This window comes from Strix aluco, chromosome 34, assembly GCF_031877795.1.
Source record: "Strix aluco isolate bStrAlu1 chromosome 34, bStrAlu1.hap1, whole genome shotgun sequence".
In the NCBI taxonomy this organism is placed as follows: Eukaryota; Metazoa; Chordata; class Aves; order Strigiformes; family Strigidae; genus Strix; species Strix aluco.
The window spans coordinates 2,884,517-2,954,121 of NC_133964.1; positions in this window are offsets into that span (position 1 = coordinate 2,884,517).

Here is a 69,605-nt window from a genome sequence, read left to right on the forward strand (position 1 = left end):
AGGTGCTAGCAGGGAATTCTCTGCCTGCCTTTCCCCAGTGCTCTGCAAGCTCTCCAGGACAACATGAAATCTGGGGCTCTGTGCTTTCTTTCGTTCTGAACAAGTGTTACTGTTTTCTGCACAAAAGCGATTCTGCGAAGCAATGTGAACACTTCTGCTTCCCAGGCACAGAGAAGGTGCTAGCAGGGAATTCTCTGCCTGCCTTTCCCCAGTGCTCTGCAAACTCTCCAGGACAACAGCAAATCTGGGGCTCTGTGCTTTCTTTCATTCTGAACAAGTGTTTCTGTTTTCTGCACAAAAGCGATTCTGCGAAGCAATGTGAACACTTCTGCTTCCCAGGCACAGAGAAGGTGCTAGCAGGGAATTCTCTGCCTGCCTTTCCCCAGTGCTCTGCAAGCTCTCCAGGACAACACAGAATCTGGGGCTGTGTGCTTTCTTTCGTTCTGAACAAGTTTTAATGTTTTCTGCACAAAAGCGATTCTGCGAAGCAATGTGAACACTTCTGCTTCCCAGGCACAGAGAAGGTGCTAGCAGGGAATTCTCTGCCTGCCTTTCCCCAGTGCTCTGCAAGCTCTCCAGGACAACATAGAATCTGGGGCTCTGTGCTTTCTTTCATTCTGAACAAGTGTTAGTGTTTTCTGCACAAAAGCGATTCTGCGAAGCAATGTGAACACTTCTGCTTCCCAGGCACAGAGAAGGTGCTAGCAGGGAATTCTCTGCCTGCCTTTCCCCAGTGCTCTGCAAGCTCTCCAGGACAACATAGAATCTGGGGCTCTGTGCTTTCTTTCGTTCTGAACAAGTGTTAGTGTTTTCTGCACAAAAGCGATTCTGAGAAGCAATATGAACACTTCTGCTTCCCAGGCACAGAGAAGGTGCTATCAGGGAATTCTCTGCCTGCCTTTCCCCAGTGCTCTGCAAGCTCTCCAGGACAACATAGAATCTGGGGCTCTGTGCTTTCTTTCGTTCTGAACAAGTGTTAGTGTTTTCTGCACAAAAGCGATTCTGCGAAGCAATGTGAACACTTCTGCTTCCCAGGCACAGAGAAGGTGCTAGCAGGGAATTCTCTGCCTGCCTTTCCCCAGTGCTCTGCAAGCTCTCCAGGACAACATCAAATTTGGGGCTCTGTGCTTTCTTTCGTTCTGAACAAGTGTTAGTGTTTTCTGCACAAAAGCGATTCTGCGAAGCAATGTGAACACTTCTGCTTCCCAGGCACAGAGAAGGTGCTAGCAGGGTATTCTCTGCCTGCCTTTCCCCAGTGCTCTGCAAGCTCTCCAGGACAACATAGAATCTGGGGCTCTGTGCTTTCTTTCGTTCTGAACAAGTGTTAGTGTTTTCTGCACAAAAGCGATTCTTGCGAAGCAATGTGAACACTTCTGCTTCCCAGGCACAGAGAAGGTGCTAGCAGGGAATTCTCTGCCTGCCTTTCCCCAGTGCTCTGCAAGCTCTCCAGGGCAACATCAAATCTGGGGCTCTGTGCTTCTTTCGTTCTGAACAAGTGTTACTGCTTTCTGCACAAAAGCGATTCTGCGAAGCAATGTGAACACTTCTGCTTCCCAGGCACAGAGAAGGTGCTTGCAGGGAATTCTCTGCCTGCCTTTCCCCAGTGCTCTGCAAACTCTCCAGGACAACAGCAAATCTGGGGCTCTGTGCTTTCTTTCATTCTGAACAAGTGTTTCTGTTTTCTGCACAAAAGCGATTCTGCGAAGCAATGTGAACACTTCTGCTTCCCAGGCACAGAGAAGGTGCTAGCAGGGAATTCTCTGCCTGCCTTTCCCCAGTGCTCTGCAAGCTCTCCAGGACAACATAGAATCTGGGGCTCTGTGCTTTCTTTCGTTCTGAACAAGTGTTAGTGTTTTCTGCACAAAAGCGATTCTGCGAAGCAATGTGAACACTTCTGCTTCCCAGGCACAGAGAAGGTGCTAGCAGGGAATTCTCTGCCTGCCTTTCCCCAGTGCTCTGCAAGCTCTCCAGGACAACATAGAATCTGGGGCTCTGTGCTTTCTTTCGTTCTGAACAAGTGTTACTGTTTTCTGCACAAAAGCGATTCTGCGAAGCAATGTGAACACTTCTGCTTCCCAGGCACAGAGAAGGTGCTAGCAGGGAATTCTCTGCCTGCCTTTCCCCAGTGCTCTGCAAGCTCTCCAGGAAAACAGCAAATCTGGGGCTGTGTGCTTTCTTTCGTTCTGAACAAGTGTTAGTGTTTTCTGCACAAAAGCGATTCTGAGAAGCAATGTGAACACTTCTGCTTCCCAGGCACAGAGAAGGTGCTAGCAGGGAATTCTCTCCCTGCCTTTCCCCAGTGCTCTGCAAGCTCTCCAGGACAACAGCAAACCTGGGGCTCTGTGCTTTCTTTCATTCTGAACAAGTGTTACTGTTTTCTGCACAAAAACGATTCTGCGAAGCAATGTGAACACTTCTGCTTCCCAGGCACAGAGAAGGTGCTAGCAGGGAATTCTCTGCCTGCCTTTCCCCAGTGCTCTGCAAGCTCTCCAGGACAACATAGAATCTGGGGCTCTGTGCTTTCTTTCGTTCTGAACAAGTGTTACTGTTTTCTGCACAAAAGCGATTCTGCGAAGCAATGTGAACACTTCTGCTTCCCAGGCACAGAGAAGGTGCTAGCAGGGAATTCTCTGCCTGCCTTTCCCCAGTGCTCTGCAAGCTCTCCAGGACAACATAGAATCTGGGGCTCTGTGCTTTCTTTCGTTCTGAACAAGTGTTACTGTTTTCTGCACAAAAGCGATTCTGCGAAGCAATGTGAACACTTCTGCTTCCCAGGCACAGAGAAGGTGCTAGCAGGGAATTCTCTGCCTGCCTTTCCCCAGTGCTCTGCAAGCTCTCCAGGACAACATAGAATCTGGGGCTCTGTGCTTTCTTTCGTTCTGAACAAGTGTTACTGTTTTCTGCACAAAAGCGATTCTGCGAAGCAATGTGAACACTTCTGCTTCCCAGGCACAGAGAAGGTGCTAGCAGGGAATTCTCTGCCTGCCTTTCCCCAGTGCTCTGCAAGCTCTCCAGGACAACATAGAATCTGGGGCTCTGTGCTTTCTTTCATTCTGAACAAGTGTTACTGTTTTCTGCACAAAAGCGATTCTGCGAAGCAATGTGAACACTTCTGCTTCCCAGGCACAGAGAAGGTGCTAGCAGGGAATTCTCTGCCTGCCTTTCCCCAGTGCTCTGCAAGCTCTCCAGGACAACAGCAAATCTGGGGCTGTGTGCTTTCTTTCGTTCTGAACAAGTGTTAGTGTTTTCTGCACAAAAGCGATTCTGCGAAGCAATGTGAACACTTCTGCTTCCCAGGCACAGAGAAGGTGCTAGCAGGGAATTCTCTCCCTGCCTTTCCCCAGTGCTCTGCAAGCTCTCCAGGACAACATAGAATCTGGGGCTCTGTGCTTTCTTTCGTTCTGAACAAGTGTTACTGTTTTCTGCACAAAAGCGATTCTGCGAAGCAATGTGAACACTTCTGCTTCCCAGGCACAGAGAAGGTGCTAGCAGGGAATTCTCTGCCTGCCTTTCCCCAGTGCTCTGCAAGCTCTCCAGGACAACAGCAAACCCGGGGCTCTGTGTTTTCTTTCCTTCTGAACAAGTGTTACTGTTTTCTGCACAAAAACGATTCTGCGAAGCAATGTGAACACTTCTGCTTCCCAGGCACAGAGAAGGTGCTAGCAGGGAATTCTCTGCCTGCCTTTCCCCAGTGCTCTGCAAGCTCTCCAGGACAACATAGAATCTGGGGCTCTGTGCTTTCTTTCGTTCTGAACAAGTGTTAGTGTTTTCTGCACAAAAGCGATTCTGAGAAGCAATATGAACACTTCTGCTTCCCAGGCACAGAGAAGGTGCTAGCAGGGAATTCTCTGCCTGCCTTTCTCCAGTGCTCTGCAAGCTCTCCAGGACAACATAGAATCTGGGGCTCTGTGCTTTCTTTCGTTCTGAACAAGTGTTACTGTTTTCTGCACAAAAGCGATTCTGCGAAGCAATGTGAACACTTCTGCTTCCCAGGCACAGAGAAGGTGCTAGCAGGGAATTCTCTGCCTGCCTTTCCCCAGTGCTCTGCAAGCTCTCCAGGACAACACAGAATCTGGGGCTCTGTGCTTTCTTTCGTTCTGAACAAGTGTTAGTGTTTTCTGCACAAAAGCGATTCTGCGAAGCAATGTGAACACTTCTGCTTCCCAGGCACAGATAAGGTGCTAGCAGGGAATTCTCTGCCTGCCTTTCCCCAGTGCTCTGCAAGCTCTCCAGGACAACATAGAATCTGGGGCTCTGTGCTTTCTTTCCTTCTGAACAAGTGTTAGTGTTTTCTGCACAAAAGCGATTCTGTGAGGCAATGTGAACACTTCTGCTTCCCAGGCACAGAGAAGGTGCTAGCAGGGAATTCTCTGCCTGCCTTTCCCCAGTGCTCTGCAAGCTCTCCAGGACAACATAGAATCTGGGGCTCTGTGCTTTCTTTCGTTCTGAACAAGTGTTAGTGTTTTCTGCACAAAAGCGATTCTGAGAAGCAATATGAACACTTCTGCTTCCCAGGCACAGAGAAGGTGCTAGCAGGGAATTCTCTCCCTGCCTTTCCCCAGTGCTCTGCAAGCTCTCCAGGACAACATCAAATTTGGGGCTCTGTGCTTTCTTTCGTTCTGAACAAGTGTTACTGTTTTCTGCACAAAAGCGATTCTGCGAAGCAATGTGAACACTTCTGCTTCCCAGGCACAGAGAAGGTGCTAGCAGGGAATTCTCTGCCTGCCTTTCCCCAGTGCTCTGCAAACTCTCCAGGACAACAGCAAATCTGGGGCTCTGTGCTTTCTTTCATTCTGAACAAGTGTTTCTGTTTTCTGCACAAAAGCGATTCTGCGAAGCAATGTGAACACTTCTGCTTCCCAGGCACAGAGAAGGTGCTAGCAGGGAATTCTCTGCCTGCCTTTCCCCAGTGCTCTGCAAGCTCTCCAGGACAACACAGAATCTGGGGCTGTGTGCTTTCTTTCGTTCTGAACAAGTTTTACTGTTTTCTGCACAAAAGCGATTCTGCGAAGCAATGTGAACACTTCTGCTTCCCAGGCACAGAGAAGGTGCTAGCAGGGAATTCTCTCCCTGCCTTTCCCCAGTGCTCTGCAAGCTCTCCAGGACAACATAGAATCTGGGGCTCTGTGCTTTCTTTCGTTCTGAACAAGTGTTACTGTTTTCTGCACAAAAGCGATTCTGAGAAGCAATATGAACACTTCTGCTTCCCAGGCACAGAGAAGGTGCTAGCAGGGAATTCTCTGCCTGCCTTTCCCCAGTGCTCTGCAAGCTCTCCAGGACAACACAGAATCTGGGGCTCTGTGCTTTCTTTCGTTCTGAACAAGTGTTACTGTTTTCTGCACAAAAGCGATTCTGCGAAGCAATGTGAACACCTCTGCTTCCCAGGCACAGAGAAGGTGCTAGCAGGGAATTCTCTGCCTGCCTTTCCCCAGTGCTCTGCAAGCTCTCCAGGACAACATAGAATCTGGGGCTCTGTGCTTTCTTTCGTTCTGAACAAGTGTTACTGTTTTCTGCACAAAAGCGATTCTGAGAAGCAATATGAACACTTCTGCTTCCCAGGCACAGAGAAGGTGCTAGCAGGGAATTCTCTGCCTGCCTTTCCCCAGTGCTCTGCAAGCTCTCCAGGACAACATAGAATCTGGGGCTCTGTGCTTTCTTTCGTTCTGAACAAGTGTTAGTGTTTTCTGCACAAAAGCGATTCTGCGAAGCAATGTGAACACTTCTGCTTCCCAGGCACAGAGAAGGTGCTAGCAGGGAATTCTCTGCCTGCCTTTCCCCAGTGCTCTGCAAGCTCTCCAGGACAACATGAAATCTGGGGCTCTGTGCTTTCTTTCGTTCTGAACAAGTGTTACTGTTTTCTGCACAAAAGCGATTCTGCGAAGCAATGTGAACACTTCTGCTTCCCAGGCACAGAGAAGGTGCTAGCAGGGAATTCTCTGCCTGCCTTTCCCCAGTGCTCTGCAAACTCTCCAGGACAACAGCAAATCTGGGGCTCTGTGCTTTCTTTCATTCTGAACAAGTGTTTCTGTTTTCTGCACAAAAGCGATTCTGCGAAGCAATGTGAACACTTCTGCTTCCCAGGCACAGAGAAGGTGCTAGCAGGGAATTCTCTGCCTGCCTTTCCCCAGTGCTCTGCAAGCTCTCCAGGACAACACAGAATCTGGGGCTGTGTGCTTTCTTTCGTTCTGAACAAGTTTTAATGTTTTCTGCACAAAAGCGATTCTGCGAAGCAATGTGAACACTTCTGCTTCCCAGGCACAGAGAAGGTGCTAGCAGGGAATTCTCTGCCTGCCTTTCCCCAGTGCTCTGCAAGCTCTCCAGGACAACATAGAATCTGGGGCTCTGTGCTTTCTTTCATTCTGAACAAGTGTTACTGTTTTCTGCACAAAAACGATTCTGCGAAGCAATGTGAACACTTCTGCTTCCCAGGCACAGAGAAGGTGCTAGCAGGGAATTCTCTGCCTGCCTTTCCCCAGTGCTCTGCAAGCTCTCCAGGACAACATAGAATCTGGGGCTCTGTGCTTTCTTTCGTTCTGAACAAGTGTTAGTGTTTTCTGCACAAAAGCGATTCTGAGAAGCAATATGAACACTTCTGCTTCCCAGGCACAGAGAAGGTGCTAGCAGGGAATTCTCTGCCTGCCTTTCCCCAGTGCTCTGCAAGCTCTCCAGGACAACATAGAATCTGGGGCTCTGTGCTTTCTTTCGTTCTGAACAAGTGTTAGTGTTTTCTGCACAAAAGCGATTCTGCGAAGCAATGTGAACACTTCTGCTTCCCAGGCACAGAGAAGGTGCTAGCAGGGAATTCTCTGCCTGCCTTTCCCCAGTGCTCTGCAAGCTCTCCAGGACAACATCAAATTTGGGGCTCTGTGCTTTCTTTCGTTCTGAACAAGTGTTACTGTTTTCTGCACAAAAGCGATTCTGCGAAGCAATGTGAACACTTCTGCTTCCCAGGCACAGAGAAGGTGCTAGCAGGGAATTCTCTGCCTGCCTTTCCCCAGTGCTCTGCAAACTCTCCAGGACAACAGCAAATCTGGGGCTCTGTGCTTTCTTTCATTCTGAACAAGTGTTTCTGTTTTCTGCACAAAAGCGATTCTGCGAAGCAATGTGAACACTTCTGCTTCCCAGGCACAGAGAAGGTGCTAGCAGGGAATTCTCTGCCTGCCTTTCCCCAGTGCTCTGCAAGCTCTCCAGGACAACACAGAATCTGGGGCTGTGTGCTTTCTTTCGTTCTGAACAAGTTTTACTGTTTTCTGCACAAAAGCGATTCTGCGAAGCAATGTGAACACTTCTGCTTCCCAGGCACAGAGAAGGTGCTAGCAGGGAATTCTCTGCCTGCCTTTCCCCAGTGCTCTGCAAGCTCTCCAGGACAACATAGAATCTGGGGCTCTGTGCTTTCTTTCATTCTGAACAAGTGTTACTGTTTTCTGCACAAAAGCGATTCTGCGAAGCAATGTGAACACTTCTGCTTCCCAGGCACAGAGAAGGTGCTAGCAGGGAATTCTCTGCCTGCCTTTCCCCAGTGCTCTGCAAGCTCTCCAGGACAACATAAAATCTGGGGCTGTGTGCTTTCTTTCGTTCTGAACAAGTCTTAGTGTTTTCTGCACAAAAGCGATTCTGCGAAGCAATGTGAACACTTCTGCTTCCCAGGCACAGAGAAGGTGCTATCAGGGAATTCTCTGCCTGCCTTTCCCCAGTGCTCTGCAAGCTCTCCAGGACAACATCAAATTTGGGGCTCTGTGCTTTCTTTCGTTCTGAACAAGTGTTAGTGTTTTCTGCACAAAAGCGATTCTGCGAAGCAATGTGAACACTTCTGCTTCCCAGGCACAGAGAAGGTGCTAGCAGGGAATTCTCTGCCTGCCTTTCCCCAGTGCTCTGCAAGCTCTCCAGGACAACAGCAAACCTGGGGCTCTGTGCTTTCTTTCATTCTGAACAAGTGTTACTGTTTTCTGCACAAAAACGATTCTGCGAAGCAATGTGAACACTTCTGCTTCCCAGGCACAGAGAAGGTGCTAGCAGGGAATTCTCTGCCTGCCTTTCCCCAGTGCTCTGCAAGCTCTCCAGGACAACATAGAATCTGGGGCTCTGTGCTTTCTTTCGTTCTGAACAAGTGTTACTGTTTTCTGCACAAAAGCGATTCTGAGAAGCAATATGAACACTTCTGCTTCCCAGGCACAGAGAAGGTGCTAGCAGGGAATTCTCTGCCTGCCTTTCCCCAGTGCTCTGCAAGCTCTCCAGGACAACACAGAATCTGGGGCTCTGTGCTTTCTTTCGTTCTGAACAAGTGTTACTGTTTTCTGCACAAAAGCGATTCTGCGAAGCAATGTGAACACTTCTGCTTCCCAGGCACAGAGAAGGTGCTAGCAGGGAATTCTCTGCCTGCCTTTCCCCAGTGCTCTTCAAGCTCTCCAGGACAACATAGAATCTGGGGCTCTGTGCTTTCTTTCATTCTGAACAAGTGTTACTGTTTTCTGCACAAAAGCGATTCTGCGAAGCAATGTGAACACTTCTGCTTCCCAGGCACAGAGAAGGTGCTAGCAGGGAATTCTCTGCCTGCCTTTCCCCAGTGCTCTGCAAGCTCTCCAGGACAACATAAAATCTGGGGCTCTGTGCTTTCTTTCGTTCTGAACAAGTGTTAGTGTTTTCTGCACAAAAGCGATTCTGCGAAGCAATGTGAACACTTCTGCTTCCCAGGCACAGAGAAGGTGCTAGCAGGGAATTCTCTGCCTGCCTTTCCCCAGTGCTCTGCAAGCTCTCCAGGACAACATAGAATCTGGGGCTCTGTGCTTTCTTTCGTTCTGAACAAGTGTTACTGTTTTCTGCACAAAAGCGATTCTGAGAAGCAATGTGAACACTTCTGCTTCCCAGGCACAGAGAAGGTGCTAGCAGGGAATTCTCTGCCTGCCTTTCCCCAGTGCTCTGCAAGCTCTCCAGGACAACAGCAAACCTGGGGCTCTGTGCTTTCTTTCATTCTGAACAAGTGTTACTGTTTTCTGCACAAAAACGATTCTGCGAAGCAATGTGAACACTTCTGCTTCCCAGGCACAGAGAAGGTGCTAGCAGGGAATTCTCTGCCTGCCTTTCCCCAGTGCTCTGCAAGCTCTCCAGGACAACATAGAATCTGGGGCTCTGTGCTTTCTTTCGTTCTGAACAAGTGTTACTGTTTTCTGCACAAAAGCGATTCTGCGAAGCAATGTGAACACTTCTGCTTCCCAGGCACAGAGAAGGTGCTAGCAGGGAATTCTCTGCCTGCCTTTCCCCAGTGCTCTGCAAGCTCTCCAGGACAACATAAAATCTGGGGCTGTGTGCTTTCTTTCGTTCTGAACAAGTCTTAGTGTTTTCTGCACAAAAGCGATTCTGCGAAGCAATGTGAACACTTCTGCTTCCCAGGCACATAGAAGGTGCTAGCAGGGAATTCTCTGCCTGCCTTTCCCCAGTGCTCTGCAAGCTCTCCAGGACAACATAGAATCTGGGGCTCTCTGCTTTCTTTCGTTCTGAACAAGTGTTACTGTTTTCTGCACAAAAGCGATTCTGCGAAGCAATATGAACACTTCTGCTTCCCAGGCACAGAGAAGGTGCTAGCAGGGAATTCTCTGCCTGCCTTTCTCCAGTGCTCTGCAAGCTCTCCAGGACAACATAGAATCTGGGGCTCTGTGCTTTCTTTCCTTCTGAACAAGTCTTAGTGTTTTCTGCACAAAAGCGATTCTGCGAAGCAATGTGAACACTTCTGCTTCCCAGGCACAGAGAAGGTGCTAGCAGGGAATTCTCTGCCTGCCTTTCCCCAGTGCTCTGCAAGCTCTCCAGGACAACATAGAATCTGGGGCTCTGTGCTTCTTTCGTTCTGAACAAGTATTACTGTTTTCTGCACAAAAGCGATTCTTGCGAAGCAATGTGAACACTTCTGCTTCCCAGGCACAGAGAAGGTGCTAGCAGGGAATTCTCTGCCTGCCTTTCCCCAGTGCTCTGCAAGCTCTCCAGGACAACATGAAATCTGGGGCTCTGTGCTTTCTTTCGTTCTGAACAAGTGTTAGTGTTTTCTGCACAAAAGCGATTCTGCGAAGCAATGTGAACACTTCTGCTTCCCAGGCACAGAGAAGGTGCTAGCAGGGAATTCTCTGCCTGCCTTTCCCCAGTGCTCTGCAAGCTCTCCAGGACAACAGCAAATCTGGGGCTCTGTGCTTTCTTTCGTTCTGAACAAGTGTTACTTTTTTCTGCACAAAAGCGATTCTGCGAAGCAATGTGAACACTTCTGCTTCCCAGGCACAGAGAAGGTGCTAGCAGGGAATTCTCTGCCTGCCTTTCCCCAGTGCTCTGCAAGCTCTCCAGGACAACATAGAATCTGGGGCTCTGTGCTTTCTTTCGTTCTGAACAAGTGTTAGTGTTTTCTGCACAAAAGCGATTCTGCGAAGCAATGTGAACACTTCTGCTTCCCAGGCACAGAGAAGGTGCTAGCAGGGAATTCTCTGCCTGCCTTTCCCCAGTGCTCTGCAAGCTCTCCAGGACAACACAGAATCTGGGGCTGTGTGCTTTCTTTCGTTCTGAACAAGTCTTAGTGTTTTCTGCACAAAAGCGATTCTGCGAAGCAATGTGAACACTTCTGCTTCCCAGGCACAGAGAAGGTGCTAGCAGGGAATTCTCTGCCTGCCTTTCCCCAGTGCTCTGCAAGCTCTCCAGGACAACATAGAATCTGGGGCTCTGTGCTTTCTTTCGTTCTGAACAAGTGTTACTGTTTTCTGCACAAAAGCGATTCTGAGAAGCAATATGAACACTTCTGCTTCCCAGGCACAGAGAAGGTGCTAGCAGGGAATTCTCTGCCTGCCTTTCTCCAGTGCTCTGCAAGCTCTCCAGGACAACATAGAATCTGGGGCTCTGTGCTTTCTTTCGTTCTGAACAAGTGTTACTGTTTTCTGCACAAAAGCGATTCTGCGAAGCAATGTGAACACTTCTGCTTCCCAGGCACAGAGAAGGTGCTAGCAGGGAATTCTCTGCCTGCCTTTCCCCAGTGCTCTGCAAGCTCTCCAGGACAACATAGAATCTGGGGCTCTGTGCTTTCTTTCGTTCTGAACAAGTGTTACTGTTTTCTGCACAAAAGCGATTCTGCGAAGCAATGTGAACACTTCTGCTTCCCAGGCACAGAGAAGGTGCTAGCAGGGAATTCTCTGCCTGCCTTTCCCCAGTGCTCTGCAAGCTCTCCAGGACAACATAGAATCTGGGGCTCTGTGCTTTCTTTCGTTCTGAACAAGTGTTACTGTTTTCTGCACAAAAGCGATTCTGTGAGGCAATGTGAACACTTCTGCTTCCCAGGCACAGAGAAGGTGCTAGCAGGGAATTCTCTGCCTGCCTTTCCCCAGTGCTCTGCAAGCTCTCCAGGACAACATAGAATCTGGGGCTCTGTGCTTTCTTTCGTTCTGAACAAGTGTTAGTGTTTTCTGCACAAAAGCGATTTTTGCGAAGCAATATGAACACTTCTGCTTCCCAGGCACAGAGAAGGTGCTAGCAGGGAATTCTCTGCCTGCCTTTCCCCAGTGCTCTGCAAGCTCTCCAGGACAACATAGAATCTGGGGCTCTGTGCTTTCTTTCGTTCTGAACAAGTGTTAGTGTTTTCTGCACAAAAGCGATTCTGCGAAGCAATGTGAACACTTCTGCTTCCCAGGCACAGAGAAGGTGCTAGCAGGGAATTCTCTCCCTGCCTTTCCCCAGTGCTCTGCAAGCTCTCCAGGACAACATCAAATTTGGGGCTCTGTGCTTTCTTTCGTTCTGAACAAGTGTTACTGTTTTCTGCACAAAAGCGATTCTGCGAAGCAATGTGAACACTTCTGCTTCCCAGGCACAGAGAAGGTGCTAGCAGGGAATTCTCTGCCTGCCTTTCCCCAGTGCTCTGCAAACTCTCCAGGACAACAGCAAATCTGGGGCTCTGTGCTTTCTTTCATTCTGAACAAGTGTTTCTGTTTTCTGCACAAAAGCGATTCTGCGAAGCAATGTGAACACTTCTGCTTCCCAGGCACAGAGAAGGTGCTAGCAGGGAATTCTCTGCCTGCCTTTCCCCAGTGCTCTGCAAGCTCTCCAGGACAACACAGAATCTGGGGCTGTGTGCTTTCTTTCGTTCTGAACAAGTTTTACTGTTTTCTGCACAAAAGCGATTCTGCGAAGCAATGTGAACACTTCTGCTTCCCAGGCACAGAGAAGGTGCTAGCAGGGAATTGTCTCCCTGCCTTTCCCCAGTGCTCTGCAAGCTCTCCAGGACAACATAGAATCTGGGGCTCTGTGCTTTCTTTCATTCTGAACAAGTGTTACTGTTTTCTGCACAAAAGCGATTCTGCGAAGCAATGTGAACACTTCTGCTTCCCAGGCACAGAGAAGGTGCTAGCAGGGAATTCTCTGCCTGCCTTTCCCCAGTGCTCTGCAAGCTCTCCAGGACAACATAAAATCTGGGGCTGTGTGCTTTCTTTCGTTCTGAACAAGTCTTAGTGTTTTCTGCACAAAAGCGATTCTGCGAAGCAATGTGAACACTTCTGCTTCCCAGGCACAGAGAAGGTGCTAGCAGGGAATTCTCTGCCTGCCTTTCCCCAGTGCTCTGCAAGCTCTCCAGGACAACATCAAATTTGGGGCTCTGTGCTTTCTTTCGTTCTGAACAAGTGTTACTGTTTTCTGCACAAAAGCGATTCTGCGAAGCAATGTGAACACTTCTGCTTCCCAGGCACAGAGAAGGTGCTAGCAGGGAATTCTCTGCCTGCCTTTCCCCAGTGCTCTGCAAGCTCTCCAGGACAACATAGAATCTGGGGCTCTGTGCTTTCTTTCGTTCTGAACAAGTGTTACTGTTTTCTGCACAAAAGCGATTCTGAGAAGCAATATGAACACTTCTGCTTCCCAGGCACAGAGAAGGTGCTAGCAGGGAATTCTCTGCCTGCCTTTCCCCAGTGCTCTGCAAGCTCTCCAGGACAACACAGAATCTGGGGCTCTGTGCTTTCTTTCGTTCTGAACAAGTGTTACTGTTTTCTGCACAAAAGCGATTCTGCGAAGCAATGTGAACACTTCTGCTTCCCAGGCACAGAGAAGGTGCTAGCAGGGAATTCTCTGCCTGCCTTTCCCCAGTGCTCTGCAAGCTCTCCAGGACAACATAGAATCTGGGGCTCTGTGCTTTCTTTCGTTCTGAACAAGTGTTAGTGTTTTCTGCACAAAAGCGATTCTGAGAAGCAATATGAACACTTCTGCTTCCCAGGCACAGAGAAGGTGCTAGCAGGGAATTCTCTGCCTGCCTTTCCCCAGTGCTCTGCAAGCTCTCCAGGACAACATAGAATCTGGGGCTCTGTGCTTTCTTTCGTTCTGAACAAGTGTTAGTGTTTTCTGCACAAAAGCGATTCTGCGAAGCAATGTGAACACTTCTGCTTCCCAGGCACAGAGAAGGTGCTAGCAGGGAATTCTCTGCCTGCCTTTCCCCAGTGCTCTGCAAGCTCTCCAGGACAACATGAAATCTGGGGCTCTGTGCTTTCTTTCGTTCTGAACAAGTGTTACTGTTTTCTGCACAAAAGCGATTCTGCGAAGCAATGTGAACACTTCTGCTTCCCAGGCACAGAGAAGGTGCTAGCAGGGAATTCTCTGCCTGCCTTTCCCCAGTGCTCTGCAAACTCTCCAGGACAACAGCAAATCTGGGGCTCTGTGCTTTCTTTCATTCTGAACAAGTGTTTCTGTTTTCTGCACAAAAGCGATTCTGCGAAGCAATGTGAACACTTCTGCTTCCCAGGCACAGAGAAGGTGCTAGCAGGGAATTCTCTGCCTGCCTTTCCCCAGTGCTCTGCAAGCTCTCCAGGACAACACAGAATCTGGGGCTGTGTGCTTTCTTTCGTTCTGAACAAGTTTTAATGTTTTCTGCACAAAAGCGATTCTGCGAAGCAATGTGAACACTTCTGCTTCCCAGGCACAGAGAAGGTGCTAGCAGGGAATTCTCTGCCTGCCTTTCCCCAGTGCTCTGCAAGCTCTCCAGGACAACATAGAATCTGGGGCTCTGTGCTTTCTTTCATTCTGAACAAGTGTTAGTGTTTTCTGCACAAAAGCGATTCTGCGAAGCAATGTGAACACTTCTGCTTCCCAGGCACAGAGAAGGTGCTAGCAGGGAATTCTCTGCCTGCCTTTCCCCAGTGCTCTGCAAGCTCTCCAGGACAACATAGAATCTGGGGCTCTGTGCTTTCTTTCGTTCTGAACAAGTGTTAGTGTTTTCTGCACAAAAGCGATTCTGAGAAGCAATATGAACACTTCTGCTTCCCAGGCACAGAGAAGGTGCTATCAGGGAATTCTCTGCCTGCCTTTCCCCAGTGCTCTGCAAGCTCTCCAGGACAACATAGAATCTGGGGCTCTGTGCTTTCTTTCGTTCTGAACAAGTGTTAGTGTTTTCTGCACAAAAGCGATTCTGCGAAGCAATGTGAACACTTCTGCTTCCCAGGCACAGAGAAGGTGCTAGCAGGGAATTCTCTGCCTGCCTTTCCCCAGTGCTCTGCAAGCTCTCCAGGACAACATCAAATTTGGGGCTCTGTGCTTTCTTTCGTTCTGAACAAGTGTTAGTGTTTTCTGCACAAAAGCGATTCTGCGAAGCAATGTGAACACTTCTGCTTCCCAGGCACAGAGAAGGTGCTAGCAGGGTATTCTCTGCCTGCCTTTCCCCAGTGCTCTGCAAGCTCTCCAGGACAACATAGAATCTGGGGCTCTGTGCTTTCTTTCGTTCTGAACAAGTGTTAGTGTTTTCTGCACAAAAGCGATTCTTGCGAAGCAATGTGAACACTTCTGCTTCCCAGGCACAGAGAAGGTGCTAGCAGGGAATTCTCTGCCTGCCTTTCCCCAGTGCTCTGCAAGCTCTCCAGGGCAACATCAAATCTGGGGCTCTGTGCTTCTTTCGTTCTGAACAAGTGTTACTGCTTTCTGCACAAAAGCGATTCTGCGAAGCAATGTGAACACTTCTGCTTCCCAGGCACAGAGAAGGTGCTTGCAGGGAATTCTCTGCCTGCCTTTCCCCAGTGCTCTGCAAACTCTCCAGGACAACAGCAAATCTGGGGCTCTGTGCTTTCTTTCATTCTGAACAAGTGTTTCTGTTTTCTGCACAAAAGCGATTCTGCGAAGCAATGTGAACACTTCTGCTTCCCAGGCACAGAGAAGGTGCTAGCAGGGAATTCTCTGCCTGCCTTTCCCCAGTGCTCTGCAAGCTCTCCAGGACAACATAGAATCTGGGGCTCTGTGCTTTCTTTCGTTCTGAACAAGTGTTAGTGTTTTCTGCACAAAAGCGATTCTGCGAAGCAATGTGAACACTTCTGCTTCCCAGGCACAGAGAAGGTGCTAGCAGGGAATTCTCTGCCTGCCTTTCCCCAGTGCTCTGCAAGCTCTCCAGGACAACATAGAATCTGGGGCTCTGTGCTTTCTTTCGTTCTGAACAAGTGTTACTGTTTTCTGCACAAAAGCGATTCTGCGAAGCAATGTGAACACTTCTGCTTCCCAGGCACAGAGAAGGTGCTAGCAGGGAATTCTCTGCCTGCCTTTCCCCAGTGCTCTGCAAGCTCTCCAGGAAAACAGCAAATCTGGGGCTGTGTGCTTTCTTTCGTTCTGAACAAGTGTTAGTGTTTTCTGCACAAAAGCGATTCTGAGAAGCAATGTGAACACTTCTGCTTCCCAGGCACAGAGAAGGTGCTAGCAGGGAATTCTCTCCCTGCCTTTCCCCAGTGCTCTGCAAGCTCTCCAGGACAACAGCAAACCTGGGGCTCTGTGCTTTCTTTCATTCTGAACAAGTGTTACTGTTTTCTGCACAAAAACGATTCTGCGAAGCAATGTGAACACTTCTGCTTCCCAGGCACAGAGAAGGTGCTAGCAGGGAATTCTCTGCCTGCCTTTCCCCAGTGCTCTGCAAGCTCTCCAGGACAACATAGAATCTGGGGCTCTGTGCTTTCTTTCGTTCTGAACAAGTGTTACTGTTTTCTGCACAAAAGCGATTCTGCGAAGCAATGTGAACACTTCTGCTTCCCAGGCACAGAGAAGGTGCTAGCAGGGAATTCTCTGCCTGCCTTTCCCCAGTGCTCTGCAAGCTCTCCAGGACAACATAGAATCTGGGGCTCTGTGCTTTCTTTCGTTCTGAACAAGTGTTACTGTTTTCTGCACAAAAGCGATTCTGCGAAGCAATGTGAACACTTCTGCTTCCCAGGCACAGAGAAGGTGCTAGCAGGGAATTCTCTGCCTGCCTTTCCCCAGTGCTCTGCAAGCTCTCCAGGACAACATAGAATCTGGGGCTCTGTGCTTTCTTTCGTTCTGAACAAGTGTTACTGTTTTCTGCACAAAAGCGATTCTGCGAAGCAATGTGAACACTTCTGCTTCCCAGGCACAGAGAAGGTGCTAGCAGGGAATTCTCTGCCTGCCTTTCCCCAGTGCTCTGCAAGCTCTCCAGGACAACATAGAATCTGGGGCTCTGTGCTTTCTTTCATTCTGAACAAGTGTTACTGTTTTCTGCACAAAAGCGATTCTGCGAAGCAATGTGAACACTTCTGCTTCCCAGGCACAGAGAAGGTGCTAGCAGGGAATTCTCTGCCTGCCTTTCCCCAGTGCTCTGCAAGCTCTCCAGGACAACAGCAAATCTGGGGCTGTGTGCTTTCTTTCGTTCTGAACAAGTGTTAGTGTTTTCTGCACAAAAGCGATTCTGCGAAGCAATGTGAACACTTCTGCTTCCCAGGCACAGAGAAGGTGCTAGCAGGGAATTCTCTCCCTGCCTTTCCCCAGTGCTCTGCAAGCTCTCCAGGACAACATAGAATCTGGGGCTCTGTGCTTTCTTTCGTTCTGAACAAGTGTTACTGTTTTCTGCACAAAAGCGATTCTGCGAAGCAATGTGAACACTTCTGCTTCCCAGGCACAGAGAAGGTGCTAGCAGGGAATTCTCTGCCTGCCTTTCCCCAGTGCTCTGCAAGCTCTCCAGGACAACAGCAAACCCGGGGCTCTGTGTTTTCTTTCCTTCTGAACAAGTGTTACTGTTTTCTGCACAAAAACGATTCTGCGAAGCAATGTGAACACTTCTGCTTCCCAGGCACAGAGAAGGTGCTAGCAGGGAATTCTCTGCCTGCCTTTCCCCAGTGCTCTGCAAGCTCTCCAGGACAACATAGAATCTGGGGCTCTGTGCTTTCTTTCGTTCTGAACAAGTGTTAGTGTTTTCTGCACAAAAGCGATTCTGAGAAGCAATATGAACACTTCTGCTTCCCAGGCACAGAGAAGGTGCTAGCAGGGAATTCTCTGCCTGCCTTTCTCCAGTGCTCTGCAAGCTCTCCAGGACAACATAGAATCTGGGGCTCTGTGCTTTCTTTCGTTCTGAACAAGTGTTACTGTTTTCTGCACAAAAGCGATTCTGCGAAGCAATGTGAACACTTCTGCTTCCCAGGCACAGAGAAGGTGCTAGCAGGGAATTCTCTGCCTGCCTTTCCCCAGTGCTCTGCAAGCTCTCCAGGACAACACAGAATCTGGGGCTCTGTGCTTTCTTTCGTTCTGAACAAGTGTTAGTGTTTTCTGCACAAAAGCGATTCTGCGAAGCAATGTGAACACTTCTGCTTCCCAGGCACAGATAAGGTGCTAGCAGGGAATTCTCTGCCTGCCTTTCCCCAGTGCTCTGCAAGCTCTCCAGGACAACATAGAATCTGGGGCTCTGTGCTTTCTTTCCTTCTGAACAAGTGTTAGTGTTTTCTGCACAAAAGCGATTCTGTGAGGCAATGTGAACACTTCTGCTTCCCAGGCACAGAGAAGGTGCTAGCAGGGAATTCTCTGCCTGCCTTTCCCCAGTGCTCTGCAAGCTCTCCAGGACAACATAGAATCTGGGGCTCTGTGCTTTCTTTCGTTCTGAACAAGTGTTAGTGTTTTCTGCACAAAAGCGATTCTGAGAAGCAATATGAACACTTCTGCTTCCCAGGCACAGAGAAGGTGCTAGCAGGGAATTCTCTCCCTGCCTTTCCCCAGTGCTCTGCAAGCTCTCCAGGACAACATCAAATTTGGGGCTCTGTGCTTTCTTTCGTTCTGAACAAGTGTTACTGTTTTCTGCACAAAAGCGATTCTGCGAAGCAATGTGAACACTTCTGCTTCCCAGGCACAGAGAAGGTGCTAGCAGGGAATTCTCTGCCTGCCTTTCCCCAGTGCTCTGCAAACTCTCCAGGACAACAGCAAATCTGGGGCTCTGTGCTTTCTTTCATTCTGAACAAGTGTTTCTGTTTTCTGCACAAAAGCGATTCTGCGAAGCAATGTGAACACTTCTGCTTCCCAGGCACAGAGAAGGTGCTAGCAGGGAATTCTCTGCCTGCCTTTCCCCAGTGCTCTGCAAGCTCTCCAGGACAACACAGAATCTGGGGCTGTGTGCTTTCTTTCGTTCTGAACAAGTTTTACTGTTTTCTGCACAAAAGCGATTCTGCGAAGCAATGTGAACACTTCTGCTTCCCAGGCACAGAGAAGGTGCTAGCAGGGAATTCTCTCCCTGCCTTTCCCCAGTGCTCTGCAAGCTCTCCAGGACAACATAGAATCTGGGGCTCTGTGCTTTCTTTCGTTCTGAACAAGTGTTACTGTTTTCTGCACAAAAGCGATTCTGAGAAGCAATATGAACACTTCTGCTTCCCAGGCACAGAGAAGGTGCTAGCAGGGAATTCTCTGCCTGCCTTTCCCCAGTGCTCTGCAAGCTCTCCAGGACAACACAGAATCTGGGGCTCTGTGCTTTCTTTCGTTCTGAACAAGTGTTACTGTTTTCTGCACAAAAGCGATTCTGCGAAGCAATGTGAACACCTCTGCTTCCCAGGCACAGAGAAGGTGCTAGCAGGGAATTCTCTGCCTGCCTTTCCCCAGTGCTCTGCAAGCTCTCCAGGACAACATAGAATCTGGGGCTCTGTGCTTTCTTTCGTTCTGAACAAGTGTTACTGTTTTCTGCACAAAAGCGATTCTGAGAAGCAATATGAACACTTCTGCTTCCCAGGCACAGAGAAGGTGCTAGCAGGGAATTCTCTGCCTGCCTTTCCCCAGTGCTCTGCAAGCTCTCCAGGACAACATAGAATCTGGGGCTCTGTGCTTTCTTTCGTTCTGAACAAGTGTTAGTGTTTTCTGCACAAAAGCGATTCTGCGAAGCAATGTGAACACTTCTGCTTCCCAGGCACAGAGAAGGTGCTAGCAGGGAATTCTCTGCCTGCCTTTCCCCAGTGCTCTGCAAGCTCTCCAGGACAACATGAAATCTGGGGCTCTGTGCTTTCTTTCGTTCTGAACAAGTGTTACTGTTTTCTGCACAAAAGCGATTCTGCGAAGCAATGTGAACACTTCTGCTTCCCAGGCACAGAGAAGGTGCTAGCAGGGAATTCTCTGCCTGCCTTTCCCCAGTGCTCTGCAAACTCTCCAGGACAACAGCAAATCTGGGGCTCTGTGCTTTCTTTCATTCTGAACAAGTGTTTCTGTTTTCTGCACAAAAGCGATTCTGCGAAGCAATGTGAACACTTCTGCTTCCCAGGCACAGAGAAGGTGCTAGCAGGGAATTCTCTGCCTGCCTTTCCCCAGTGCTCTGCAAGCTCTCCAGGACAACACAGAATCTGGGGCTGTGTGCTTTCTTTCGTTCTGAACAAGTTTTAATGTTTTCTGCACAAAAGCGATTCTGCGAAGCAATGTGAACACTTCTGCTTCCCAGGCACAGAGAAGGTGCTAGCAGGGAATTCTCTGCCTGCCTTTCCCCAGTGCTCTGCAAGCTCTCCAGGACAACATAGAATCTGGGGCTCTGTGCTTTCTTTCATTCTGAACAAGTGTTACTGTTTTCTGCACAAAAACGATTCTGCGAAGCAATGTGAACACTTCTGCTTCCCAGGCACAGAGAAGGTGCTAGCAGGGAATTCTCTGCCTGCCTTTCCCCAGTGCTCTGCAAGCTCTCCAGGACAACATAGAATCTGGGGCTCTGTGCTTTCTTTCGTTCTGAACAAGTGTTAGTGTTTTCTGCACAAAAGCGATTCTGAGAAGCAATATGAACACTTCTGCTTCCCAGGCACAGAGAAGGTGCTAGCAGGGAATTCTCTGCCTGCCTTTCCCCAGTGCTCTGCAAGCTCTCCAGGACAACATAGAATCTGGGGCTCTGTGCTTTCTTTCGTTCTGAACAAGTGTTAGTGTTTTCTGCACAAAAGCGATTCTGCGAAGCAATGTGAACACTTCTGCTTCCCAGGCACAGAGAAGGTGCTAGCAGGGAATTCTCTGCCTGCCTTTCCCCAGTGCTCTGCAAGCTCTCCAGGACAACATCAAATTTGGGGCTCTGTGCTTTCTTTCGTTCTGAACAAGTGTTACTGTTTTCTGCACAAAAGCGATTCTGCGAAGCAATGTGAACACTTCTGCTTCCCAGGCACAGAGAAGGTGCTAGCAGGGAATTCTCTGCCTGCCTTTCCCCAGTGCTCTGCAAACTCTCCAGGACAACAGCAAATCTGGGGCTCTGTGCTTTCTTTCATTCTGAACAAGTGTTTCTGTTTTCTGCACAAAAGCGATTCTGCGAAGCAATGTGAACACTTCTGCTTCCCAGGCACAGAGAAGGTGCTAGCAGGGAATTCTCTGCCTGCCTTTCCCCAGTGCTCTGCAAGCTCTCCAGGACAACACAGAATCTGGGGCTGTGTGCTTTCTTTCGTTCTGAACAAGTTTTACTGTTTTCTGCACAAAAGCGATTCTGCGAAGCAATGTGAACACTTCTGCTTCCCAGGCACAGAGAAGGTGCTAGCAGGGAATTCTCTGCCTGCCTTTCCCCAGTGCTCTGCAAGCTCTCCAGGACAACATAGAATCTGGGGCTCTGTGCTTTCTTTCATTCTGAACAAGTGTTACTGTTTTCTGCACAAAAGCGATTCTGCGAAGCAATGTGAACACTTCTGCTTCCCAGGCACAGAGAAGGTGCTAGCAGGGAATTCTCTGCCTGCCTTTCCCCAGTGCTCTGCAAGCTCTCCAGGACAACATAAAATCTGGGGCTGTGTGCTTTCTTTCGTTCTGAACAAGTCTTAGTGTTTTCTGCACAAAAGCGATTCTGCGAAGCAATGTGAACACTTCTGCTTCCCAGGCACAGAGAAGGTGCTATCAGGGAATTCTCTGCCTGCCTTTCCCCAGTGCTCTGCAAGCTCTCCAGGACAACATCAAATTTGGGGCTCTGTGCTTTCTTTCGTTCTGAACAAGTGTTAGTGTTTTCTGCACAAAAGCGATTCTGCGAAGCAATGTGAACACTTCTGCTTCCCAGGCACAGAGAAGGTGCTAGCAGGGAATTCTCTGCCTGCCTTTCCCCAGTGCTCTGCAAGCTCTCCAGGACAACAGCAAACCTGGGGCTCTGTGCTTTCTTTCATTCTGAACAAGTGTTACTGTTTTCTGCACAAAAACGATTCTGCGAAGCAATGTGAACACTTCTGCTTCCCAGGCACAGAGAAGGTGCTAGCAGGGAATTCTCTGCCTGCCTTTCCCCAGTGCTCTGCAAGCTCTCCAGGACAACATAGAATCTGGGGCTCTGTGCTTTCTTTCGTTCTGAACAAGTGTTACTGTTTTCTGCACAAAAGCGATTCTGAGAAGCAATATGAACACTTCTGCTTCCCAGGCACAGAGAAGGTGCTAGCAGGGAATTCTCTGCCTGCCTTTCCCCAGTGCTCTGCAAGCTCTCCAGGACAACACAGAATCTGGGGCTCTGTGCTTTCTTTCGTTCTGAACAAGTGTTACTGTTTTCTGCACAAAAGCGATTCTGCGAAGCAATGTGAACACTTCTGCTTCCCAGGCACAGAGAAGGTGCTAGCAGGGAATTCTCTGCCTGCCTTTCCCCAGTGCTCTTCAAGCTCTCCAGGACAACATAGAATCTGGGGCTCTGTGCTTTCTTTCATTCTGAACAAGTGTTACTGTTTTCTGCACAAAAGCGATTCTGCGAAGCAATGTGAACACTTCTGCTTCCCAGGCACAGAGAAGGTGCTAGCAGGGAATTCTCTGCCTGCCTTTCCCCAGTGCTCTGCAAGCTCTCCAGGACAACATAAAATCTGGGGCTCTGTGCTTTCTTTCGTTCTGAACAAGTGTTAGTGTTTTCTGCACAAAAGCGATTCTGCGAAGCAATGTGAACACTTCTGCTTCCCAGGCACAGAGAAGGTGCTAGCAGGGAATTCTCTGCCTGCCTTTCCCCAGTGCTCTGCAAGCTCTCCAGGACAACATAGAATCTGGGGCTCTGTGCTTTCTTTCGTTCTGAACAAGTGTTACTGTTTTCTGCACAAAAGCGATTCTGAGAAGCAATGTGAACACTTCTGCTTCCCAGGCACAGAGAAGGTGCTAGCAGGGAATTCTCTGCCTGCCTTTCCCCAGTGCTCTGCAAGCTCTCCAGGACAACAGCAAACCTGGGGCTCTGTGCTTTCTTTCATTCTGAACAAGTGTTACTGTTTTCTGCACAAAAACGATTCTGCGAAGCAATGTGAACACTTCTGCTTCCCAGGCACAGAGAAGGTGCTAGCAGGGAATTCTCTGCCTGCCTTTCCCCAGTGCTCTGCAAGCTCTCCAGGACAACATAGAATCTGGGGCTCTGTGCTTTCTTTCGTTCTGAACAAGTGTTACTGTTTTCTGCACAAAAGCGATTCTGCGAAGCAATGTGAACACTTCTGCTTCCCAGGCACAGAGAAGGTGCTAGCAGGGAATTCTCTGCCTGCCTTTCCCCAGTGCTCTGCAAGCTCTCCAGGACAACATAAAATCTGGGGCTGTGTGCTTTCTTTCGTTCTGAACAAGTCTTAGTGTTTTCTGCACAAAAGCGATTCTGCGAAGCAATGTGAACACTTCTGCTTCCCAGGCACATAGAAGGTGCTAGCAGGGAATTCTCTGCCTGCCTTTCCCCAGTGCTCTGCAAGCTCTCCAGGACAACATAGAATCTGGGGCTCTCTGCTTTCTTTCGTTCTGAACAAGTGTTACTGTTTTCTGCACAAAAGCGATTCTGCGAAGCAATATGAACACTTCTGCTTCCCAGGCACAGAGAAGGTGCTAGCAGGGAATTCTCTGCCTGCCTTTCTCCAGTGCTCTGCAAGCTCTCCAGGACAACATAGAATCTGGGGCTCTGTGCTTTCTTTCCTTCTGAACAAGTCTTAGTGTTTTCTGCACAAAAGCGATTCTGCGAAGCAATGTGAACACTTCTGCTTCCCAGGCACAGAGAAGGTGCTAGCAGGGAATTCTCTGCCTGCCTTTCCCCAGTGCTCTGCAAGCTCTCCAGGACAACATAGAATCTGGGGCTCTGTGCTTCTTTCGTTCTGAACAAGTATTACTGTTTTCTGCACAAAAGCGATTCTTGCGAAGCAATGTGAACACTTCTGCTTCCCAGGCACAGAGAAGGTGCTAGCAGGGAATTCTCTGCCTGCCTTTCCCCAGTGCTCTGCAAGCTCTCCAGGACAACATGAAATCTGGGGCTCTGTGCTTTCTTTCGTTCTGAACAAGTGTTAGTGTTTTCTGCACAAAAGCGATTCTGCGAAGCAATGTGAACACTTCTGCTTCCCAGGCACAGAGAAGGTGCTAGCAGGGAATTCTCTGCCTGCCTTTCCCCAGTGCTCTGCAAGCTCTCCAGGACAACAGCAAATCTGGGGCTCTGTGCTTTCTTTCGTTCTGAACAAGTGTTACTTTTTTCTGCACAAAAGCGATTCTGCGAAGCAATGTGAACACTTCTGCTTCCCAGGCACAGAGAAGGTGCTAGCAGGGAATTCTCTGCCTGCCTTTCCCCAGTGCTCTGCAAGCTCTCCAGGACAACATAGAATCTGGGGCTCTGTGCTTTCTTTCGTTCTGAACAAGTGTTAGTGTTTTCTGCACAAAAGCGATTCTGCGAAGCAATGTGAACACTTCTGCTTCCCAGGCACAGAGAAGGTGCTAGCAGGGAATTCTCTGCCTGCCTTTCCCCAGTGCTCTGCAAGCTCTCCAGGACAACACAGAATCTGGGGCTGTGTGCTTTCTTTCGTTCTGAACAAGTCTTAGTGTTTTCTGCACAAAAGCGATTCTGCGAAGCAATGTGAACACTTCTGCTTCCCAGGCACAGAGAAGGTGCTAGCAGGGAATTCTCTGCCTGCCTTTCCCCAGTGCTCTGCAAGCTCTCCAGGACAACATAGAATCTGGGGCTCTGTGCTTTCTTTCATTCTGAACAAGTGTTACTGTTTTCTGCACAAAAGCGATTCTGCGAAGCAATGGGAACACTTCTGCTTCCCAGGCACAGAGAAGGTGCTAGCAGGGAATTCTCTGCCTGCCTTTCCCCAGTGCTCTGCAAGCTCTCCAGGACAACATAGAATCTGGGGCTGTGTGCTTTCTTTCGTTCTGAACAAGTCTTAGTGTTTTCTGCACAAAAGCGATTCTGCGAAGCAATGTGAACACTTCTGCTTCCCAGGCACAGAGAAGGTGCTAGCAGGGAATTCTCTGCCTGCCTTTCCCCAGTGCTCTGCAAGCTCTCCAGGACAACAGCAAACCTGGGGCTCTGTGCTTTCTTTCATTCTGAACAAGTGTTACTGTTTTCTGCACAAAAACGATTCTGCGAAGCAATGTGAACACTTCTGCTTCCCAGGCACAGAGAAGGTGCTAGCAGGGAATTCTCTGCCTGCCTTTCCCCAGTGCTCTGCAAGCTCTCCAGGACAACATAGAATCTGGGGCTCTGTGCTTTCTTTCGTTCTGAACAAGTGTTAGTGTTTTCTGCACAAAAGCGATTCTGAGAAGCAATATGAACACTTCTGCTTCCCAGGCACAGAGAAGGTGCTAGCAGGGAATTCTCTGCCTGCCTTTCCCCAGTGCTCTGCAAGCTCTCCAGGACAACACAGAATCTGGGGCTCTGTGCTTTCTTTCGTTCTGAACAAGTGTTACTGTTTTCTGCACAAAAGCGATTCTGCGAAGCAATGTGAACACTTCTGCTTCCCAGGCACAGAGAAGGTGCTAGCAGGGAATTCTCTGCCTGCCTTTCCCCAGTGCTCTGCAAGCTCTCCAGGACAACATAGAATCTGGGGCTCTGTGCTTTCTTTCATTCTGAACAAGTGTTACTGTTTTCTGCACAAAAGCGATTCTGCGAAGCAATGTGAACACTTCTGCTTCCCAGGCACAGAGAAGGTGCTAGCAGGGAATTCTCTGCCTGCCTTTCCCCAGTGCTCTGCAAGCTCTCCAGGACAACATAAAATCTGGGGCTCTGTGCTTTCTTTCCTTCTGAACAAGTGTTAGTGTTTTCTGCACAAAAGCGATTCTGCGAAGCAATGTGAACACTTCTGCTTCCCAGGCACAGAGAAGGTGCTAGCAGGGAATTCTCTGCCTGCCTTTCCCCAGTGCTCTGCAAGCTCTCCAGGACAACATAGAATCTGGGGCTCTGTGCTTTCTTTCGTTCTGAACAAGTGTTACTGTTTTCTGCACAAAAGCGATTCTGAGAAGCAATGTGAACACTTCTGCTTCCCAGGCACAGAGAAGGTGCTAGCAGGGAATTCTCTGCCTGCCTTTCCCCAGTGCTCTGCAAGCTCTCCAGGACAACATAGAATCTGGGGCTCTCTGCTTTCTTTCATTCTGAACAAGTGTTACTGTTTTCTGCACAAAAGCGATTCTGTGAGGCAATGTGAACACTTCTGCTTCCCAGGCACAGAGAAGGTGCTAGCAGGGAATTCTCTGCCTGCCTTTCCCCAGTGCTCTGCAAGCTCTCCAGGACAACATAGAATCTGGGGCTCTCTGCTTTCTTTCGTTCTGAACAAGTGTTACTGTTTTCTGCACAAAAGCGATTCTGCGAAGCAATGTGAACACTTCTGCTTCCCAGGCACAGAGAAGGTGCTAGCAGGGAATTCTCTGCCTGCCTTTCCCCAGTGCTCTGCAAGCTCTCCAGGACAACATAGAATCTGGGGCTCTGTGCTTTCTTTCGTTCTGAACAAGTGTTACTGTTTTCTGCACAAAAGCGATTCTGAGAAGCAATATGAACACTTCTGCTTCCCAGGCACAGAGAAGGTGCTAGCAGGGAATTCTCTGCCTGCCTTTCTCCAGTGCTCTGCAAGCTCTCCAGGACAACATAGAATCTGGGGCTCTGTGCTTTCTTTCCTTCTGAACAAGTGTTAGTGTTTTCTGCACAAAAGCGATTCTGCGAAGCAATGTGAACACTTCTGCTTCCCAGGCACAGAGAAGGTGCTAGCAGGGAATTCTCTGCCTGCCTTTCCCCAGTGCTCTGCAAGCTCTCCAGGACAACATAGAATCTGGGGCTCTGTGCTTCTTTCGTTCTGAACAAGTGTTACTGTTTTCTGCACAAAAGCGATTCTTGCGAAGCAATGTGAACACTTCTGCTTCCCAGGCACAGAGAAGGTGCTAGCAGGGAATTCTCTGCCTGCCTTTCCCCAGTGCTCTGCAAGCTCTCCAGGACAACATGAAATCTGGGGCTCTGTGCTTTCTTTCGTTCTGAACAAGTGTTAGTGTTTTCTGCACAAAAGCGATTCTGCGAAGCAATGTGAACACTTCTGCTTCCCAGGCACAGAGAAGGTGCTAGCAGGGAATTCTCTGCCTGCCTTTCCCCAGTGCTCTGCAAGCTCTCCAGGACAACAGCAAATCTGGGGCTCTGTGCTTTCTTTCGTTCTGAACAAGTGTTACTGTTTTCTGCACAAAAGCGATTCTGCGAAGCAATGTGAACACTTCTGCTTCCCAGGCACAGAGAAGGTGCTAGCAGGGAATTCTCTGCCTGCCTTTCCCCAGTGCTCTGCAAGCTCTCCAGGACAACATAGAATCTGGGGCTCTGTGCTTTCTTTCGTTCTGAACAAGTGTTAGTGTTTTCTGCACAAAAGCGATTCTGCGAAGCAATGTGAACACTTCTGCTTCCCAGGCACAGAGAAGGTGCTAGCAGGGAATTCTCTGCCTGCCTTTCCCCAGTGCTCTGCAAGCTCTCCAGGACAACACAGAATCTGGGGCTGTGTGCTTTCTTTCGTTCTGAACAAGTTTTACTGTTTTCTGCACAAAAGCGATTCTGCGAAGCAATGTGAACACTTCTGCTTCCCAGGCACAGAGAAGGTGCTAGCAGGGAATTCTCTGCCTGCCTTTCCCCAGTGCTCTGCAAGCTCTCCAGGACAACATAGAATCTGGGGCTCTGTGCTTTCTTTCATTCTGAACAAGTGTTACTGTTTTCTGCACAAAAGCGATTCTGCGAAGCAATGGGAACACTTCTGCTTCCCAGGCACAGAGAAGGTGCTAGCAGGGAATTCTCTGCCTGCCTTTCCCCAGTGCTCTGCAAGCTCTCCAGGACAACATAGAATCTGGGGCTGTGTGCTTTCTTTCGTTCTGAACAAGTCTTAGTGTTTTCTGCACAAAAGCGATTCTGCGAAGCAATGTGAACACTTCTGCTTCCCAGGCACAGAGAAGGTGCTAGCAGGGAATTCTCTGCCTGCCTTTCCCCAGTGCTCTGCAAGCTCTCCAGGACAACAGCAAACCTGGGGCTCTGTGCTTTCTTTCATTCTGAACAAGTGTTACTGTTTTCTGCACAAAAACGATTCTGCGAAGCAATGTGAACACTTCTGCTTCCCAGGCACAGAGAAGGTGCTAGCAGGGAATTCTCTGCCTGCCTTTCCCCAGTGCTCTGCAAGCTCTCCAGGACAACATAGAATCTGGGGCTCTGTGCTTTCTTTCGTTCTGAACAAGTGTTACTGTTTTCTGCACAAAAGCGATTCTGAGAAGCAATATGAACACTTCTGCTTCCCAGGCACAGAGAAGGTGCTAGCAGGGAATTCTCTGCCTGCCTTTCCCCAGTGCTCTGCAAGCTCTCCAGGACAACACAGAATCTGGGGCTCTGTGCTTTCTTTCGTTCTGAACAAGTGTTACTGTTTTCTGCACAAAAGCGATTCTGAGAAGCAATGTGAACACTTCTGCTTCCCAGGCACAGAGAAGGTGCTAGCAGGGAATTCTCTGCCTGCCTTTCCCCAGTGCTCTGCAAGCTCTCCAGGACAACATAGAATCTGGGGCTCTGTGCTTTCTTTCATTCTGAACAAGTGTTACTGTTTTCTGCACAAAAGCGATTCTGCGAAGCAATGTGAACACTTCTGCTTCCCAGGCACAGAGAAGGTGCTAGCAGGGAATTCTCTGCCTGCCTTTCCCCAGTGCTCTGCAAGCTCTCCAGGACAACATAAAATCTGGGGCTCTGTGCTTTCTTTCCTTCTGAACAAGTGTTAGTGTTTTCTGCACAAAAGCGATTCTGCGAAGCAATGTGAACACTTCTGCTTCCCAGGCACAGAGAAGGTGCTAGCAGGGAATTCTCTGCCTGCCTTTCCCCAGTGCTCTGCAAGCTCTCCAGGACAACATAGAATCTGGGGCTCTGTGCTTTCTTTCGTTCTGAACAAGTGTTACTGTTTTCTGCACAAAAGCGATTCTGAGAAGCAATGTGAACACTTCTGCTTCCCAGGCACAGAGAAGGTGCTAGCAGGGAATTCTCTGCCTGCCTTTCCCCAGTGCTCTGCAAGCTCTCCAGGACAACATAGAATCTGGGGCTCTCTGCTTTCTTTCATTCTGAACAAGTGTTACTGTTTTCTGCACAAAAGCGATTCTGTGAGGCAATGTGAACACTTCTGCTTCCCAGGCACAGAGAAGGTGCTAGCAGGGAATTCTCTGCCTGCCTTTCCCCAGTGCTCTGCAAGCTCTCCAGGACAACATAGAATCTGGGGCTCTGTGCTTTCTTTCGTTCTGAACAAGTGTTAGTGTTTTCTGCACAAAAGCGATTCTGCGAAGCAATGTGAACACTTCTGCTTCCCAGGCACAGAGAAGGTGCTAGCAGGGAATTCTCTGCCTGCCTTTCCCCAGTGCTCTGCAAGCTCTCCAGGACAACACAGAATCTGGGGCTGTGTGCTTTCTTTCGTTCTGAACAAGTTTTACTGTTTTCTGCACAAAAGCGATTCTGCGAAGCAATGTGAACACTTCTGCTTCCCAGGCACAGAGAAGGTGCTAGCAGGGAATTCTCTGCCTGCCTTTCCCCAGTGCTCTGCAAGCTCTCCAGGACAACATAGAATCTGGGGCTCTGTGCTTTCTTTCATTCTGAACAAGTGTTACTGTTTTCTGCACAAAAGCGATTCTGCGAAGCAATGGGAACACTTCTGCTTCCCAGGCACAGAGAAGGTGCTAGCAGGGAATTCTCTGCCTGCCTTTCCCCAGTGCTCTGCAAGCTCTCCAGGACAACATAGAATCTGGGGCTGTGTGCTTTCTTTCGTTCTGAACAAGTCTTAGTGTTTTCTGCACAAAAGCGATTCTGCGAAGCAATGTGAACACTTCTGCTTCCCAGGCACAGAGAAGGTGCTAGCAGGGAATTCTCTGCCTGCCTTTCCCCAGTGCTCTGCAAGCTCTCCAGGACAACAGCAAACCTGGGGCTCTGTGCTTTCTTTCATTCTGAACAAGTGTTACTGTTTTCTGCACAAAAACGATTCTGCGAAGCAATGTGAACACTTCTGCTTCCCAGGCACAGAGAAGGTGCTAGCAGGGAATTCTCTGCCTGCCTTTCCCCAGTGCTCTGCAAGCTCTCCAGGACAACATAGAATCTGGGGCTCTGTGCTTTCTTTCGTTCTGAACAAGTGTTACTGTTTTCTGCACAAAAGCGATTCTGAGAAGCAATATGAACACTTCTGCTTCCCAGGCACAGAGAAGGTGCTAGCAGGGAATTCTCTGCCTGCCTTTCCCCAGTGCTCTGCAAGCTCTCCAGGACAACACAGAATCTGGGGCTCTGTGCTTTCTTTCGTTCTGAACAAGTGTTACTGTTTTCTGCACAAAAGCGATTCTGAGAAGCAATGTGAACACTTCTGCTTCCCAGGCACAGAGAAGGTGCTAGCAGGGAATTCTCTGCCTGCCTTTCCCCAGTGCTCTGCAAGCTCTCCAGGACAACATAGAATCTGGGGCTCTGTGCTTTCTTTCATTCTGAACAAGTGTTACTGTTTTCTGCACAAAAGCGATTCTGCGAAGCAATGTGAACACTTCTGCTTCCCAGGCACAGAGAAGGTGCTAGCAGGGAATTCTCTGCCTGCCTTTCCCCAGTGCTCTGCAAGCTCTCCAGGACAACATAAAATCTGGGGCTCTGTGCTTTCTTTCCTTCTGAACAAGTGTTAGTGTTTTCTGCACAAAAGCGATTCTGCGAAGCAATGTGAACACTTCTGCTTCCCAGGCACAGAGAAGGTGCTAGCAGGGAATTCTCTGCCTGCCTTTCCCCAGTGCTCTGCAAGCTCTCCAGGACAACATAGAATCTGGGGCTCTGTGCTTTCTTTCGTTCTGAACAAGTGTTACTGTTTTCTGCACAAAAGCGATTCTGAGAAGCAATGTGAACACTTCTGCTTCCCAGGCACAGAGAAGGTGCTAGCAGGGAATTCTCTGCCTGCCTTTCCCCAGTGCTCTGCAAGCTCTCCAGGACAACATAGAATCTGGGGCTCTCTGCTTTCTTTCATTCTGAACAAGTGTTACTGTTTTCTGCACAAAAGCGATTCTGTGAGGCAATGTGAACACTTCTGCTTCCCAGGCACAGAGAAGGTGCTAGCAGGGAATTCTCTGCCTGCCTTTCCCCAGTGCTCTGCAAGCTCTCCAGGACAACATAGAATCTGGGGCTCTCTGCTTTCTTTCGTTCTGAACAAGTGTTACTGTTTTCTGCACAAAAGCGATTCTGCGAAGCAATGTGAACACTTCTGCTTCCCAGGCACAGAGAAGGTGCTAGCAGGGAATTCTCTGCCTGCCTTTCCCCAGTGCTCTGCAAGCTCTCCAGGACAACATAGAATCTGGGGCTCTCTGCTTTCTTTCGTTCTGAACAAGTGTTACTGTTTTCTGCACAAAAGCGATTCTGAGAAGCAATATGAACACTTCTGCTTCCCAGGCACAGAGAAGGTGCTAGCAGGGAATTCTCTGCCTGCCTTTCTCCAGTGCTCTGCAAGCTCTCCAGGACAACATAGAATCTGGGGCTCTGTGCTTTCTTTCCTTCTGAACAAGTGTTAGTGTTTTCTGCACAAAAGCGATTCTGCGAAGCAATGTGAACACTTCTGCTTCCCAGGCACAGAGAAGGTGCTAGCAGGGAATTCTCTGCCTGCCTTTCCCCAGTGCTCTGCAAGCTCTCCAGGACAACATAGAATCTGGGGCTCTGTGCTTCTTTCGTTCTGAACAAGTGTTACTGTTTTCTGCACAAAAGCGATTCTTGCGAAGCAATGTGAACACTTCTGCTTCCCAGGCACAGAGAAGGTGCTAGCAGGGAATTCTCTGCCTGCCTTTCCCCAGTGCTCTGCAAGCTCTCCAGGACAACATGAAATCTGGGGCTCTGTGCTTTCTTTCGTTCTGAACAAGTGTTAGTGTTTTCTGCACAAAAGCGATTCTGCGAAGCAATGTGAACACTTCTGCTTCCCAGGCACAGAGAAGGTGCTAGCAGGGAATTCTCTGCCTGCCTTTCCCCAGTGCTCTGCAAGCTCTCCAGGACAACAGCAAATCTGGGGCTCTGTGCTTTCTTTCGTTCTGAACAAGTGTTACTGTTTTCTGCACAAAAGCGATTCTGCGAAGCAATGTGAACACTTCTGCTTCCCAGGCACAGAGAAGGTGCTAGCAGGGAATTCTCTGCCTGCCTTTCCCCAGTGCTCTGCAAGCTCTCCAGGACAACATAGAATCTGGGGCTCTGTGCTTTCTTTCGTTCTGAACAAGTGTTAGTGTTTTCTGCACAAAAGCGATTCTGCGAAGCAATGTGAACACTTCTGCTTCCCAGGCACAGAGAAGGTGCTAGCAGGGAATTCTCTGCCTGCCTTTCCCCAGTGCTCTGCAAGCTCTCCAGGACAACATAGAATCTGGGGCTCTGTGCTTTCTTTCGTTCTGAACAAGTGTTACTGTTTTCTGCACAAAAGCGATTCTGAGAAGCAATGTGAACACTTCTGCTTCCCAGGCACAGAGAAGGTGCTAGCAGGGAATTCTCTGCCTGCCTTTCCCCAGTGCTCTGCAAGCTCTCCAGGACAACATAGAATCTGGGGCTCTCTGCTTTCTTTCATTCTGAACAAGTGTTACTGTTTTCTGCACAAAAGCGATTCTGTGAGGCAATGTGAACACTTCTGCTTCCCAGGCACAGAGAAGGTGCTAGCAGGGAATTCTCTGCCTGCCTTTCCCCAGTGCTCTGCAAGCTCTCCAGGACAACATAGAATCTGGGGCTCTCTGCTTTCTTTCGTTCTGAACAAGTGTTACTGTTTTCTGCACAAAAGCGATTCTGCGAAGCAATGTGAACACTTCTGCTTCCCAGGCACAGAGAAGGTGCTAGCAGGGAATTCTCTGCCTGCCTTTCCCCAGTGCTCTGCAAGCTCTCCAGGACAACATAGAATCTGGGGCTCTCTGCTTTCTTTCGTTCTGAACAAGTGTTACTGTTTTCTGCACAAAAGCGATTCTGAGAAGCAATATGAACACTTCTGCTTCCCAGGCACAGAGAAGGTGCTAGCAGGGAATTCTCTGCCTGCCTTTCTCCAGTGCTCTGCAAGCTCTCCAGGACAACATAGAATCTGGGGCTCTGTGCTTTCTTTCCTTCTGAACAAGTGTTAGTGTTTTCTGCACAAAAGCGATTCTGCGAAGCAATGTGAACACTTCTGCTTCCCAGGCACAGAGAAGGTGCTAGCAGGGAATTCTCTGCCTGCCTTTCCCCAGTGCTCTGCAAGCTCTCCAGGACAACATAGAATCTGGGGCTCTGTGCTTCTTTCGTTCTGAACAAGTGTTACTGTTTTCTGCACAAAAGCGATTCTTGCGAAGCAATGTGAACACTTCTGCTTCCCAGGCACAGAGAAGGTGCTAGCAGGGAATTCTCTGCCTGCCTTTCCCCAGTGCTCTGCAAGCTCTCCAGGACAACATGAAATCTGGGGCTCTGTGCTTTCTTTCGTTCTGAACAAGTGTTAGTGTTTTCTGCACAAAAGCGATTCTGCGAAGCAATGTGAACACTTCTGCTTCCCAGGCACAGAGAAGGTGCTAGCAGGGAATTCTCTGCCTGCCTTTCCCCAGTGCTCTGCAAGCTCTCCAGGACAACAGCAAATCTGGGGCTCTGTGCTTTCTTTCGTTCTGAACAAGTGTTACTGTTTTCTGCACAAAAGCGATTCTGCGAAGCAATGTGAACACTTCTGCTTCCCAGGCACAGAGAAGGTGCTAGCAGGGAATTCTCTGCCTGCCTTTCCCCAGTGCTCTGCAAGCTCTCCAGGACAACATAGAATCTGGGGCTCTGTGCTTTCTTTCGTTCTGAACAAGTGTTAGTGTTTTCTGCACAAAAGCGATTCTGCGAAGCAATGTGAACACTTCTGCTTCCCAGGCACAGAGAAGGTGCTAGCAGGGAATTCTCTGCCTGCCTTTCCCCAGTGCTCTGCAAGCTCTCCAGGACAACACAGAATCTGGGGCTGTGTGCTTTCTTTCGTTCTGAACAAGTTTTACTGTTTTCTGCACAAAAGCGATTCTGCGAAGCAATGTGAACACTTCTGCTTCCCAGGCACAGAGAAGGTGCTAGCAGGGAATTCTCTGCCTGCCTTTCCCCAGTGCTCTGCAAGCTCTCCAGGACAACATAGAATCTGGGGCTCTGTGCTTTCTTTCATTCTGAACAAGTGTTACTGTTTTCTGCACAAAAGCGATTCTGCGAAGCAATGGGAACACTTCTGCTTCCCAGGCACAGAGAAGGTGCTAGCAGGGAATTCTCTGCCTGCCTTTCCCCAGTGCTCTGCAAGCTCTCCAGGACAACATAGAATCTGGGGCTGTGTGCTTTCTTTCGTTCTGAACAAGTCTTAGTGTTTTCTGCACAAAAGCGATTCTGCGAAGCAATGTGAACACTTCTGCTTCCCAGGCACAGAGAAGGTGCTAGCAGGGAATTCTCTGCCTGCCTTTCCCCAGTGCTCTGCAAGCTCTCCAGGACAACAGCAAACCTGGGGCTCTGTGCTTTCTTTCATTCTGAACAAGTGTTACTGTTTTCTGCACAAAAACGATTCTGCGAAGCAATGTGAACACTTCTGCTTCCCAGGCACAGAGAAGGTGCTAGCAGGGAATTCTCTGCCTGCCTTTCCCCAGTGCTCTGCAAGCTCTCCAGGACAACATAGAATCTGGGGCTCTGTGCTTTCTTTCGTTCTGAACAAGTGTTACTGTTTTCTGCACAAAAGCGATTCTGAGAAGCAATATGAACACTTCTGCTTCCCAGGCACAGAGAAGGTGCTAGCAGGGAATTCTCTGCCTGCCTTTCCCCAGTGCTCTGCAAGCTCTCCAGGACAACACAGAATCTGGGGCTCTGTGCTTTCTTTCGTTCTGAACAAGTGTTACTGTTTTCTGCACAAAAGCGATTCTGCGAAGCAATGTGAACACTTCTGCTTCCCAGGCACAGAGAAGGTGCTAGCAGGGAATTCTCTGCCTGCCTTTCCCCAGTGCTCTGCAAGCTCTCCAGGACAACATAGAATCTGGGGCTCTGTGCTTTCTTTCATTCTGAACAAGTGTTACTGTTTTCTGCACAAAAGCGATTCTGCGAAGCAATGTGAACACTTCTGCTTCCCAGGCACAGAGAAGGTGCTAGCAGGGAATTCTCTGCCTGCCTTTCCCCAGTGCTCTGCAAGCTCTCCAGGACAACATGAAATCTGGGGCTCTGTGCTTTCTTTCGTTCTGAACAAGTGTTAGTGTTTTCTGCACAAAAGCGATTCTGCGAAGCAATGTGAACACTTCTGCTTCCCAGGCACAGAGAAGGTGCTAGCAGGGAATTCTCTGCCTGCCTTTCCCCAGTGCTCTGCAAGCTCTCCAGGACAACAGCAAATCTGGGGCTCTGTGCTTTCTTTCGTTCTGAACAAGTGTTACTGTTTTCTGCACAAAAGCGATTCTGCGAAGCAATGTGAACACTTCTGCTTCCCAGGCACAGAGAAGGTGCTAGCAGGGAATTCTCTGCCTGCCTTTCCCCAGTGCTCTGCAAGCTCTCCAGGACAACATAGAATCTGGGGCTCTGTGCTTTCTTTCGTTCTGAACAAGTGTTAGTGTTTTCTGCACAAAAGCGATTCTGCGAAGCAATGTGAACACTTCTGCTTCCCAGGCACAGAGAAGGTGCTAGCAGGGAATTCTCTGCCTGCCTTTCCCCAGTGCTCTGCAAGCTCTCCAGGACAACATAGAATCTGGGGCTCTGTGCTTTCTTTCGTTCTGAACAAGTTTTACTGTTTTCTGCACAAAAGCGATTCTGCGAAGCAATGTGAACACTTCTGCTTCCCAGGCACAGAGAAGGTGCTAGCAGGGAATTCTCTGCCTGCCTTTCCCCAGTGCTCTGCAAGCTCTCCAGGACAACATAGAATCTGGGGCTCTGTGCTTTCTTTCATTCTGAACAAGTGTTACTGTTTTCTGCACAAAAGCGATTCTGCGAAGCAATGGGAACACTTCTGCTTCCCAGGCACAGAGAAGGTGCTAGCAGGGAATTCTCTGCCTGCCTTTCCCCAGTGCTCTGCAAGCTCTCCAGGACAACATAGAATCTGGGGCTCTGTGCTTTCTTTCGTTCTGAACAAGTGTTACTGTTTTCTGCACAAAAGCGATTCTGAGAAGCAATATGAACACTTCTGCTTCCCAGGCACAGAGAAGGTGCTAGCAGGGAATTCTCTGCCTGCCTTTCCCCAGTGCTCTGCAAGCTCTCCAGGACAACACAGAATCTGGGGCTCTGTGCTTTCTTTCGTTCTGAACAAGTGTTACTGTTTTCTGCACAAAAGCGATTCTGCGAAGCAATGTGAACACTTCTGCTTCCCAGGCACAGAGAAGGTGCTAGCAGGGAATTCTCTGCCTGCCTTTCCCCAGTGCTCTGCAAGCTCTCCAGGACAACATAGAATCTGGGGCTCTGTGCTTTCTTTCATTCTGAACAAGTGTTACTGTTTTCTGCACAAAAGCGATTCTTGCGAAGCAATGTGAACACTTCTGCTTCCCAGGCACAGAGAAGGTGCTAGCAGGGAATTCTCTGCCTGCCTTTCCCCAGTGCTCTGCAAGCTCTCCAGGACAACATGAAATCTGGGGCTCTGTGCTTTCTTTCGTTCTGAACAAGTGTTAGTGTTTTCTGCACAAAAGCGATTCTGCGAAGCAATGTGAACACTTCTGCTTCCCAGGCACAGAGAAGGTGCTAGCAGGGAATTCTCTGCCTGCCTTTCCCCAGTGCTCTGCAAGCTCTCCAGGACAACATAGAATCTGGGGCTCTGTGCTTTCTTTCGTTCTGAACAAGTGTTACTGTTTTCTGCACAAAAGCGATTCTGCGAAGCAATGTGAACACTTCTGCTTCCCAGGCACAGAGAAGGTGCTAGCAGGGAATTCTCTGCCTGCCTTTCCCCAGTGCTCTGCAAGCTCTCCAGGACAACATAGAATCTGGGGCTCTGTGCTTTCTTTCGTTCTGAACAAGTGTTAGTGTTTTCTGCACAAAAGCGATTCTGCGAAGCAATGTGAACACTTCTGCTTCCCAGGCACAGAGAAGGTGCTAGCAGGGAATTCTCTGCCTGCCTTTCCCCAGTGCTCTGCAAGCTCTCCAGGACAACACAGAATCTGGGGCTGTGTGCTTTCTTTCGTTCTGAACAAGTTTTACTGTTTTCTGCACAAAAGCGATTCTGCGAAGCAATGTGAACACTTCTGCTTCCCAGGCACAGAGAAGGTGCTAGCAGGGAATTCTCTGCCTGCCTTTCCCCAGTGCTCTGCAAGCTCTCCAGGACAACATAGAATCTGGGGCTCTGTGCTTTCTTTCATTCTGAACAAGTGTTACTGTTTTCTGCACAAAAGCGATTCTGCGAAGCAATGGGAACACTTCTGCTTCCCAGGCACAGAGAAGGTGCTAGCAGGGAATTCTCTGCCTGCCTTTCCCCAGTGCTCTGCAAGCTCTCCAGGACAACATAGAATCTGGGGCTGTGTGCTTTCTTTCGTTCTGAACAAGTCTTAGTGTTTTCTGCACAAAAGCGATTCTGCGAAGCAATGTGAACACTTCTGCTTCCCAGGCACAGAGAAGGTGCTAGCAGGGAATTCTCTGCCTGCCTTTCCCCAGTGCTCTGCAAGCTCTCCAGGACAACAGCAAACCTGGGGCTCTGTGCTTTCTTTCATTCTGAACAAGTGTTACTGTTTTCTGCACAAAAACGATTCTGCGAAGCAATGTGAACACTTCTGCTTCCCAGGCACAGAGAAGGTGCTAGCAGGGAATTCTCTGCCTGCCTTTCCCCAGTGCTCTGCAAGCTCTCCAGGACAACATAGAATCTGGGGCTCTGTGCTTTCTTTCGTTCTGAACAAGTGTTACTGTTTTCTGCACAAAAGCGATTCTGAGAAGCAATATGAACACTTCTGCTTCCCAGGCACAGAGAAGGTGCTAGCAGGGAATTCTCTGCCTGCCTTTCCCCAGTGCTCTGCAAGCTCTCCAGGACAACACAGAATCTGGGGCTCTGTGCTTTCTTTCGTTCTGAACAAGTGTTACTGTTTTCTGCACAAAAGCGATTCTGCGAAGCAATGTGAACACTTCTGCTTCCCAGGCACAGAGAAGGTGCTAGCAGGGAATTCTCTGCCTGCCTTTCCCCAGTGCTCTGCAAGCTCTCCAGGACAACATAGAATCTGGGGCTCTGTGCTTTCTTTCATTCTGAACAAGTGTTACTGTTTTCTGCACAAAAGCGATTCTGCGAAGCAATGTGAACACTTCTGCTTCCCAGGCACAGAGAAGGTGCTAGCAGGGAATTCTCTGCCTGCCTTTCCCCAGTGCTCTGCAAGCTCTCCAGGGCAACATCAAATCTGGGGCTCTGTGCTTTCTTTCCTTCTGAACAAGTGTTAGTGTTTTCTGCACAAAAGCGATTCTGCGAAGCAATGTGAACACTTCTGCTTCCCAGGCACAGAGAAGGTGCTAGCAGGGAATTCTCTGCCTGCCTTTCCCCAGTGCTCTGCAAGCTCTCCAGGACAACATAGAATCTGGGGCTCTGTGCTTTCTTTCGTTCTGAACAAGTGTTACTGTTTTCTGCACAAAAGCGATTCTGAGAAGCAATGTGAACACTTCTGCTTCCCAGGCACAGAGAAGGTGCTAGCAGGGAATTCTCTGCCTGCCTTTCCCCAGTGCTCTGCAAGCTCTCCAGGACAACATAGAATCTGGGGCTCTCTGCTTTCTTTCATTCTGAACAAGTGTTACTGTTTTCTGCACAAAAGCGATTCTGTGAGGCAATGTGAACACTTCTGCTTCCCAGGCACAGAGAAGGTGCTAGCAGGGAATTCTCTGCCTGCCTTTCCCCAGTGCTCTGCAAGCTCTCCAGGACAACATAGAATCTGGGGCTCTCTGCTTTCTTTCGTTCTGAACAAGTGTTACTGTTTTCTGCACAAAAGCGATTCTGCGAAGCAATGTGAACACTTCTGCTTCCCAGGCACAGAGAAGGTGCTAGCAGGGAATTCTCTGCCTGCCTTTCCCCAGTGCTCTGCAAGCTCTCCAGGACAACATAGAATCTGGGGCTCTCTGCTTTCTTTCGTTCTGAACAAGTGTTACTGTTTTCTGCACAAAAGCGATTCTGAGAAGCAATATGAACACTTCTGCTTCCCAGGCACAGAGAAGGTGCTAGCAGGGAATTCTCTGCCTGCCTTTCTCCAGTGCTCTGCAAGCTCTCCAGGACAACATAGAATCTGGGGCTCTGTGCTTTCTTTCCTTCTGAACAAGTGTTAGTGTTTTCTGCACAAAAGCGATTCTGCGAAGCAATGTGAACACTTCTGCTTCCCAGGCACAGAGAAGGTGCTAGCAGGGAATTCTCTGCCTGCCTTTCCCCAGTGCTCTGCAAGCTCTCCAGGACAACATAGAATCTGGGGCTCTGTGCTTCTTTCGTTCTGAACAAGTGTTACTGTTTTCTGCACAAAAGCGATTCTTGCGAAGCAATGTGAACACTTCTGCTTCCCAGGCACAGAGAAGGTGCTAGCAGGGAATTCTCTGCCTGCCTTTCCCCAGTGCTCTGCAAGCTCTCCAGGACAACATGAAATCTGGGGCTCTGTGCTTTCTTTCGTTCTGAACAAGTGTTAGTGTTTTCTGCACAAAAGCGATTCTGCGAAGCAATGTGAACACTTCTGCTTCCCAGGCACAGAGAAGGTGCTAGCAGGGAATTCTCTGCCTGCCTTTCCCCAGTGCTCTGCAAGCTCTCCAGGACAACAGCAAATCTGGGGCTCTGTGCTTTCTTTCGTTCTGAACAAGTGTTACTGTTTTCTGCACAAAAGCGATTCTGCGAAGCAATGTGAACACTTCTGCTTCCCAGGCACAGAGAAGGTGCTAGCAGGGAATTATCTGCCTGCCTTTCCCCAGTGCTCTGCAAGCTCTCCAGGACAACATAGAATCTGGGGCTCTGTGCTTTCTTTCGTTCTGAACAAGTGTTAGTGTTTTCTGCACAAAAGCGATTCTGCGAAGCAATGTGAACACTTCTGCTTCCCAGGCACAGAGAAGGTGCTAGCAGGGAATTCTCTGCCTGCCTTTCCCCAGTGCTCTGCAAGCTCTCCAGGACAACACAGAATCTGGGGCTGTGTGCTTTCTTTCGTTCTGAACAAGTTTTACTGTTTTCTGCACAAAAGCGATTCTGCGAAGCAATGTGAACACTTCTGCTTCCCAGGCACAGAGAAGGTGCTAGCAGGGAATTCTCTGCCTGCCTTTCCCCAGTGCTCTGCAAGCTCTCCAGGACAACATAGAATCTGGGGCTCTGTGCTTTCTTTCATTCTGAACAAGTGTTACTGTTTTCTGCACAAAAGCGATTCTGCGAAGCAATGGGAACACTTCTGCTTCCCAGGCACAGAGAAGGTGCTAGCAGGGAATTCTCTGCCTGCCTTTCCCCAGTGCTCTGCAAGCTCTCCAGGACAACATAGAATCTGGGGCTGTGTGCTTTCTTTCGTTCTGAACAAGTCTTAGTGTTTTCTGCACAAAAGCGATTCTGCGAAGCAATGTGAACACTTCTGCTTCCCAGGCACAGAGAAGGTGCTAGCAGGGAATTCTCTGCCTGCCTTTCCCCAGTGCTCTGCAAGCTCTCCAGGACAACAGCAAACCTGGGGCTCTGTGCTTTCTTTCATTCTGAACAAGTGTTACTGTTTTCTGCACAAAAACGATTCTGCGAAGCAATGTGAACACTTCTGCTTCCCAGGCACAGAGAAGGTGCTAGCAGGGAATTCTCTGCCTGCCTTTCCCCAGTGCTCTGCAAGCTCTCCAGGACAACATAGAATCTGGGGCTCTGTGCTTTCTTTCGTTCTGAACAAGTGTTACTGTTTTCTGCACAAAAGCGATTCTGAGAAGCAATATGAACACTTCTGCTTCCCAGGCACAGAGAAGGTGCTAGCAGGGAATTCTCTGCCTGCCTTTCCCCAGTGCTCTGCAAGCTCTCCAGGACAACACAGAATCTGGGGCTCTGTGCTTTCTTTCGTTCTGAACAAGTGTTACTGTTTTCTGCACAAAAGCGATTCTGCGAAGCAATGTGAACACTTCTGCTTCCCAGGCACAGAGAAGGTGCTAGCAGGGAATTCTCTGCCTGCCTTTCCCCAGTGCTCTGCAAGCTCTCCAGGACAACATAGAATCTGGGGCTCTGTGCTTTCTTTCATTCTGAACAAGTGTTACTGTTTTCTGCACAAAAGCGATTCTGCGAAGCAATGTGAACACTTCTGCTTCCCAGGCACAGAGAAGGTGCTAGCAGGGAATTCTCTGCCTGCCTTTCCCCAGTGCTCTGCAAGCTCTCCAGGACAACATAGAATCTGGGGCTCTGTGCTTTCTTTCCTTCTGAACAAGTGTTAGTGTTTTCTGCACAAAAGCGATTCTGCGAAGCAATGTGAACACTTCTGCTTCCCAGGCACAGAGAAGGTGCTAGCAGGGAATTCTCTGCCTGCCTTTCCCCAGTGCTCTGCAAGCTCTCCAGGACAACATAGAATCTGGGGCTCTGTGCTTTCTTTCGTTCTGAACAAGTGTTACTGTTTTCTGCACAAAAGCGATTCTGAGAAGCAATGTGAACACTTCTGCTTCCCAGGCACAGAGAAGGTGCTAGCAGGGAATTCTCTGCCTGCCTTTCCCCAGTGCTCTGCAAGCTCTCCAGGACAACATAAAATCTGGGGCTCTGTGCTTTCTTTCGTTCTGAACAAGTGTTACTGTTTTCTGCACAAAAGCGATTCTGCGAAGCAATGTGAACACTTCTGCTTCCCAGGCACAGAGAAGGTGCTAGCAGGGAATTCTCTGCCTGCCTTTCCCCAGTGCTCTGCAAGCTCTCCAGGGCAACATCAAATCTGGGGCTCTGTGCTTCTTTCGTTCTGAACAAGTGTTACTGCTTTCTGCACAAAAGCGATTCTGCGAAGCAATGTGAACACTTCTGCTTCCCAGGCACAGAGAAGGTGCTTGCAGGGAATTCTCTGCCTGCCTTTCCCCAGTGCTCTGCAAGCTCTCCAGGACAACATAGAATCTGGGGCTCTGTGCTTTCTTTCGTTCTGAACAAGTGTTACTGTTTTCTGCACAAAAGCGATTCTGCGAAGCAATGTGAACACTTCTGCTTCCCAGGCACAGAGAAGGTGCTAGCAGGGAATTCTCTCCCTGCCTTTCCCCAGTGCTCTGCAAGCTCTCCAGGACAACATCAAATTTGGGGCTCTGTGCTTTCTTTCGTTCTGAACAAGTGTTACTGTTTTCTGCACAAAAGCGATTCTGCGAAGCAATGTGAACACTTCTGCTTCCCAGGCACAGAGAAGGTGCTAGCAGGGAATTCTCTGCCTGCCTTTCCCCAGTGCTCTGCAAGCTCTCCAGGACAACATAGAATCTGGGGCTCTGTGCTTTCTTTCCTTCTGAACAAGTGTTAGTGTTTTCTGCACAAAAGCGATTCTGCGAAGCAATGTGAACACTTCTGCTTCCCAGGCACAGAGAAGGTGCTAGCAGGGAATTCTCTGCCTGCCTTTCCCCAGTGCTCTGCAAGCTCTCCAGGACAACATGAAATCTGGGGCTCTGTGCTTTCTTTCGTTCTGAACAAGTGTTACTGTTTTCTGCACAAAAGCGATTCTGCGAAGCAATGTGAACACTTCTGCTTCCCAGGCACAGAGAAGGTGCTATCAGGGAATTCTCTGCCTGCCTTTCCCCAGTGCTCTGCAAGCTCTCCAGGGCAACATCAAATCTGGGGCTCTGTGCTTCTTTCGTTCTGAACAAGTGTTACTGCTTTCTGCACAAAAGCGATTCTGCGAAGCAATGTGAACACTTCTGCTTCCCAGGCACAGAGAAGGTGCTTGCAGGGAATTCTCTGCCTGCCTTTCCCCAGTGCTCTGCAAGCTCTCCAGGACAACATAGAATCTGGGGCTCTGTGCTTTCTTTCGTTCTGAACAAGTGTTACTGTTTTCTGCACAAAAGCGATTCTGCGAAGCAATGTGAACACTTCTGCTTCCCAGGCACAGAGAAGGTGCTAGCAGGGAATTCTCTCCCTGCCTTTCCCCAGTGCTCTGCAAGCTCTCCAGGACAACATCAAATTTGGGGCTCTGTGCTTTCTTTCGTTCTGAACAAGTGTTACTGTTTTCTGCACAAAAGCGATTCTGCGAAGCAATGTGAACACTTCTGCTTCCCAGGCACAGAGAAGGTGCTAGCAGGGAATTCTCTGCCTGCCTTTCCCCAGTGCTCTGCAAGCTCTCCAGGACAACAGCAAACCTGGGGCTCTGTGCTTTCTTTCATTCTGAACAAGTGTTACTGTTTTCTGCACAAAAACGATTCTGCGAAGCAATGTGAACACTTCTGCTTCCCAGGCACAGAGAAGGTGCTAGCAGGGAATTCTCTGCCTGCCTTTCCCCAGTGCTCTGCAAGCTCTCCAGGACAACATGAAATCTGGGGCTCTGTGCTTTCTTTCGTTCTGAACAAGTGTTAGTGTTTTCTGCACAAAAGCGATTCTGCGAAGCAATGTGAACACTTCTGCTTCCCAGGCACAGAGAAGGTGCTTGCAGGGAATTCTCTGCCTGCCTTTCCCCAGTGCTCTGCAAGCTCTCCAGGACAACATAGAATCTGGGGCTCTGTGCTTTCTTTCGTTCTGAACAAGTGTTACTGTTTTCTGCACAAAAGCGATTCTGCGAAGCAATGTGAACACTTCTGCTTCCCAGGCACAGAGAAGGTGCTAGCAGGGAATTCTCTGCCTGCCTTTCCCCAGTGCTCTGCAAGCTCTCCAGGGCAACATCAAATCTGGGGCTCTCTGCTTCTTTCGTTCTGAACAAGTGTTACTGCTTTCTGCACAAAAGCGATTCTGCGAAGCAATGTGAACACTTCTGCTTCCCAGGCACAGAGAAGGTGCTTGCAGGGAATTCTCTGCCTGCCTTTCCCCAGTGCTCTGCAAGCTCTCCAGGACAACATAGAATCTGGGGCTCTGTGCTTTCTTTCGTTCTGAACAAGTGTTACTGTTTTCTGCACAAAAGCGATTCTGCGAAGCAATGTGAACACTTCTGCTTCCCAGGCACAGAGAAGGTGCTAGCAGGGAATTCTCTGCCTGCCTTTCCCCAGTGCTCTGCAAGCTCTCCAGGACAACATAAAATCTGGGGCTCTGTGCTTTCTTTCGTTCTGAACAAGTGTTACTGTTTTCTGCACAAAAACGATTCTGCGAAGCAATGTGAACACTTCTGCTTCCCAGGCACAGAGAAGGTGCTAGCAGGGAATTCTCTGCCTGCCTTTCCCCAGTGCTCTGCAAGCTCTCCAGGACAACATAGAATCTGGGGCTCTGTGCTTTCTTTCCTTCTGAACAAGTGTTACTGTTTTCTGCACAAAAGCGATTCTGCGAAGCAATGTGAACACTTCTGCTTCCCAGGCACAGAGAAGGTGCTAGCAGGGAATTCTCTGCCTGCCTTTCCCCAGTGCTCTGCAAGCTCTCCAGGACAACATGAAATCTGGGGCTCTGTGCTTTCTTTCGTTCTGAACAAGTGTTACTGTTTTCTGCACAAAAGCGATTCTGCGAAGCAATGTGAACACTTCTGCTTCCCAGGCACAGAGAAGGTGCTATCAGGGAATTCTCTGCCTGCCTTTCCCCAGTGCTCTGCAAGCTCTCCAGGGCAACATCAAATCTGGGGCTCTGTGCTTCTTTCGTTCTGAACAAGTGTTACTGCTTTCTGCACAAAAGCGATTCTGCGAAGCAATGTGAACACTTCTGCTTCCCAGGCACAGAGAAGGTGCTAGCAGGGAATTCTCTGCCTGCCTTTCCCCAGTGCTCTGCAAGCTCTCCAGGACAACAGCAAATCTGGGGCTCTGTGCTTTCTTTCGTTCTGAACAAGTGTTACTGTTTTCTGCACAAAAGCGATTCTGCGAAGCAATGTGAACACTTCTGCTTCCCAGGCACAGAGAAGGTGCTAGCAGGGAATTCTCTGCCTGCCTTTCCCCAGTGCTCTGCAAGCTCTCCAGGACAACATCAAATTTGGGGCTCTGTGCTTTCTTTCGTTCTGAACAAGTGTTACTGTTTTCTGCACAAAAGCGATTCTGCGAAGCAATGTGAACACTTCTGCTTCCCAGGCACAGAGAAGGTGCTAGCAGGGAATTCTCTGCCTGCCTTTCCCCAGTGCTCTGCAAGCTCTCCAGGACAACAGCAAACCTGGGGCTCTGTGCTTTCTTTCATTCTGAACAAGTGTTACTGTTTTCTGCACAAAAACGATTCTGCGAAGCAATGTGAACACTTCTGCTTCCCAGGCACAGAGAAGGTGCTAGCAGGGAATTCTCTGCCTGCCTTTCCCCAGTGCTCTGCAAGCTCTCCAGGACAACATGAAATCTGGGGCTCTGTGCTTTCTTTCGTTCTGAACAAGTGTTACTGTTTTCTGCACAAAAGCGATTCTGCGAAGCAATGTGAACACTTCTGCTTCCCAGGCACAGAGAAGGTGCTTGCAGGGAATTCTCTGCCTGCCTTTCCCCAGTGCTCTGCAAGCTCTCCAGGACAACATAGAATCTGGGGCTCTGTGCTTTCTTTCGTTCTGAACGAGTGTTACTGTTTTCTGCACAAAAGCGATTCTGAGAAGCAATGTGAACACTTCTGCTTCCCAGGCACAGAGAAGGTGCTAGCAGGGAATTCTCTGCCTGCCTTTCCCCAGTGCTCTGCAAGCTCTCCAGGACAACATAGAATCTGGGGCTCTGTGCTTTCTTTCGTTCTGAACAAGTGTTAGTGTTTTCTGCACAAAAGCGATTCTGCGAAGCAATGTGAACACTTCTGCTTCCCAGGCACAGAGAAGGTGCTAGCAGGGAATTCTCTGCCTGCCTTTCCCCAGTGCTCTGCAAGCTCTCCAGGACAACATAGAATCTGGGGCTCTGTGCTTCTTTCGTTCTGAACAAGTGTTACTGTTTTCTGCACAAAAGCGATTCTTGCGAAGCAATGTGAACACTTCTGCTTCCCAGGCACAGAGAAGGTGCTAGCAGGGAATTCTCTGCCTGCCTTTCCCCAGTGCTCTGCAAGGTCTCCAGGACAACATAGAATCTGGGGCTCTGTGCTTTCTTTCCTTCTGAACAAGTGTTAGTGTTTTCTGCACAAAAGCGATTCTGCGAAGCAATGTGAACACTTCTGCTTCCCAGGCACAGAGAAGGTGCTAGCAGGGAATTCTCTGCCTGCCTTTCCCCAGTGCTCTGCAAGCTCTCCAGGACAACATCAAATCTGGGGCTCTGTGCTTTCTTTCGTTCTGAACAAGTGTTACTGTTTTCTGCACAAAAGCGATTCTGCGAAGCAATGTGAACACTTCTGCTTCCCAGGCACAGAGAAGGTGCTATCAGGGAATTCTCTGCCTGCCTTTCCCCAGTGCTCTGCAAGCTCTCCAGGGCAACATCAAATCTGGGGCTCTGTGCTTCTTTCGTTCTGAACAAGTGTTACTGCTTTCTGCACAAAAGCGATTCTGCGAAGCAATGTGAACACTTCTGCTTCCCAGGCACAGAGAAGGTGCTTGCAGGGAATTCTCTGCCTGCCTTTCCCCAGTGCTCTGCAAGCTCTCCAGGACAACATAGAATCTGGGGCTCTGTGCTTTATTTCGTTCTGAACAAGTGTTACTGTTTTCTGCACAAAAGCGATTCTGAGAAGCAATATGAACACTTCTGCTTCCCAGGCACAGAGAAGGTGCTAGCAGGGAATTCTCTGCCTGCCTTTCTCCAGTGCTCTGCAAGCTCTCCAGGACAACATAGAATCTGGGGCTCTGTGCTTTCTTTCGTTCTGAACAAGTGTTACTGTTTTCTGCACAAAAGCGATTCTGAGAAGCAATGTGAACACTTCTGCTTCCCAGGCACAGAGAAGGTGCTAGCAGGGAATTCTCTGCCTGCCTTTCCCCAGTGCTCTGCAAGCTCTCCAGGACAACATGAAATCTGGGGCTCTGTGCTTTCTTTCTTTCTGAACAAGTGTTAGTGTTTTCTGCTTAAAAGCGATTCTGCGAAGCAATGTGAATACTTGTGCTTCCCAGGCACAGAGAAGGTGCTAGCAGGGAATTCTCTGCCTGCCTTTCCCCAGTGCTCTGCAAGCTCTCCAGGGCAACATCAAATCTGGGGCTCTGTGCTTCTTTCGTTCTGAACAAGTGTTACTGCTTTCTGCACAAAAGCGGTTCTGAGAAGCAATGTGAACACTTCTGCTTCCCAGGCACAGAGAAGGTGCTTGCAGGGAATTCTCTGCCTGCCTTTCCCCAGTGCTCTGCAAGCTCTCCAGGACAACATAGAATCTGGGGCTCTGTGCTTTCTTTCGTTCTGAACAAGTGTTAGTGTTTTCTGCACAAAAGCGATTCTGCGAAGCAATGTGAACACTTCTGCTTCCCAGGCACAGAGAAGGTGCTAGCAGGGAATTCTCTGCCTGCCTTTCCCCAGTGCTCTGCAAGCTCTCCAGGACAACAGCAAATCTGGGGCTCTGTGCTTTCTTTCGTTCTGAACAAGTGTTACTGTTTTCTGCACAAAAACGATTCTGCGAAGCAATGTGAACACTTCTGCTTCCCAGGCACAGAGAAGGTGCTAGCAGGGAATTCTCTGCCTGCCTTTCCCCAGTGCTCTGCAAGCTCTCCAGGACAACATAGATTCTGGGGCTCTGTGCTTTCTTTCCTTCTGAACAAGTGTTAGTGTTTTCTGCACAAAAGCGATTCTGAGAAGCAATGTGAACACTTCTGCTTCCCAGGCACAGAGAAGGTGCTAGCAGGGAATTCTCTGCCTGCCTTTCCCCAGTGCTCTGCAAGCTCTCCAGGACAACATAGAATCTGGGGCTCTGTGCTTCTTTCGTTCTGAACAAGTGTTACTGTTTTCTGCACAAAAACGATTCTTGCGAAGCAATGTGAACACTTCTGCTTCCCAGGCACAGAGAAGGTGCTAGCAGGGAATTCTCTGCCTGCCTTTCCCCAGTGCTCTGCAAGCTCTCTAGGACAACATGAAATCTGGGGCTCTGTGCTTTCTTTCGTTCTGAACAAGTGTTACTGTTTTCTGCACAAAAGCGATTCTGCGAAGCAATGTGAACACTTCTGCTTCCCAGGCACAGAGAAGGTGCTAGCAGGGAATTCTCTGCCTGCCTTTCCCCAGTTCTCTGCAAGCTCTCCAGGACAACATGAAATCTGGGGCTCTGTGCTTTCTTTCGTTCTGAACAAGTGTTACTGTTTTCTGCACAAAAGCGATTCTGCGAAGCAATGTGAACACTTCTGCTTCCCAGGCACAGAGAAGGTGCTAGCAGGGAATTCTCTGCCTGCCTTTCCCCAGTGCTCTGCAAGCTCTCCAGGGCAACATCAAATCTGGGGCTCTGTGCTTCTTTCGTTCTGAACAAGTGTTACTGCTTTCTGCACAAAAGCGATTCTGCGAAGCAATGTGAACACTTCTGCTTCCCAGGCACAGAGAAGGTGCTAGCAGGGAATTCTCTGCCTGCCTTTCCCCAGTGCTCTGCAAGCTCTCCAGGACAACATAGAATCTGGGGCTCTGTGCTTTCTTTCGTTCTGAACAAGTGTTAGTGTTTTCTGCACAAAAGCGATTCTGCGAAGCAATGTGAACACTTCTGCTTCCCAGGCACAGAGAAGGTGCTAGCAGGGAATTCTCTGCCTGCCTTTCCCCAGTGCTCTGCAAGCTCTCCAGGACAACATAGAATCTGGGGCTCTGTGCTTCTTTCGTTCTGAACAAGTGTTACTGTTTTCTGCACAAAAGCGATTCTTGCGAAGCAATGTGAACACTTCTGCTTCCCAGGCACAGAGAAGGTGCTAGCAGGGAATTCTCTGCCTGCCTTTCCCCAGTGCTCTGCAAGGTCTCCAGGACAACATAGAATCTGGGGCTCTGTGCTTTCTTTCCTTCTGAACAAGTGTTAGTGTTTTCTGCACAAAAGCGATTCTGCGAAGCAATGTGAACACTTCTGCTTCCCAGGCACAGAGAAGGTGCTAGCAGGGAATTCTCTCCCTGCCTTTCCCCAGTGCTCTGCAAGCTCTCCAGGACAACATCAAATCTGGGGCTCTGTGCTTCTTTCGTTCTGAACAAGTGTTACTGCTTTCTGCACAAAAGCGATTCTGCGAAGCAATGTGAACACTTCTGCTTCCCAGGCACAGAGAAGGTGCTTGCAGGGAATTCTCTGCCTGCCTTTCCCCAGTGCTCTGCAAGCTCTCCAGGACAACATAGAATCTGGGGCTCTGTGCTTTCTTTCGTTCTGAACAAGTGTTACTGTTTTCTGCACAAAAGCGATTCTGAGAAGCAATATGAACACTTCTGCTTCCCAGGCACAGAGAAGGTGCTAGCAGGGAATTCTCTGCCTGCCTTTCTCCAGTGCTCTGCAAGCTCTCCAGGACAACATAGAATCTGGGGCTCTGTGCTTTCTTTCGTTCTGAACAAGTGTTACTGTTTTCTGCACAAAAGCGATTCTGCGAAGCAATGTGAACACTTCTGCTTCCCAGGCACAGAGAAGGTGCTAGCAGGGAATTCTCTGCCTGCCTTTCCCCAGTGCTCTGCAAGCTCTCCAGGACAACACGAAATCTGGGGCTCTGTGCTTTCTTTCGTTCTGAACAAGTGTTACTGTTTTCTGCACAAAAGCGATTCTGCGAAGCAATGTGAACACTTCTGCTTCCCAGGCACAGAGAAGGTGCTAGCAGGGAATTCTCTGCCTGCCTTTCCCCAGTGCTCTGCAAGCTCTCCAGGGCAACATCAAATCTGGGGCTCTCTGCTTCTTTCGTTCTGAACAAGTGTTAGTGTTTTCTGCACAAAAGCGATTCTGCGAAGCAATGTGAACACTTCTGCTTCCCAGGCACAGAGAAGGTGCTTGCAGGGAATTCTCTGCCTGCCTTTCCCCAGTGCTCTGCAAGCTCTCCAGGACAACATAGAATCTGGGGCTCTGTGCTTTCTTTCGTTCTGAACAAGTGTTAGTGTTTTCTGCACAAAAGCGATTCTGCGAAGCAATGTGAACACTTCTGCTTCCCAGGCACAGAGAAGGTGCTAGCAGGGAATTCTCTGCCTGCCTTTCCCCAGTGCTCTGCAAGCTCTCCAGGACAACAGCAAATCTGGGGCTCTGTGCTTTCTTTCGTTCTGAACAAGTGTTACTGTTTTCTGCACAAAAACGATTCTGCGAAGCAATGTGAACACTTCTGCTTCCCAGGCACAGAGAAGGTGCTAGCAGGGAATTCTCTGCCTGCCTTTCCCCAGTGCTCTGCAAGCTCTCCAGGACAACATAGATTCTGGGGCTCTGTGCTTTCTTTCCTTCTGAACAAGTGTTAGTGTTTTCTGCACAAAAGCGATTCTGAGAAGCAATGTGAACACTTCTGCTTCCCAGGCACAGAGAAGGTGCTAGCAGGGAATTCTCTGCCTGCCTTTCCCCAGTGCTCTGCAAGCTCTCCAGGACAACATAGAATCTGGGGCTCTGTGCTTCTTTCGTTCTGAACAAGTGTTACTGTTTTCTGCACAAAAACGATTCTTGCGAAGCAATGTGAACACTTCTGCTTCCCAGGCACAGAGAAGGTGCTAGCAGGGAATTCTCTGCCTGCCTTTCCCCAGTGCTCTGCAAGCTCTCCAGGACAACATGAAATCTGGGGCTCTGTGCTTTCTTTCGTTCTGAACAAGTGTTACTGTTTTCTGCACAAAAGCGATTCTGCGAAGCAATGTGAACACTTCTGCTTCCCAGGCACAGAGAAGGTGCTAGCAGGGAATTCTCTGCCTGCCTTTCCCCAGTGCTCTGCAAGCTCTCCAGGACAACATGAAATCTGGGGCTCTGTGCTTTCTTTCGTTCTGAACAAGTGTTACTGTTTTCTGCACAAAAGCGATTCTGCGAAGCAATGTGAACACTTCTGCTTCCCAGGCACAGAGAAGGTGCTAGCAGGGAATTCTCTGCCTGCCTTTCCCCAGTGCTCTGCAAACTCTCCAGGACAACAGCAAATCTGGGGCTCTGTGCTTCTTTCGTTCTGAACAAGTGTTACTGTTTTCTGCACAAAAGCGATTCTGCGAAGCAATGTGAACACTTCTGCTTCCCAGGCACAGAGAAGGTGCTTGCAGGGAATTCTCTGCCTGCCTTTCCCCAGTGCTCTGCAAGCTCTCCAGGACAACATAGAATCTGGGGCTCTGTGCTTTCTTTCGTTCTGAACAAGTGTTAGTGTTTTCTGCACAAAAGCGATTCTGAGAAGCAATATGAACACTTCTGCTTCCCAGGCACAGAGAAGGTGCTAGCAGGGAATTCTCTGCCTGCCTTTCCCCAGTGCTCTGCAAGCTCTCCAGGACAACACAGAATCTGGGGCTCTGTGCTTTCTTTCGTTCTGAACAAGTGTTACTGTTTTCTGCACAAAAGCGATTCTGCGAAGCAATGTGAACACTTCTGCTTCCCAGGCACAGAGAAGGTGCTAGCAGGGAATTCTCTGCCTGCCTTTCCCCAGTGCTCTGCAAGCTCTCCAGGACAACATAGAATCTGGGGCTCTGTGCTTTCTTTCGTTCTGAACAAGTGTTAGTGTTTTCTGCACAAAAGCGATTCTGCGAAGCAATGTGAACACTTCTGCTTCCCAGGCACAGAGAAGGTGCTAGCAGGGAATTCTCTGCCTGCCTTTCCCCAGTGCTCTGCAAGCTCTCCAGGACAACATAGAATCTGGGGCTCTGTGCTTCTTTCGTTCTGAACAAGTGTTACTGTTTTCTGCACAAAAGCGATTCTTGCGAAGCAATGTGAACACTTCTGCTTCCGAGGCACAGAGAAGGTGCTAGCAGGGAATTCTCTGCCTGCCTTTCCCCAGTGCTCTGCAAGGTCTCCAGGACAACATAGAATCTGGGGCTCTGTGCTTTCTTTCCTTCTGAACAAGTGTTAGTGTTTTCTGCACAAAAGCGATTCTGCGAAGCAATGTGAACACTTCTGCTTCCCAGGCACAGAGAAGGTGCTAGCAGGGAATTCTCTGCCTGCCTTTCCCCAGTGCTCTGCAAGCTCTCCAGGACAACATGAAATCTGGGGCTCAGTGCTTTCTTTCGTTCTGAACAAGTGTTAGTGTTTTCTGCACAAAAGCGATTCTGCGAAGCAATGTGAACACTTCTGCTTCCCAGGCACAGAGAAGGTGCTATCAGGGAATTCTCTGCCTGCCTTTCCCCAGTGCTCTGCAAGCTCTCCAGGGCAACATCAAATCTGGGGCTCTGTGCTTCTTTCGTTCTGAACAAGTGTTACTGCTTTCTGCACAAAAGCGATTCTGCGAAGCAATGTGAACACTTCTGCTTCCCAGGCACAGAGAAGGTGCTTGCAGGGAATTCTCTGCCTGCCTTTCCCCAGTGCTCTGCAAGCTCTCCAGGACAACATAGAATCTGGGGCTCTGTGCTTTCTTTCGTTCTGAACAAGTGTTACTGTTTTCTGCACAAAAGCGATTCTGAGAAGCAATATGAACACTTCTGCTTCCCAGGCACAGAGAAGGTGCTAGCAGGGAATTCTCTGCCTGCCTTTCTCCAGTGCTCTGCAAGCTCTCCAGGACAACATAGAATCTGGGGCTCTGTGCTTTCTTTCGTTCTGAACAAGTGTTACTGTTTTCTGCACAAAAGCGATTCTGCGAAGCAATGTGAACACTTCTGCTTCCCAGGCACAGAGAAGGTGCTAGCAGGGAATTCTCTGCCTGCCTTTCCCCAGTGCTCTGCAAGCTCTCCAGGACAACATGAAATCTGGGGCTCTGTGCTTTCTTTCGTTCTGAACAAGTGTTACTGTTTTCTGCACAAAAGCGATTCTGCGAAGCAATGTGAACACTTCTGCTTCCCAGGCACAGAGAAGGTGCTAGCAGGGAATTCTCTGCCTGCCTTTCCCCAGTGCTCTGCAAGCTCTCCAGGGCAACATCAAATCTGGGGCTCTCTGCTTCTTTCGTTCTGAACAAGTGTTAGTGTTTTCTGCACAAAAGCGATTCTGCGAAGCAATGTGAACACTTCTGCTTCCCAGGCACAGAGAAGGTGCTAGCAGGGAATTCTCTGCCTGCCTTTCCCCAGTGCTCTGCAAGCTCTCCAGGACAACATAGAATCTGGGGCTCTGTGCTTTCTTTCCTTCTGAACAAGTGTTACTGTTTTCTGCACAAAAGCGATTCTGCGAAGCAATGTGAACACTTCTGCTTCCCAGGCACAGAGAAGGTGCTAGCAGGGAATTCTCTGCCTGCCTTTCCCCAGTGCTCTGCAAGCTCTCCAGGACAACAGCAAATCTGGGGCTCTGTGCTTTCTTTCCTTCTGAACAAGTGTTACTGTTTTCTGCACAAAAACGATTCTGCGAAGCAATGTGAACACTTCTGCTTCCCAGGCACAGAGAAGGTGCTAGCAGGGAATTCTCTGCCTGCCTTTCCCCAGTGCTCTGCAAGCTCTCCAGGACAACATAGATTCTGGGGCTCTGTGCTTTCTTTCGTTCTGAACAAGTGTTACTGTTTTCTGCACAAAAGCGATTCTGCGAAGCAATGTGAACACTTCTGCTTCCCAGGCACAGAGAAGGTGCTAGCAGGGAATTCTCTGCCTGCCTTTCCCCAGTGCTCTGCAAGCTCTCCAGGACAACATAGAATCTGGGGCTCTGTGCTTCTTTCGTTCTGAACAAGTGTTAGTGTTTTCTGCACAAAAACGATTCTTGCGAAGCAATGTGAACACTTCTGCTTCCCAGGCACAGAGAAGGTGCTAGCAGGGAATTCTCTGCCTGCCTTTCCCCAGTGCTCTGCAAGCTCTCCAGGACAACATGAAATCTGGGGCTGTGTGCTTTCTTTCGTTCTGAACAAGTGTTACTGTTTTCTGCACAAAAGCGATTCTGCGAAGCAATGTGAACACTTCTGCTTCCCAGGCACAGAGAAGGTGCTAGCAGGGAATTCTCTGCCTGCCTTTCCCCAGTGCTCTGCAAGCTCTCCAGGGCAACATCAAATCTGGGGCTCTGTGCTTCTTTCGTTCTGAACAAGTGTTACTGCTTTCTGCACAAAAGCGATTCTGCGAAGCAATGTGAACACTTCTGCTTCCCAGGCACAGAGAAGGTGCTTGCAGGGAATTCTCTGCCTGCCTTTCCCCAGTGCTCTGCAAGCTCTCCAGGACAACATAGAATCTGGGGCTCTCTGCTTTCTTTCGTTCTGAACAAGTGTTAGTGTTTTCTGCACAAAAGCGATTCTGAGAAGCAATACGAACACTTCTGCTTCCCAGGCACAGAGAAGGTGCTAGCAGGGAATTCTCTGCCTGCCTTTCCCCAGTGCTCTGCAAGCTCTCCAGGACAACATAGAATCTGGGGCTCTGTGCTTTCTTTCGTTCTGAACAAGTGTTAGTGTTTTCTGCACAAAAGCGATTCTGCGAAGCAATGTGAACACTTCTGCTTCCCAGGCACAGAGAAGGTGCTATCAGGGAATTCTCTGCCTGCCTTTCCCCAGTGCTCTGCAAGCTCTCCAGGACAACATAGAATCTGGGGCTCTGTGCTTTCTTTCTTTCAGAACAAGTGTTAGTGTTTTCTGCACAAAAGCGATTCTGCGAAGCAATGTGAACACTTCTGCTTCCCAGGCACAGAGAAGGTGCTAGCAGGGAATTCTCTGCCTGCCTTTCCCCAGTGCTCTGCAAGCTCTCCAGGACAACATAGAATCTGGGGCTCTGTGCTTCTTTCGTTCTGAACAAGTGTTACTGTTTTCTGCACAAAAGCGATTCTTGCGAAGCAATGTGAACACTTCTGCTTCCCAGGCACAGAGAAGGTGCTAGCAGGGAATTCTCTGCCTGCCTTTCCCCAGTGCTCTGCAAGCTCTCCAGGACAACATGAAATCTGGGGCTCTGTGCTTTCTTTCCTTCTGAGCAAGTGTTAGTGTTTTCTGCACAAAAGCGATTCTGAGAAGCAATATGAACACTTCTTCTTCCCAGGCACAGAGAAGGTGCTAGCAGGGAATTCTCTGCCTGCCTTTCCCCAGTGCTCTGCAAGCTCTCCAGGACAACATAGAATCTGGGGCTCTGTGCTTTCTTTCGTTCTGAACAAGTGCTAGTGTTTTCTGCACAAAAGCGATTCTGCGAAGCAATGTGAACACTTCTGCTTCCCAGGCACAGAGAAGGTGCTAGCAGGGAATTCTCTGCCTGCCTTTCCCCAGTGCTCTGCAAGCTCTCCAGGACAACATGAAATCTGGGGCTCTGTGCTTTCTTTCGTTCTGAACAAGTGTTACTGTTTTCTGCACAAAAGCGATTCTGCGAAGCAATGTGAACACTTCTGCTTCCCAGGCACAGAGAAGGTGCTATCAGGGAATTCTCTGCCTGCCTTTCCCCAGTGCTCTGCAAGCTCTCCAGGACAACATAGAATCTTGGGCTCTGTGCTTTCTTTCATTCTGAACAAGTGTTTCTGTTTTCTGCACAAAAGCGATTCTGCGAAGCAATGTGAACACTTCTGCTTCCCAGGCACAGAGAAGGTGCTAGCAGGGAATTCTCTGCCTGCCTTTCCCCAGTGCTCTGCAAGCTCTCCAGGACAACATAGAATCTGGGGCTCTGTGCTTTCTTTCATTCTGAACAAGTGTTACTGTTTTCTGCACAAAAGCGATTCTGCGAAGCAATGTGAACACTTCTGCTTCCCAGGCACAGAGAAGGTGCTAGCAGGGAATTCTCTGCCTGCCTTTCCCCAGTGCTCTGCAAGCTCTCCAGGACAACATAAAATCTGGGGCTGTGTGCTTTCTTTCGTTCTGAACAAGTCTTAGTGTTTTCTGCACAAAAGCGATTCTGCGAAGCAATGTGAACACTTCTGCTTCCCAGGCACAGAGAAGGTGCTAGCAGGGAATTCTCTGCCTGCCTTTCCCCAGTGCTCTGCAAGCTCTCCAGGACAACAGCAAACCTGGGGCTCTGTGCTTTCTTTCATTCTGAACAAGTGTTACTGTTTTCTGCACAAAAACGATTCTGCGAAGCAATGTGAACACTTCTGCTTCCCAGGCACAGAGAAGGTGCTAGCAGGGAATTCTCTGCCTGCCTTTCCCCAGTGCTCTGCAAGCTCTCCAGGACAACATAGAATCTGGGGCTCTGTGCTTCTTTCGTTCTGAACAAGTGTTACTGTTTTCTGCACAAAAACGATTCTTGCGAAGCAATGTGAACACTTCTGCTTCCCAGGCACAGAGAAGGTGCTAGCAGGGAATTCTCTGCCTGCCTTTCCCCAGTGCTCTGCAAGCTCTCCAGGACAACATGAAATCTGGGGCTCTGTGCTTTCTTTCGTTCTGAACAAGTGTTACTGTTTTCTGCACAAAAGCGATTCTGCGAAGCAATGTGAACACTTCTGCTTCCCAGGCACAGAGAAGGTGCTTGCAGGGAATTCTCTGCCTGCCTTTCCCCAGTGCTCTGCAAGCTCTCCAGGACAACATAGAATCTGGGGCTCTCTGCTTTCTTTCGTTCTGAACAAGTGTTACTGTTTTCTGCACAAAAGCGATTCTGAGAAGCAATATGAACACTTCTGCTTCCCAGGCACAGAGAAGGTGCTAGCAGGGAATTCTCTGCCTGCCTTTCTCCAGTGCTCTGCAAGCTCTCCAGGACAACATAGAATCTGGGGCTCTGTGCTTTCTTTCGTTCTGAACAAGTGTTACTGTTTTCTGCACAAAAGCGATTCTGCGAAGCAATGTGAACACTTCTGCTTCCCAGGCACAGAGAAGGTGCTAGCAGGGAATTCTCTGCCTGCCTTTCCCCAGTGCTCTGCAAGCTCTCCAGGACAACATAGAATCTGGGGCTCTGTGCTTTCTTTCGTTCTGAACAAGTGTTAGTGTTTTCTGCACAAAAGCGATTCTGCGAAGCAATGTGAACACTTCTGCTTCCCAGGCACAGAGAAGGTGCTAGCAGGGAATTCTCTGCCTGCCTTTCCCCAGTGCTCTGCAAGCTCTCCAGGACAACATAGAATCTGGGGCTCTGTGCTTCTTTCGTTCTGAACAAGTGTTACTGTTTTCTGCACAAAAGCGATTCTTGCGAAGCAATGTGAACACTTCTGCTTCCCAGGCACAGAGAAGGTGCTATCAGGGAATTCTCTGCCTGCCTTTCCCCAGTGCTCTGCAAGCTCTCCAGGACAACATGAAATCTGGGGCTCTGTGCTTTCTTTCCTTCTGAACAAGTGTTAGTGTTTTCTGCACAAAAGCGATTCTGTGAGGCAATGTGAACACTTCTGCTTCCCAGGCACAGAGAAGGTGCTAGCAGGGAATTCTCTGCCTGCCTTTCCCCAGTGCTCTGCAAGCTCTCCAGGACAACATAGAATCTGGGGCTCTGTGCTTTCTTTCGTTCTGAACAAGTGTTACTGTTTTCTGCACAAAAGCGATTCTGCGAAGCAATGTGAACACTTCTGCTTCCCAGGCACAGAGAAGGTGCTAGCAGGGAATTCTCTGCCTGCCTTTCCCCAGTGCTCTGCAAACTCTCCAGGACAACAGCAAATCTGGGGCTCTGTGCTTTCTTTCATTCTGAACAAGTGTTTCTGTTTTCTGCACAAAAGCGATTCTGAGAAGCAATGTGAACACTTCTGCTTCCCAGGCACAGAGAAGGTGCTAGCAGGGAAGTCTCTGCCTGCCTTTCCCCAGTGCTCTGCAAGCTCTCCAGGACAACATAGAATCTGGGGCTCTGTGCTTTCTTTCATTCTGAACAAGTGTTACTGTTTTCTGCACAAAAGCGATTCTGCGAAGCAATGTGAACACTTCTGCTTCCCAGGCACAGAGAAGGTGCTAGCAGGGAATTCTCTGCCTGCCTTTCCCCAGTGCTCTGCAAGCTCTCCAGGACAACATAAAATCTGGGGCTGTGTGCTTTCTTTCGTTCTGAACAAGTCTTAGTGTTTTCTGCACAAAAGCGATTCTGCGAAGCAATGTGAACACTTCTGCTTCCCAGGCACAGAGAAGGTGCTAGCAGGGAATTCTCTCCCTGCCTTTCCCCAGTGCTCTGCAAGCTCTCCAGGACAACATCAAATTTGGGGCTCTGTGCTTTCCTTCGTTCTGAACAAGTGTTACTGTTTTCTGCACAAAAGCGATTCTGAGAAGCAATATGAACACTTCTGCTTCCCAGGCACAGAGAAGGTGCTAGCAGGGAATTCTCTGCCTGCCTTTCCCCAGTGCTCTGCAAGCTCTCCAGGACAACAGCAAACCTGGGGCTCTGTGCTTTCTTTCATTCTGAACAAGTGTTACTGTTTTCTGCACAAAAGCGATTCTGCGAAGCAATGTGAACACTTCTGCTTCCCAGGCACAGAGAAGGTGCTAGCAGGGAATTCTCTGCCTGCCTTTCCCCAGTGCTCTGCAAGCTCTCCAGGACAACATAGAATCTGGGGCTCTGTGCTTCTTTCGTTCTGAACAAGTGTTACTGTTTTCTGCACAAAAACGATTCTTGCGAAGCAATGTGAACACTTCTGCTTCCCAGGCACAGAGAAGGTGCTAGCAGGGAATTCTCTGCCTGCCTTTCCCCAGTGCTCTGCAAGCTCTCCAGGACAACATAGAATCTGGGGCTCTGTGCTTTCTTTCCTTCTGAACAAGTGTTACTGTTTTCTGCACAAAAGCGATTCTGCGAAGCAATGTGAACACTTCTGCTTCCCAGGCACAGAGAAGGTGCTAGCAGGGAATTCTCTGCCTGCCTTTCCCCAGTGCTCTGCAAGCTCTCCAGGGCAACATCAAATCTGGGGCTCTGTGCTTCTTTCGTTCTGAACAAGTGTTACTGCTTTCTGCACAAAAGCGATTCTGCGAAGCAATGTGAACACTTCTGCTTCCCAGGCACAGAGAAGGTGCTTGCAGGGAATTCTCTGCCTGCCTTTCCCCAGTGCTCTGCAAGCTCTCCAGGACAACATAGAATCTGGGGCTCTCTGCTTTCTTTCGTTCTGAACAAGTGTTACTGTTTTCTGCACAAAAGCGATTCTGCGAAGCAATGTGAACACTTCTGCTTCCCAGGCACAGAGAAGGTGCTAGCAGGGAATTCTCTGCCTGCCTTTCTCCAGTGCTCTGCAAGCTCTCCAGGACAACATAGAATCTGGGGCTCTGTGCTTTCTTTCGTTCTGAACAAGTGTTACTGTTTTCTGCACAAAAGCGATTCTGCGAAGCAATGTGAACACTTCTGCTTCCCAGGCACAGAGAAGGTGCTAGCAGGGAATTCTCTGCCTGCCTTTCCCCAGTGCTCTGCAAGCTCTCCAGGACAACATAGAATCTGGGGCTCTGTGCTTTCTTTCGTTCTGAACAAGTGTTAGTGTTTTCTGCACAAAAGCGATTCTGCGAAGCAATGTGAACACTTCTGCTTCCCAGGCACAGAGAAGGTGCTAGCAGGGAATTCTCTGCCTGCCTTTCCCCAGTGCTCTGCAAGCTCTCCAGGACAACATAGAATCTGGGGCTCTGTGCTTTCTTTCCTTCTGAACAAGTGTTACTGTTTTCTGCACAAAAGCGATTCTTGCGAAGCAATGTGAACACTTCTGCTTCCCAGGCACAGAGAAGGTGCTAGCAGGGAATTCTCTGCCTGCCTTTCCCCAGTGCTCTGCAAGCTCTCCAGGACAACATGAAATCTGGGGCTCTGTGCTTTCTTTCCTTCTGAACAAGTGTTACTGTTTTCTGCACAAAAGCGATTCTGCGAAGCAATGTGAACACTTCTGCTTCCCAGGCACAGAGAAGGTGCTAGCAGGGAATTCTCTGCCTGCCTTTCCCCAGTGCTCTGCAAGCTCTCCAGGACAACAGCAAATCTGGGGCTCTGTGCTTTCTTTCGTTCTGAACAAGTGTTAGTGTTTTCTGCACAAAAGCGATTCTGAGAAGCAATATGAACACTTCTGCTTCCCAGGCACAGAGAAGGTGCTAGCAGGGAATTCTCTGCCTGCCTTTCCCCAGTGCTCTGCAAGCTCTCCAGGACAACATAGAATCTGGGGCTCTGTGCTTTCTTTCGTTCTGAACAAGTGTTAGTGTTTTCTGCACAAAAGCGATTCTGCGAAGCAATGTGAACACTTCTGCTTCCCAGGCACAGAGAAGGTGCTAGCAGGGAATTCTCTGCCTGCCTTTCCCCAGTGCTCTGCAAGCTCTCCAGGACAACATAGAATCTGGGGCTCTGTGCTTCTTTCGTTCTGAACAAGTGTTACTGTTTTCTGCACAAAAACGATTCTGCGAAGCAATGTGAACACTTCTGCTTCCCAGGCACAGAGAAGGTGCTAGCAGGGAATTCTCTGCCTGCCTTTCCCCAGTGCTCTGCAAGCTCTCCAGGACAACATCAAATTTGGGGCTCTGTGCTTTCTTTCGTTCTGAACAAGTGTTACTGTTTTCTGCACAAAAGCGATTCTGCGAAGCAATGTGAACACTTCTGCTTCCCAGGCACAGAGAAGGTGCTAGCAGGGAATTCTCTGCCTGCCTTTCCCCAGTGCTCTGCAAGCTCTCCAGGACGACATAGAATCTGGGGCTCTGTGCTTTCTTTCATTCTGAACAAGTGTTTCTGTTTTCTGCACAAAAGCGATTCTGAGAAGCAATGTGAACACTTCTGCTTCCCAGGCACAGAGAAGGTGCTAGCAGGGAATTCTCTGCCTGCCTTTCCCCAGTGCTCTGCAAGATCTCCAGGACAACACAGAATCTGGGGCTGTGTGCTTTCTTTCGTTCTGAACAAGTGTTAGTGTTTTCTGCACAAAAGCGATTCTGCGAAGCAATGTGAACACTTCTGCTTCCCAGGCACAGAGAAGGTGCTAGCAGGGAATTCTCTGCCTGCCTTTCCCCAGTGCTCTGCAAGCTCTCCAGGACAACATAGAATCTGGGGCTCTGTGCTTTCTTTCATTCTGAACAAGTGTTACTGTTTTCTGCACAAAAGCGATTCTGCGAAGCAATGTGAACACTTCTGCTTCCCAGGCACAGAGAAGGTGCTAGCAGGGAATTCTCTGCCTGCCTTTCCCCAGTGCTCTGCAAGCTCTCCAGGACAACATAGAATCTGGGGCTGTGTGCTTTCTTTCGTTCTGAACAAGTCTTAGTGTTTTCTGCACAAAAGCGATTCTGCGAAGCAATGTGAACACTTCTGCTTCCCAGGCACAGAGAAGGTGCTAGCAGGGAATTCTCTGCCTGCCTTTCCCCAGTGCTCTGCAAGCTCTCCAGGACAACATCAAATTTGGGGCTCTGTGCTTTCTTTCGTTCTGAACAAGTGTTACTGTTTTCTGCACAAAAGCGATTCTGAGAAGCAATATGAACACTTCTGCTTCCCAGGCACAGAGAAGGTGCTAGCAGGGAATTCTCTGCCTGCTTTTCCCCAGTGCTCTGCAAGCTCTCCAGGACAACAGCAAACCTGGGGCTCTGTGCTTTCTTTCATTCTGAACAAGTGTTACTGTTTTCTGCACAAAAGCGATTCTGCGAAGCAATGTGAACACTTCTGCTTCCCAGGCACAGAGAAGGTGCTAGCAGGGAATTCTCTGCCTGCCTTTCCCCAGTGCTCTGCAAGCTCTCCAGGACAACATAGAATCTGGGGCTGTGTGCTTTCTTTCGTTCTGAACAAGTTTTACTGTTTTCTGCACAAAAGCGATTCTGCGAAGCAATGTGAACACTTCTGCTTCCCAGGCACAGAGAAGGTGCTAGCAGGGAATTCTCTGCCTGCCTTTCCCCAGTGCTCTGCAAGCTCTCCAGGACAACATAGAATCTGGGGCTCTGTGCTTTCTTTCATTCTGAACAAGTGTTACTGTTTTCTGCACAAAAGCGATTCTGCGAAGCAATGTGAACACTTCTGCTTCCCAGGCACAGAGAAGGTGCTAGCAGGGAATTCTCTGCCTGCCTTTCCCCAGTGCTCTGCAAGCTCTCCAGGAGAACATAAAATCTGGGGCTGTGTGCTTTCTTTCGTTCTGAACAAGTCTTAGTGTTTTCTGCACAAAAGCGATTCTGCGAAGCAATGTGAACACTTCTGCTTCCCAGGCACAGAGAAGGTGCTAGCAGGGAATTCTCTCCCTGCCTTTCCCCAGTGCTCTGCAAGCTCTCCAGGACAACATCAAATTTGGGGCTCTGTGCTTTCTTTCGTTCTGAACAAGTGTTACTGTTTTCTGCACAAAAGCGATTCTGCGAAGCAATGTGAACACTTCTGCTTCCCAGGCACAGAGAAGGTGCTAGCAGGGAATTCTCTGCCTGCCTTTCCCCAGTGCTCTGCAAGCTCTCCAGGACAACAGCAAACCTGGGGCTCTGTGCTTTCTTTCATTCTGAACAAGTGTTACTGTTTTCTGCACAAAAACGATTCTGCGAAGCAATGTGAACACTTCTGCTTCCCAGGCACAGAGAAGGTGCTAGCAGGGAATTCTCTGCCTGCCTTTCCCCAGTGCTCTGCAAGCTCTCCAGGACAACATAGAATCTGGGGCTCTGTGCTTCTTTCGTTCTGAAGAAGTGTTACTGTTTTCTGCACAAAAACGATTCTGCGAAGCAATGTGAACACTTCTGCTTCCCAGGCACAGAGAAGGTGCTAGCAGGGAATTCTCTGCCTGCCTTTCCCCAGTGCTCTGCAAGCTCTCCAGGACAACATGAAATCTGGGGCTCTGTGCTTTCTTTCGTTCTGAACAAGTGTTACTGTTTTCTGCACAAAAGCGATTCTGCGAAGCAATGTGAACACTTCTGCTTCCCAGGCACAGAGAAGGTGCTAGCAGGGAATTCTCTGCCTGCCTTTCCCAGTGCTCTGCAAGCTCTCCAGGACGACATAGAATCTGGGGCTCTGTGCTTTCTTTCGTTCTGAACAAGTGTTTCTGTTTTCTGCACAAAAGCGATTCTGAGAAGCAATGTGAACACTTCTGCTTCCCAGGCACAGAGAAGGTGCTAGCAGGGAATTCTCTGCCTGCCTTTCCCCAGTGCTCTGCAAGCTCTCCAGGACAACACAGAATCTGGGGCTGTGTGCTTTCTTTCGTTCTGAACAAGTGTTAGTGTTTTCTGCACAAAAGCGATTCTGCGAAGCAATGTGAACACTTCTGCTTCCCAGGCACAGAGAAGGTGCTAGCAGGGAATTCTCTGCCTGCCTTTCCCCAGTGCTCTGCAAGCTCTCCAGGACAACATAGAATCTGGGGCTCTGTGCTTTCTTTCATTCTGAACAAGTGTTAGTGTTTTCTGCACAAAAGCGATTCTGCGAAGCAATGTGAACACTTCTGCTTCCCAGGCACAGAGAAGGTGCTAGCAGGGAATTCTCTGCCTGCCTTTCCCCAGTGCTCTGCAAGCTCTCCAGGACAACATAGAATCTGGGGCTCTGTGCTTTCTTTCGTTCTGAACAAGTGTTAGTGTTTTCTGCACAAAAGCGATTCTTGCGAAGCAATGTGAACACTTCTGCTTCCCAGGCACAGAGAAGGTGCTAGCAGGGAATTCTCTGCCTGCCTTTCCCCAGTGCTCTGCAAGCTCTCCAGGACAACAGCAAACCTGGGGCTCTGTGCTTTCTTTCGTTCTGAACAAGTGTTACTGTTTTCTGCACAAAAACGATTCTGCGAAGCAATGTGAACACTTCTGCTTCCCAGGCACAGAGAAGGTGCTAGCAGGGAATTCTCTGCCTGCCTTTCCCCAGTGCTCTGCAAGCTCTCCAGGACAACATAGAATCTGGGGCTCTCTGCTTTCTTTCGATCTGAACAAGTGTTACTGTTTTCTGCACAAAAGCGATTCTGCGAAGCAATGTGAACACTTCTGCTTCCCAGGCACAGAGAAGGTGCTAGCAGGGAATTCTCTGCCTGCCTTTCTCCAGTGCTCTGCAAGCTCTCCAGGACAACATAGAATCTGGGGCTCTGTGCTTTCTTTCCTTCTGAACAAGTGTTAGTGTTTTCTGCACAAAAGCGATTCTGCGAAGCAATGTGAACACTTCTGCTTCCCAGGCACAGAGAAGGTGCTAGCAGGGAATTCTCTGCCTGCCTTTCTCCAGTGCTCTGCAAGCTCTCCAGGACAACATAGAATCTGGGGCTCTGTGCTTCTTTCGTTCTGAACAAGTGTTACTGTTTTCTGCACAAAAGCGATTCTTGCGAAGCAATGTGAACACTTCTGCTTCCCAGGCACAGAGAAGGTGCTAGCAGGGAATTCTCTGCCTGCCTTTCCCCAGTGCTCTGCAAGCTCTCCAGGACAACATGAAATCTGGGGCTCTGTGCTTTCTTTCGTTCTGAACAAGTGTTACTGTTTTCTGCACAAAAGCGATTCTGCGAAGCAATGTGAACACTTCTGCTTCCCAGGCACAGAGAAGGTGCTAGCAGGGAATTCTCTGCCTGCCTTTCCCCAGTGCTCTGCAAGCTCTCCAGGGCAACAACAAATCTGGGGCTCTCTGCTTCTTTCGTTCTGAACAAGTGTTACTGCTTTCTGCACAAAAGCGATTCTGCGAAGCAATGTGAACACTTCTGCTTCCCAGGCACAGAGAAGGTGCTATCAGGGAATTCTCTGCCTGCCTTTCCCCAGTGCTCTGCAAGCTCTCCAGGACAACATAGAATCTGGGGCTCTGTGCTTTCTTTCCTTCTGAACAAGTGTTACTGTTTTCTGCACAAAAGCGATTCTGCGAAGCAATGTGAACACTTCTGCTTCCCAGGCACAGAGAAGGTGCTAGCAGGGAATTCTCTGCCTGCCTTTCCCCAGTGCTCTGCAAGCTCTCCAGGACAACATGAAATCTGGGGCTCTGTGCTTTCTTTCGTTCTGAACAAGTGTTACTGTTTTCTGCACAAAAACGATTCTGCGAAGCAATGTGAACACTTCTGCTTCCCAGGCACAGAGAAGGTGCTAGCAGGGAATTCTCTGCCTGCCTTTCCCCAGTGCTCTGCAAGCTCTCCAGGGCAACATCAAATCTGGGGCTCTGTGCTTTCTTTCCTTCTGAACAAGTGTTAGTGTTTTCTGCACAAAAGCGATTCTGAGAAGCAATGTGAACACTTCTGCTTCCCAGGCACAGAGAAGGTGCTAGCAGGGAATTCTCTGCCTGCCTTTCCCCAGTGCTCTGCAAGCTCTCCAGGACAACATAGAATCTGGGGCTCTGTGCTTCTTTCGTTCTGAACAAGTGTTACTGTTTTCTGCACAAAAACGATTCTTGCGAAGCAATGTGAACACTTCTGCTTCCCAGGCACAGAGAAGGTGCTAGCAGGGAATTCTCTGCCTGCCTTTCCCCAGTGCTCTGCAAGCTCTCCAGGACAACATAGAATCTGGGGCTCTGTGCTTTCTTTCATTCTGAACAAGTGTTACTGTTTTCTGCACAAAAGCGATTCTGCGAAGCAATGTGAACACTTCTGCTTCCCAGGCACAGAGAAGGTGCTAGCAGGGAATTCTCTGCCTGCCTTTCTCCAGTGCTCTGCAAGCTCTCCAGGACAACATAGAATCTGGGGCTCTGTGCTTCTTTCGTTCTGAACAAGTGTTACTGTTTTCTGCACAAAAGCGATTCTTGCGAAGCAATGTGAACACTTCTGCTTCCCAGGCACAGAGAAGGTGCTAGCAGGGAATTCTCTGCCTGCCTTTCTCCAGTGCTCTGCAAGCTCTCCAGGACAACATAGAATCTGGGGCTGTGTGCTTTCTTTCGTTCTGAACAAGTTTTACTGTTTTCTGCACAAAAGCGATTCTGCGAAGCAATGTGAACACTTCTGCTTCCCAGGCACAGAGAAGGTGCTAGCAGGGAATTCTCTGCCTGCCTTTCCCCAGTGCTCTGCAAGCTCTCCAGGACAACATAGAATCTGGGGCTCTGTGCTTTCTTTCATTCTGAACAAGTGTTACTGTTTTCTGCACAAAAGCGATTCTGCGAAGCAATGTGAACACTTCTGCTTCCCAGGCACAGAGAAGGTGCTAGCAGGGAATTCTCTGCCTGCCTTTCCCCAGTGCTCTGCAAGCTCTCCAGGAGAACATAAAATCTGGGGCTGTGTGCTTTCTTTCGTTCTGAACAAGTCTTAGTGTTTTCTGCACAAAAGCGATTCTGCGAAGCAATGTGAACACTTCTGCTTCCCAGGCACAGAGAAGGTGCTAGCAGGGAATTCTCTCCCTGCCTTTCCCCAGTGCTCTGCAAGCTCTCCAGGACAACATCAAATTTGGGGCTCTGTGCTTTCTTTCGTTCTGAACAAGTGTTACTGTTTTCTGCACAAAAGCGATTCTGAGAAGCAATATGAACACTTCTGCTTCCCAGGCACAGAGAAGGTGCTAGCAGGGAATTCTCTGCCTGCCTTTCCCCAGTGCTCTGCAAGCTCTCCAGGACAACAGCAAACCTGGGGCTCTGTGCTTTCTTTCATTCTGAACAAGTGTTACTGTTTTCTGCACAAAAACGATTCTGCGAAGCAATGTGAACACTTCTGCTTCCCAGGCACAGAGAAGGTGCTAGCAGGGAATTCTCTGCCTGCCTTTCCCCAGTGCTCTGCAAGCTCTCCAGGACAACATAGAATCTGGGGCTCTGTGCTTCTTTCGTTCTGAACAAGTGTTACTGTTTTCTGCACAAAAACGATTCTGCGAAGCAATGTGAACACTTCTGCTTCCCAGGCACAGAGAAGGTGCTAGCAGGGAATTCTCTGCCTGCCTTTCCCCAGTGCTCTGCAAGCTCTCCAGGACAACATGAAATCTGGGGCTCTGTGCTTTCTTTCGTTCTGAACAAGTGTTACTGTTTTCTGCACAAAAGCGATTCTGAGAAGCAATGTGAACACTTCTGCTTCCCAGGCACAGAGAAGGTGCTAGCAGGGAATTCTCTGCCTGCCTTTCCCAGTGCTCTGCAAGCTCTCCAGGACGACATAGAATCTGGGGCTCTGTGCTTTCTTTCGTTCTGAACAAGTGTTTCTGTTTTCTGCACAAAAGCGATTCTGAGAAGCAATGTGAACACTTCTGCTTCCCAGGCACAGAGAAGGTGCTAGCAGGGAATTCTCTGCCTGCCTTTCCCCAGTGCTCTGCAAGCTCTCCAGGACAACACAGAATCTGGGGCTGTGTGCTTTCTTTCGTTCTGAACAAGTGTTAGTGTTTTCTGCACAAAAGCGATTCTGCGAAGCAATGTGAACACTTCTGCTTCCCAGGCACAGAGAAGGTGCTAGCAGGGAATTCTCTGCCTGCCTTTCCCCAGTGCTCTGCAAGCTCTCCAGGACAACATAGAATCTGGGGCTCTGTGCTTTCTTTCATTCTGAACAAGTGTTAGTGTTTTCTGCACAAAAGCGATTCTGCGAAGCAATGTGAACACTTCTGCTTCCCAGGCACAGAGAAGGTGCTAGCAGGGAATTCTCTGCCTGCCTTTCCCCAGTGCTCTGCAAGCTCTCCAGGACAACATAGAATCTGGGGCTCTGTGCTTTCTTTCGTTCTGAACAAGTGTTAGTGTTTTCTGCACAAAAGCGATTCTTGCGAAGCAATGTGAACACTTCTGCTTCCCAGGCACAGAGAAGGTGCTAGCAGGGAATTCTCTGCCTGCCTTTCCCCAGTGCTCTGCAAGCTCTCCAGGACAACAGCAAACCTGGGGCTCTGTGCTTTCTTTCGTTCTGAACACGTGTTACTGTTTTCTGCACAAAAACGATTCTGCGAAGCAATGTGAACACTTCTGCTTCCCAGGCACAGAGAAGGTGCTAGCAGGGAATTCTCTGCCTGCCTTTCCCCAGTGCTCTGCAAGCTCTCCAGGACAACATAGAATCTGGGGCTCTCTGCTTTCTTTCGATCTGAACAAGTGTTACTGCTTTCTGCACAAAAGCGATTCTGCGAAGCAATGTGAACACTTCTGCTTCCCAGGCACAGAGAAGGTGCTAGCAGGGAATTCTCTGCCTGCCTTTCTCCAGTGCTCTGCAAGCTCTCCAGGACAACATAGAATCTGGGGCTCTGTGCTTTCTTTCCTTCTGAACAAGTGTTAGTGTTTTCTGCACAAAAGCGATTCTGCGAAGCAATGTGAACACTTCTGCTTCCCAGGCACAGAGAAGGTGCTAGCAGGGAATTCTCTGCCTGCCTTTCTCCAGTGCTCTGCAAGCTCTCCAGGACAACATAGAATCTGGGGCTCTGTGCTTCTTTCGTTCTGAACAAGTGTTACTGTTTTCTGCACAAAAGCGATTCTTGCGAAGCAATGTGAACACTTCTGCTTCCCAGGCACAGAGAAGGTGCTAGCAGGGAATTCTCTGCCTGCCTTTCCCCAGTGCTCTGCAAGCTCTCCAGGACAACATGAAATCTGGGGCTCTGTGCTTTCTTTCGTTCTGAACAAGTGTTACTGTTTTCTGCACAAAAGCGATTCTGCGAAGCAATGTGAACACTTCTGCTTCCCAGGCACAGAGAAGGTGCTAGCAGGGAATTCTCTGCCTGCCTTTCCCCAGTGCTCTGCAAGCTCTCCAGGAGAACATAAAATCTGGGGCTGTGTGCTTTCTTTCGTTCTGAACAAGTCTTAGTGTTTTCTGCACAAAAGCGATTCTGCGAAGCAATGTGAACACTTCTGCTTCCCAGGCACAGAGAAGGTGCTAGCAGGGAATTCTCTCCCTGCCTTTCCCCAGTGCTCTGCAAGCTCTCCAGGACAACATCAAATTTGGGGCTCTGTGCTTTCTTTCGTTCTGAACAAGTGTTACTGTTTTCTGCACAAAAGCGATTCTGAGAAGCAATATGAACACTTCTGCTTCCCAGGCACAGAGAAGGTGCTAGCAGGGAATTCTCTGCCTGCCTTTCCCCAGTGCTCTGCAAGCTCTCCAGGACAACAGCAAACCTGGGGCTCTGTGCTTTCTTTCATTCTGAACAAGTGTTACTGTTTTCTGCACAAAAACGATTCTGCGAAGCAATGTGAACACTTCTGCTTCCCAGGCACAGAGAAGGTGCTAGCAGGGAATTCTCTGCCTGCCTTTCCCCAGTGCTCTGCAAGCTCTCCAGGACAACATAGAATCTGGGGCTCTGTGCTTCTTTCGTTCTGAACAAGTGTTACTGTTTTCTGCACAAAAACGATTCTGCGAAGCAATGTGAACACTTCTGCTTCCCAGGCACAGAGAAGGTGCTAGCAGGGAATTCTCTGCCTGCCTTTCCCCAGTGCTCTGCAAGCTCTCCAGGACAACATGAAATCTGGGGCTCTGTGCTTTCTTTCGTTCTGAACAAGTGTTACTGTTTTCTGCACAAAAGCGATTCTGAGAAGCAATGTGAACACTTCTGCTTCCCAGGCACAGAGAAGGTGCTAGCAGGGAATTCTCTGCCTGCCTTTCCCAGTGCTCTGCAAGCTCTCCAGGACGACATAGAATCTGGGGCTCTGTGCTTTCTTTCGTTCTGAACAAGTGTTTCTGTTTTCTGCACAAAAGCGATTCTGAGAAGCAATGTGAACACTTCTGCTTCCCAGGCACAGAGAAGGTGCTAGCAGGGAATTCTCTGCCTGCCTTTCCCCAGTGCTCTGCAAGCTCTCCAGGACAACACAGAATCTGGGGCTGTGTGCTTTCTTTCGTTCTGAACAAGTGTTAGTGTTTTCTGCACAAAAGCGATTCTGCGAAGCAATGTGAACACTTCTGCTTCCCAGGCACAGAGAAGGTGCTAGCAGGGAATTCTCTGCCTGCCTTTCCCCAGTGCTCTGCAAGCTCTCCAGGACAACATAGAATCTGGGGCTCTGTGCTTTCTTTCATTCTGAACAAGTGTTAGTGTTTTCTGCACAAAAGCGATTCTGCGAAGCAATGTGAACACTTCTGCTTCCCAGGCACAGAGAAGGTGCTAGCAGGGAATTCTCTGCCTGCCTTTCCCCAGTGCTCTGCAAGCTCTCCAGGACAACATAGAATCTGGGGCTCTGTGCTTTCTTTCGTTCTGAACAAGTGTTAGTGTTTTCTGCACAAAAGCGATTCTTGCGAAGCAATGTGAACACTTCTGCTTCCCAGGCACAGAGAAGGTGCTAGCAGGGAATTCTCTGCCTGCCTTTCCCCAGTGCTCTGCAAGCTCTCCAGGACAACAGCAAACCTGGGGCTCTGTGCTTTCTTTCGTTCTGAACACGTGTTACTGTTTTCTGCACAAAAACGATTCTGCGAAGCAATGTGAACACTTCTGCTTCCCAGGCACAGAGAAGGTGCTAGCAGGGAATTCTCTGCCTGCCTTTCCCCAGTGCTCTGCAAGCTCTCCAGGACAACATAGAATCTGGGGCTCTCTGCTTTCTTTCGATCTGAACAAGTGTTACTGCTTTCTGCACAAAAGCGATTCTGCGAAGCAATGTGAACACTTCTGCTTCCCAGGCACAGAGAAGGTGCTAGCAGGGAATTCTCTGCCTGCCTTTCTCCAGTGCTCTGCAAGCTCTCCAGGACAACATAGAATCTGGGGCTCTGTGCTTTCTTTCCTTCTGAACAAGTGTTAGTGTTTTCTGCACAAAAGCGATTCTGCGAAGCAATGTGAACACTTCTGCTTCCCAGGCACAGAGAAGGTGCTAGCAGGGAATTCTCTGCCTGCCTTTCTCCAGTGCTCTGCAAGCTCTCCAGGACAACATAGAATCTGGGGCTCTGTGCTTCTTTCGTTCTGAACAAGTGTTACTGTTTTCTGCACAAAAGCGATTCTTGCGAAGCAATGTGAACACTTCTGCTTCCCAGGCACAGAGAAGGTGCTAGCAGGGAATTCTC